At 57.0% G+C, this 69695-nt stretch overlaps 1 protein-coding gene across 7 annotated transcripts; it reads right to left on the bottom strand.

Annotated features, from left to right (window-relative positions):
- Positions 1–19782: 19782 nt before the first annotated feature.
- Positions 19783–66424, bottom strand: LOC136309490 (tyrosine-protein phosphatase non-receptor type substrate 1-like). Of its 7 annotated transcripts, none has more exons than XM_066237659.1 (9): positions 65956–66424; positions 61372–61459; positions 41933–42289; positions 36739–37059; positions 35863–36192; positions 33040–33150; positions 30261–30285; positions 23188–23239; positions 19783–20987 (listed from the first exon to the last, which is right to left on the bottom strand). In XM_066237659.1, the coding sequence occupies exons 2-9, from the start codon at positions 61448–61450 to the stop codon at positions 20733–20735; spliced, it is 1530 nt and encodes a 509-aa protein (XP_066093756.1). In that variant the 5' UTR covers positions 61451–61459; positions 65956–66424; the 3' UTR covers positions 19783–20732. The 7 variants fall into 7 exon arrangements, with proteins under 7 accessions (XP_066093756.1, XP_066093751.1, XP_066093758.1 ...); XM_066237654.1 differs by lacking the exon at positions 65956–66424 and adding an exon at positions 62536–63588; XM_066237661.1 differs by lacking the exon at positions 65956–66424 and adding an exon at positions 62536–63583 and having other exon boundaries at positions 23200–23239.
- Between the last annotated feature and the right edge of the window lie 3271 nt (positions 66425–69695).

The following is a 69695-nucleotide window of genomic DNA, read 5'->3' as shown; positions in this document are numbered from 1 at the left end:
ACTTCATCAGAGGGGAAGAGGGCTGATTGGTTTCACATAAACACAACCTCTGAGGGATTAAAACAGAAAAAAAAATTCAGTGGTAGAGTGTCAGCCGGTGTGTGGAAGTCCCAGGTTCAATTCCCGGCCAGGGCAAACAGGAGAAGCGCCCATCTGCTTCTCCACCCCTCCCCCTCTCCTTCCTTTCTGTCTCTCTTCCCCTCCTGCAGCCAAGGCTCTATTGAAGCAAAGTTGGCCCGAGCGCTGAGGACGGCTCCATGGCCTCTACCTCAGGTGCTAGAATGGCTCCAGTTGCAACAAAGCAACACCCCAGATGGGCAGAGCATCGCCCCCTGGTGGGCATGCTGGGTGGATCCTGGTAGGGTGCATGTGGGAGTCTGTCTGACTGCCTCCCTGTTTCCAACTTCGGAAAAATACAAATAAAATAAATAAATAAATAAAATGGAAAAAAAATTTTAATCCCTAAAATATTGGAGGGGTATATTCAACTCCAGTAGTCATAAAAAAAAAAAATAATAATAATAAATACATAAATAAATAAAGATAAAAAAATTCACAGACAAAATAGCAGCATAATTTGAAAAACAACCACTCACATATTGATGAAATTATAAGGAAGAGATGGTCTCATATGTTGCTGATGACATTATCCATCATTATAATATTTCTGGAAGGCCATTTAGCAGAACTTATCAAGAGCCTTAAATATGTTCATATCGTTTGACTCAGCAATTTCACAACTAGAACATTCTATCCTCAGGAGCCAGTCGGACAGGTGCACCATGATTTATCCATGAGAGTGCTCACTGCAGCAGGGCTGATATTATATTAGTCGGAAGTACAGGACTTGATCAACGTGTCCATTTGGAAGGCCGCCCTGCAACCTTCGAAACCAAAGAACGCAGAAGAATGAGGACTTGGGAAATGTTCACAAACGATTGTTTAAGAAAACTCAGTTATAAAATTATATGCGTTGAATCATCGCCCATACCTCCTGTGGGCTTTCCTGATGCCGTTGACTCATTTGGTCCCTACCATGCTCTTGGGCAGCAGGTCTGGTCCTTGTGGGGGTCAGACCTGGAGCAGGGTGAGACTTCCCTGCAGATAGCTGGCCGGCGGGCAGGCGCTGGAGTCAGAATTCTAACCTCTGACGCTAAACCCCAGAGCCCAGGACCTCAACAGCCACACCAGCAATTCCCAAAACGTGGTCCCTGGACCAGCAGCTCTGCATAAGGGCTAATCCCCAGGCCCGGCTCCAGGCCTCAGATCAAAATCGCCGGGGGCGGGGGGGCCAGCCACGTGTGCGAACAAGCCTCTCAGACCCATGCGCCCTGCATTTGGAGGACCACCACTCTATGCCACGCCCCTCTCTCCGGAAGCTCTGTTTTGAAAACGCATATGTGTGTATATATATAAAAAAAATGTCTGATGAATTTTAGTCACTAAAATTTTTTTTTTCTTTTTTTTTCATTTTTCTGAAGCTGGAAACAGGGAGAGACAGTCAGACAGACTCCCGCATGCGCCCGACCAGGATCCACCCGGCACGCCCACCAGGGGCGATGCTCTGCCCACCAGGGGGTGATGCTCTGCCCATCCTGGGCGTCGCCATGTTGTGACCAGAGCCACTCTAGCGCCTGGGGCAGAGGCCAAGGAGCCATCCCCAGCGCCCGGGCCATCTTTGCTCCAATGGAGCCTCGGCTGCTGGAGGGGAGGAGAGAGACAGAGAGGAAGGAGAGGGGGAGGGGTGGAGAAGCAAATGGGCGCTTCTCCTGTGTGCCCTGGCCGGAATCGAACCCGGGTCCTCCGCACGCTAGGCCGACGCTCTACCGCTGATCCAACCGGCCAGGGCTAGTCACTAAAATTTTAACAGCATCATCTCTGGATGGTGCAACTCTGGGTGACTTTCAATTTTCTTCTTTGGGAATATTTTTTTGGGGGGGATCATTTCTAAAAGTTACACAGTGAACATTTGTGACCAGGAAAATAATAATAATAAAAAAAAGACATTCTTTTTTTTTAAAGAAAAAAGTCCCCAGGGAGAAGGAGCTCTGACTTAAAGCTCGGTGAGCGGGTCTGTATTTGTGGGAGGGGGCTCCGTAGAGGGGAATAGTTTTTCCTAAGTCATGCAGAGGTTCAAGCAGGGCTTCTAGAGGTCGTGTGAGTCACCAGGGGGTCTTCTTAAAATGCGCACTCTGACTGGGCAGGTGAGGGTGGCTGGGATTCCAGGTCTCCAACCGGCTCCCAGTTAAAGCAGGTCCAGGGACCACACTTGGAAAAACAAGGGCCATGAACGATATAGGCTGTGGGCTCCCAGAATGCAGGCTCCTCAGGGGACCTTTTCTGGTTCAACGATGTGTTCCCAGGGCAGAGAGCAGAACAGTGGAGTTCTCGGACACATGTGTGGAAATCCTGTAACCCGGCGTCTCGCTGGGGACCCAGGAAACTGGGGTCTGACCGTGGCTCTGCACCGGCTGCCAGCATCCTCCCGGGCAAGCCGCGGCCTCTCGACGCTCACTGGGCAGGCTGACCTCTCTGGGCTCCCCGTGTCTATGACCTGATGTCAGTCCGCCTGAGATTTCAGCCTTTGCACAAAACAAGAGGCACCAGGACCTTGGGCAGGAGCAACAAGAGGACCGGGAGGTGCCGTTCGAGAGGCCCAAGGAAGGAAGTTAGAAATGGAGAAACAATCCCTTCGTTGAGGTTTCCGTAGAAACGTGAACTCATCCACACAGTCTACCTGCTGCATTTGGATTACAGGTTAGGCGCATAAGCCTGAAATAAATTACATACTCTTCATATTATTCAGCACTGTGCTGTGTAATAATAAATTATACAGTTATAGGCCTCAGCCCGAGTTATAACAAATTATACCACGGTGTATAATTACCCTGCACTGCACCATATAATAATAAATTAGACAGCTACAATCCCAAGTTGTGATTCCAGAAAGAGATACGAGGGTGAACGGGGGTTGTTGATCCACTTCTCTGATCAGATCCTTGTTGTCAGGCAAGCTGGGGGCCAGAGGAGGAAGGGACTGGTCCTTCCTTCCTTCCTTCCTTCCTTCCTTCCTTCCTTCCTTCCTTCTTTCCTCCCCCCCTCCCTCCCTCCCTCTCTCCCCCTCCCTCTTTTCCTCCCTCCTTCCTTCCCTTCCTTCCTCCTCCCTCCTTTCCTTTCTTTCTTTCCTCCTTCTTCCCGCCTATGTGGATGCCTCCTTGATTCCAAGTACAGACTTGACCTTGAAACCCGGACTAATCAGAGCCAACGCCCAACCTCAAGGGTTCCCAGGCTGCGGGGAGAACCACCGTAAACCAAGGATGCAACACGGTGTGATAACAGCCGCGTGATCGTACAATGATCAAATGCATCGGCACAGGGGTTGCCTCTTCACAGCCCTGTGGGGCGGGAGTCACCGTCTCCATCTGACAGGTGAAATGAGCAAGGCTGACATGGCTGGCTCAGGGTCACACAGCGGGGAAATGGCAGAAGGGTACATGAGCCCAGGACTCTGTGGTGCTTTCTGGTTTTGGTCTTCCAAGGACGCTATTCAATGGAGTCAGCTTAGAGAAGTAAAAAATTTAAGAAAAAAAAATTAAGGGCCCTGGCCGGTTGGCTCAGTGGTAGAGCATCGGCCTGGCATGAGGGAGTCCCGGGTTTGATTCTCGGCCAGGGCACACAGGAGAAGCGCCCATCTGCTTCTCCACCCCTCCCCCTCTCCTTCCTCTCTGTCTCTCTCTTCCCCTCCCGCAGCCGAGGCTCCATTGGAGCAAAGTTGGCCAGGGTGCTGAGGATGGCTCCATGGCCTCTGCCTCAGGCACTAGAGTGGCTCTGGTCGCGACAGAGCGACGCCCCAGATGGGCAGAGCATTGCCCTCTGGTGGGCATGCTGGGTGGATCCCAGTCGGGCGCATGAGGGAGTCTGTCTGACTGCCTCCCCGTTTCCAACTTCAGAAAAATACAAAAAACAAAAAAATTAAGGGTAAAAATCAGGTATAATAAAAATTACACTTGACACGTGGTCCATAGGAGAGTCCAGGTGGAGCCCGCATACACGGCTTCCCGGTGAGTCCATGGTTAGCAGGACTTTCTGCAGCGACCGCCGGACCAGGCTTTCCCCTCCGGAGACTGTGAGCCGGCGTGGCGTTAGTGGGTGTGAGCACTGCGGTTATAAGTGCTTTACAGGTGGTAAACTTATTCCACCCTCCCAGCAACCTTCTGAAAGAGATACTATTTTTTTTACACCCTTTTGACAGAGGAGAAAACTGAGGCATCGGATTGTTCAAGTTTGCGCAACAAGTTTAAGTGACCGAGCTGGAATCTGAACTTAGATGTGTCCGGTCGGCCGAACCCCTCATTCCTGGCCACTGGAATTCTACTTTTTTTTTTTTTTTTTTTTGTGGGAGAGACAGAGAGAGTCAGAGAGAGAGAGAGAGACAGATAGGGACAGACAGACAGGAAGGGAGAGAAATGAGAAACATCAATTCTTTGTTGCAGTTCCTTAGTTGTTCATTGATTGCTTTCTCACACGTGCCTTGACCACAGGCCTTCAGCAGAACGAGTGACCCCTTGCTCGAGCCAGCGACCTTGGGCTCAAACTGGTGAATCTTGCTCAAACCAGATGAGCCCGCGCTCAAGCTGGCAACCTCGGGGTCTCAAACCTGGGTCCTTCACATCCCAGTCCGACACTCGATACACTGCGCCACCGCCTGGTCAGGCTGGAATCCTACATTTAAAGAAACACACGCACATTTATCTTTAAGGTCGAAACTTATCAAGGGATCGTAGGGCGAGAGTCCCCGAGGGACTGTATGTTGGAATGCATCTGATACTACATTCCAATACATCTGTGTTGTGCTAAATTTTTTTGTATGAAAATGATGCTGTAAGTGAAAACCCTGAATGTTCATTAAAGTCCGATGCACAGATGGGTTGGAAAAAAGAGGAGATTCTCATAGATCTTCCCCTGCGTCCGCTCAGGGCGTGCCTGTGCCCGTTGAACCACTGGTGCCTTATTCAATTATTCATCTTTCTCTTCTTTTTTTCCTTTTGTCATAAGAGCGTGTTAAACACGTAGAAGCTATGATTCCATCGTCAACTGAGTGCGAAGGAAGCCCCAAGGGCAATGGAAGTGAAGGCAGGCACCTCTCTGCCTGTGGTGGTCAGGGGAGGCTTCTGGGAAGAGGTGGTATGAAAGGTGCAAAGGGTGAATGAGAGCTTAAAGGGCACTGCAGCAGAGGAGAGGGGTGAAGGCCGAGCCCTACAGGCCAGAAGAGATTGTCTTCGGGGAACTATCAAGTCTTTCTGGGTGGTTGTGTGAGCCGGGGACGAGGTGAGGTGGGGCGGCAGGTGGACCCCTTCACCGCCTCCAGGAAAGAACGGGGACTTTATCCTGAAGGTGGCGATGGTCAGAGGCTGGAACTCAGGGCTCCTTGGGGACCTCTCAGCTTCACAAGGTAGCCCAGGAGGGGGAAACGGAGGTCCTGCGAGGACCACCCTCAACCTGTCCTACTCCCCCCCGCCCCAGGTTGACCGAGGGCTTGTTCTTCTTGTCACGCCTGGCAGATGGAGAAGGCTCCATTGGTGGCCTCGCCGGGAGGACACCTATTGGGGGGAGGTGGCCAGATAAAATACAGAACGCCCACGCCCAGGTGAATTGAAAATTCAGATAGATAACAAATGTGTTTTTAGTACAAGCCTGTCCCAAATACTGCATGAGATAGACTTACACTAAAAAAAGCGTTCGCTGTTTAGGTGAGGTTCACGCAGAGATGGACAGCAGGTCAGCAGCGAGATGGACAGCAGGTCAGAGCCTGTGTGAGTGGCCTCTCTGTCTAGCGCCGTGCCCTGACCTCCAGAGTTTAAAAAAGACGGGGGCATCTTGTGCCTTGGGGACCTCAGGCACAATGCTTCCTGCCTGTGGCCGACGTCAGCCCAGAACCACCCAGAACCCGAATTCTGGGACTTACAGCTCCGGCTTGGCTGGGTTGAGACAGTTCAAAACCCCGTGGCTGGAGGCAAAACACGATCGCAGAGAATGGGAGACCTGGGTTTTGTACCCCGGTTCCGCCCTTGACTGGCTCCGTCCCCCTGGGTCCATTCACACTTCCCAATGCCTCGGTTTCTTCTTCTGTACAATTTTTTACAGAACTCATCCCCTCCCCCTCCCAGAGCTGCTGAGAACAGAAAATGAGACAATGCGTCCAACCTGACAGCTGCCAACTTCATCAGCAGTTAATGAATAATAATGACTACTTGTTTCAAAGAGTTTGCTATCCATCTATTTCACTGTGGGAAGAAGAAAAAGAAGAAGAAGAAAGAAAAAAAAAAAGAGGCAATCGTCTTAAAAGATAAAATATTAAGGAACGGGTGTGTTGCAAAATGCTCTCCCAATTAAGTAACTCACCAGGTCAGTCTGGGAAAGATAACATAAACCTTCTTCAAAGCGTCGCCAGAGTGCCGAGATTAAAATCAAGACACCCACCCGCGCGCACCCTCGTTATACGTCTCAGCAACCCTTCCCCTCTTCCGCAAATAAAGCACACCAACAAGCTTTCAGCGATGAGGAAATGGTGCAATTATGCTTGGACGCGACTGCAGAGGCTGCGGCTGCTGATTATTAAGAAGAAAATAACTTTCTTTGGAAAGGGCCACTCATGAAGAAGGGACGGCAAGTCTGGCAGCCCAGTCGCCCCTGGAATGTCAGCGGGGAGGCTGCCCGGCGGGGTATTGGCCACCAGGGGGAGCTGACCAGGCCAGGTGTGGCCTCCTCCACGCGTTGGGGGAGGCAGAGGGCTGGGAGGAGAGCAGCTCTCTTCTCCATTCCTGGTCCTTGATCATTTGTAAACTTGGGGCCTGTTGGTACTGACATCTCAGCGCCGTGCTTTGTCTGCAGGCTGAACAGAAATAAAAAAAAAACCCAAAACAGTAGCAACTTCGCCCTGGTTGGAAGAATAGCGGTAAACTGACCATCTTCACGGTGCTGAAGGCCTCTTTCTGACTCCCACCAGAACAGGCGGCCTGTGGGCAGTTTTTTGTGGTGTGTGTGTGTGTGTGTGTGTGTTTTGTAGCCACTTAGCTTGCTTCTGAGATTTTTCTTTTTAACAACTTGTAATTCCAGATTGCAACAAGAAATACGGATTGCATTCAAGACTCGTGGCTGTGCGCGCCAGGGGCTGGCGAGGTTGGGCGAAAGGGTTCCCAGGGGCAAAGCAGCAGCAGGAAAGTTCAGAGTGGAAACCGCCCCCCCCCCCCGGACCCTGGGGGTGAAATGGAAGGCAACGTGGCCACCTGGATGTGAGATAGATATAAATGTATATATAGATATAGATATATATGTTTGTGTGTTACACCCATCCCCCACTCTTAGGAATTTCTGCGCGGCGATGTTTATTGCAAAACGGTATGCAAAGGAAGGGAAACGTTAGAAACAGTCCAATCCTTCCTCAGCGGAGAACGAGGCCCTCCCCCTTCTCCTTCCTCCGCCGGGGCCCCTGCTATCGGTTTCTACCCATCAGCGCAGTGGTTTGTGGAAATTTGCATGAGAGCAGGCCTCTGTCTCCCTCTGGTCCAGGGGCTTCGTCGTTGTCTTTGTTTTGTTTTGTTTTTCAGGAGAAAAGCCAAGCACTCACCATGGCCCTACCTCGCCAGGGCCCCCCACTGGCCTCTCCACCATCATTTCAAACATGCTCCTGGTCTCCTGACAGTCTAACCACAGCGAGCTCAGCCCAGCTCTCCCCTCGGCCTGGGACATCCTAGCCCGGTCCTCTCCCCCTGGCCTCCCCGCTTCTCCTGCGGGTGGCCGCGTGACAGCCCGCGCCCCGTCTCCACGGGGAATTAGAACAGGGCCTCTCCATTGCTCCCTGTGTCTCGCCGCCCAGGCCCTCTCCATCACTTAGCGCCCATCTTATTTTCTTCGTAGCGCTCGGGCTGGTGAAATGGTCTCGGTTATTTATTTGCGTGCTTGTTCACTGTCTCTCAGACCAGAGTTGAGAACCCAGGGCGAGCACGGTAATGCGTCCTGTGTCCTTGCCCCGGATAGAGAAGCTGCCTCCGCGCGCGCGTGCGTGTCTGGCAGATGAATGGATGCGGGAACGAACCGCTACAGGAACCCTACGACGTACCAAGCGGTTTAAAAGAAGGAGGAAGGCGCTACGTGCGCGACTGGGAAAGGTACCCTAAACATCAAGGACAGAGTTGGATTACGAGTCCATTCACGTAAAAACAAAGCTACACAATGAGAAAATATTTTCACTAAATGGTGATGAGTGATGACCTCACTGGAGGTTGCGGGGGAGGGGCGGGGGTGGAGGGGTGGGGGCAGGGGGGGGGCTGAGGTGAGACGCAGGGGGCCCTGGACGTCAGGGGAGGGGCCCGGGGCCAATTCTGTTATTACGGTGCGCTAGGTCCTCAGAGGAGGGACGCACAAGGCCTGAGGGGTGTTATAAGAAATTTATTTACGCACCTGCGCACAGGCGGGCTGAGACCCCAGCGCCTTCAGCAGCGAAGATGAGAAGCCTCCTCCCGTTATCGGACTGAGTTTGGCGGTATTTCCCGCTGCAGGGGGGACACATCTGTTACTGGTCGCGGTTAAACAATGGGGAGGGGGTGCCGAGTAAGTAACAGATCACTCAGATAAGTGAGGAGGGGGTGACTGACTAGCAGGCTGTCCTCAGAGGTAAGGCACCAACCAGGATGGCTCAGGTCAGGAGCTACGGGAACTGTCTGGGTGCCGCGTCACCTCAAGTTCCCCCTGCCTAGTAGCGGCTTTTGGTAGGGGGCCCTGGACCGTACCTACCCATCATGCATTCTTGAGCAAGTCACCCCCCTTCTCTGTGCTCACCTGGCAACCCCGGGGGGGTGGTCTGGAGCTGGCGGAGAGGACTACACTGTCTAACGTCCCCAAACTGCCCAGCCGGCTCGGGCTGTCCACACGAGGTGCCTATCAGCAAAGGTCATGAGCCTTTGAAAACAGGCCTAACCTTCGCTGCCCAAAGTCCCGGTCCGATTCTTGGAGCCAGGACCACAGGGAGTCTCCACAGAACCTGGGTGCTTGGTCCAAGGCAAGGGTCTTTCCCAGGCCTTCCAGCTGTCACCCAGCCTGTGACTCCCGCTGGGCCGGAATGCCACTCCCTGGGTGGCCTTGCCAGGGGACCAGCACAGGGGGCATTCCTGACATAGCTGAGCTTCCCAGCTCCGGGCGCCAACAGCAGCGGGCACGATTTCAAAGCACCTCTGTCTGCTTCTCCTGAAAGACAAGATCTTCTTTTCTTTGTTAGTTCCCCCCCCCCCCAAACTCTGAGAGAAAGTTTATTTAGAATGTCATAGAGGTAGGAGAAATGGGCTCAGGAAGTAAGTTACAGAGGCAGAAGGAGGGCCCTTGGAGCTGAGGAGAGAGAGGCGAGGAGGAGGCCGTGCCGGGACGGTGGAGGGCGGGGAAAGGTGTGGACCGCTCCCCAGAGAGTGCCTGGAATGACAAGATTGTGAAACTTGTCCTGCATCAGCAGAACCGGCGGCTTGGCAGGGAAACTGAGTTAGGAGCAAGTGGCTCAGGAACGCAGCGCCTGCCCAGGCAGCAGAGCCATTTCCGCGGGAGGGCGAGGTCCTGGGCAAACCTCCAGTGCGGGCGGTGCTTTTGGGCTCCGGGTACCCACGCCCGCGAAGCCCTCGTCGTGGACTGCGAGTTCACGTTCATGGCCGTGATTAGTTGGCAATCCCTGCCTCACCTGATTCCCTTGCCCTACCCCCCACCCCCATCCCCGCCAATAAGGACCTGGGGCTCTTCTGTTCCCCCTCGTGTGTCCACAGTATGACCTACAGTAGACGCTGGGGGAATCGTTCTTGGATGAATTTCCCCCTTCCGCCCCCGCCGTGTCATACTGGAAAGGCCCTGAGATCTAATACCGCCTCTGGGACTAACGCGCTGGTCACTTTGTCCTCCGCTTTCAGAGCCCTAAGGCTGCAGAGACAGCCTGTCTGGGGTTGAAGCCAGGCTCTGCCTCCTACTGTCCTTATCACCTTGGGAAAGTTCCTTCAGGCCTCTGTGCCTCAGTTTCCTCCTCCCTCACAATGCCTAGGTCACAGGTAGGCACGAAGGATACATGAATGAATGGCTTGAAGCTATGCGGAAGTTGCTTACACTAAGGATAGGGACAGGTCTGTACTATTAAAATTATGATTTAATCAAAGTTATCAAGGTATAACTTCCAAACAATAAAAGACACTCCTTATAAGAATACTGTTCAGCCCTGGTGGTGGCTCAGTGGATAGAACATCAGCTTGGAGTATGGACATCTGGGTTTGATGCCCAGTCATGACACATAGGAGAAGCGACCATCTGCTTCTCTTCCCCTCTCTCCCCTCCCCTTCTCTCCCCCTTCTCCTCCCGCAGCCAGTAGCTCCATTGGCTTCAGGCACTCAGGATAGCTCAGTTGGTCCAAATGTGTCAGCCTCAGGTGCTAAAAATAGCTGGGTACTCAAGCATCGACCCCAGACAGGGTGTGGATCCCAGCTAGGGCACATGAGGGAGTCTGCTTCACTATCTTCCCTCTTTTCACTGTAAAGCCAGAAGGCAGGGCCAGGGCCACTATCATAGCAGCCTGGCCCATGCAGGTTCGCATTGGATTCGGACAGTCGGTAAAGAAACCATGGAGCCAAAAACTGGTGGGCCATAGCCTTTAATCCTACCTTGCACCCGGCGGGCAAGTAAAAATACACACTGGGCTCCAAAACCCAGTCACACTCAGTGCTCACAAAGCCACTGACTTATCCGAGTTTCCTAGAATCAAAGGTTTCTAGCTCACCAGACTTATTCACCTCTGTTCCCTGTCTCCTTCCTAATCCCAAATACAAACTCTACACAAACTGGCATCTCACTCAGCACTCCACCATCTTGGCTGCTTCTCCTGGCCTCCTCCACGTGGCCTTTCTCTGCTCTCCTCTGCTCTCTTCTAATGATTATCTCAGGAACCAAGAGCCAAACTCTCATTCCGTCCCCATTTTATAGTGTAGAAATCCAAACCCTTAATCCAATATACAAAACAGGGAAGTCTCTAATACAAAGTCACCCTCTGAGGCATGATAGGATTGTACTGCCCTACATCAAAAAGGGTAGGAAAGGCTTAATCCCAAAACCAAGCCCCAGGCTAAAGGATTCTGCCTGCCTTTAGCCCACCCCAACACACATTAATATCACCTGGGCGATGGCCTCCTCGTGTTATCTTTAACAAAGTGAGCATAATACATTTTATCTGCCCAACATCACCTAAAAACAAAACAAAACAAAAATCAGAATACTGTTCAATGAGTTTGGATAAATAAGCCACCTCAATGAAGACCAAGGGCGCTTCAAACTCCCAAAAGTTCCCTCTGCCCTGCAGTCAATCCCCGCCTCCGCCCTCCCCCTAACCCCCACCCCCTACGTCTCTGCTTCCTGTCCTGATGGATGCGTTTTGCTGGGTCTGTAACTTCATGCAAATAGAGTCACCCAGCGTGCACGTGCACGACGTCTGGCGGTGTGTGTGCTCAGCATAACGTGTTTCCTTGGTTCATCCGCGCTCGCTGCTGCGTGGTACTGGTAGTTTGTGCCTTTTTATTGCTGTCGCGCATGCTATCGGCAATTATTTTCTCAGTTTCAGTTTCCTCATCTGTAAAATTAGGTTAATAATTTCCACCTGGTAGAACGCAGCGGCGAGCAGACAGGGGGGTGAGCCACGCTGCAGCCTCTGTGATTCTCCCGTGGAGGACCCGCCACCCACACACAGGGTGGCTCCGCCCACCGTCTTCCCCCCATCTCCCCCTTCCCCCCACTCCCCAGATGGGCCCCTGCCAACGTTCCAGGGGGCCTGGCCCCCAAAGGGTCAGGACCTCGTGGAGCTGATGGAGGAGAAACTTTCTGAATAACTGCATGGCCCTAGACGATGGCAGTTTTTTTTGTTTTTTTTTTTAATTCTTTGCCTTGTGTCCTTTTTCCTACTTCCCCGTTTTAAAGATAATTAAAATGCAAGCTGGCACTCCTTGCAAGGAGACAGCTGAAGATTTAATTGCCCCAAGAAATATTTTTCAGCGAAAGGTCCCGCAGTAATGGCACCTCCCGGCCCGGCCACCCCAGCGCCTTTGCAACCCTCTCACGGCATTAGCGGTAATGCGTTCATCTGCATGGGCTCGGGGGTCTATTTCCTGGCACCCAGGGAGACGCGGGGCCTGAGTGGGAGCTGACAGCCTCCGTAGGGCCACAGCCTTCTCGCCATTAAACTCTCACCCGGCCTCATTCCGGAGACAGCTCTGTGGCCCAGAGCCACGCGACCGGCTGCTGCGGCAGCTGGCCCTGCCTTGCCCAGAGCAGCCTGCGGGGACGCAGCACCTTCCACCACGAGGGCTTGGCCGGTTGTCCTTGAAGCAGGGCCGGGGAGGACGCGTCCTACCGAGCCGCCACCGCCAAGCCCCCAGCCCTTCGGACTCTTGAAGTGGCTACGTCCCCAGCAGCGCCAGGGCTGTGTAATTTCAGGGGAGGGGAAGGCGCTGTGCAATCCCCAGAGGAGACATCAAAGGCTCAGACGAGGGTCACTAGCTCCTTGCCCGCTGGGGAGCGCGCATCGATTTTTTTTTTTTTAATAAGTGACTGCTCTGAACCTAGAGATCACGATGACCGTCTAGGGTTTGGAGTCCTATTCCAAACAATTTCCAGTTCTCTTAAAATGTCACGCAATCTCCAACAACTTCTAGCTTTCTTTCTTTCTTTCTTTTTTTTTTTTACATTACTCTCCTGTTTTTCTTTCCACCCTCCTCCTGCCTTCCTCCTATCCCTTCATTCCTCCTCCTATGCAGCCAACAGATATTTACTGGATGCCTTCTAGGGGCTGGGCAGAGGAGTACATTGCTGAGCAATGGCAACACCTTCCTCGCCCCAAGGCAGCTCCCCGGGCAGTGGAGGGGAGGGATGTTAATCAAATAATCACAGGGTCCCCGTGTGATTGCAAACGGTGACAGACCTTACAGAAGGGAAGTTCCAGGCAGGAGTGTTACCATGGTGTTTGAACAAAGGAATTCGGCCCAATCTTTGGATTGGAGGTCTAGCAGGAAAGACCCAGCAAGTGTTCCCGGCAGAGGGAGCAGCATATGCAAAGGCCCTGGGGTTCGTTCCAGGAACTGACAGGCCCCTGATGTCGCTGGGAGTGGTGGGGAGAGCAGTACTGTAGAGGGCTGCGGAGTTCAGTAGGGGCCAGCCCACACCGGGCAAGCTTTCTTGGGCTTGGCCCTGCCTCTTTCATAACCTCTCTGACTCCTTCGTACACATCCTTCAAGCCTCAGCTCAAGGATTTCCCTCTCAGGAAGCTTTTCTGCCCTGTGGTCGGCTGAGGGAGGCCCGTGGGCCTTCTCCTGAAACTGAGAAATAAGACGAAAGATGCTATTAGGTTCTTTTTTATCGCCGTCCTGGGGCATTGTTTAAAAAGGCCGACGGAGGGGTTAGTTAATTCTGAGTGCTCTGTGTCTGTGTCTGACTTGGCTATTTGATGAGGGCCTAGGTTTTCGTAAAGGCGCACGCTAATTTGTACATTTTTGTCCAGGAGAGGTGCCACTGACTTCTGTCTTTAGAAATAATAACTCCAAAGGTATGATTCTTTTTTTTTTTTTTTTTTTTGTCGTCTTGGAGAACATCAACCTAAAAAAATCTTCTCTCTTCCTTTTTGGGAAATCTGTAAACACCCATTTACTGGACTCTTGGAATCAGCTGACCCCTCCTGCCGGCTCACTCATTAATGTGTTCGTTCTGTAGCTGTAGGTCTCGTGTTTGATAGCTTCCTGGAAATCTCACGCTGCCCCCACCACCACCACCACCCACCCCTGTTCTAGCAGCATTCCTAATTGTATTGGAATTACCAGATGCTCCGACTCCCTCATGGCCCATGAGCTCACAGGGGTGTGGCCCATCTTTCTTTCCTCAACAATGTTGCTGCAGAAATTTTGCACTGAGCCAAGTTCACCGTGGGAGCTTGAGAGGTAATTATTGGCTGAGTGAGTGATCTTGAGCTTATCTCTTTACTGTTGAGAGACCCAATTTTCTTATCTGTGACATGAACCCCGCAGTACCCATCCTATATCCAAAGGCTGTAACGTTGTAACTTTTCGGTGAAATCAAGAATTCAAGCCCCCAGGCTCCTGTCTGGCACCAGGCGGCCTTCAGTCCCCCTTCCCCAGGGGCTGGATCCTAAAGGTAGGAAATGAAGTTCTTGTGTCGTGTGGGGGAGACCATGGCCGTGGTCTGGTTGGGGAGGCACTGCATTATTGCAGGGTGACTCACTGTGGGGCCAGGACAGTCACAGGGACGTCCACCTGGTGTGGACAGAGAGCCCAGTCTGGGCTGGGGAAGAGCAGGAAGTGTCCTCAGGAAGGTCAGGTGGGGTGAAGGAAGAGGACCCTGAAAACCAGGCTGGAGTGCTGGAGTCCTCAAAGTTGGTGAGAGGGAGCCCAGGCTACTGAGGGAGGGAGGGAGGGAGGGAGGGACTTAATAAAACTATTTCAGCCAGAAGAGGAGTCCCACCATCACTGAGCTCCTCCACAAACTTGGCCTGTGTGTGTGTGTGTGTGTGTGTGTGTGTGTGTGTGTGAATATGTATGAATACATGGGGTGTGTGTGTGAGAATATGTATGAATACATGGGTGTGAATGTGTGAGTGTGAACGCACATGGATGTGATTGGGCGAGATTATGTATGTAAATGTGTCATGATTGTGCATGACCGTATGCAAGTGTGGGGGTGTGAAGGGGTGAGTGTGAGAGTGTGAGTGTGTGTATATGAATGCACGTGAGGTGTGTGATGTGTGAGTGTGTATGGAGGTGTGTACGTAGACTGCTCTCTGCCCCACTCTGTTGCACAGGGTCTTAGATCTAGGTCGACTCTATCTGACCTTCATGAGAAGCCCCTTGCGGTGAAGACATCTATTGTCCCATTCCTCAGGTGACCCAACCAAGGCTTGGAGGGGAAGCTGCTTGCCCAGGGTCACAGGGTGAGGACTGTGTGTGCTGCTGCCTCTGTCCCCCTGGGGAAAGGGGAGGGCGTAGGATGAGTGAGGACAGTAATTAAGGGAGTCTCAGTCATGAGATGACAGCTAGACGGCTCGCCCCGGGAGCCAGCCTCGGTCTTCACGCCCAGCTTGGCACTTTTTCTCTCACTGTTCCATGTGCTATTTTGGTCACTGGGATGCTATCTTTCAAATGAACTCAGCCACACTCCCCCGAACCCCTCCTGGGAACCGGGCCCTGAGCTGGGCTTGGGGACCAAAAATAAAGCGTTGACACCATCTTTAAGAAACTGCCAGGCTGGAGCAGGCATCAAAGTTGGGGGGTCGAGTCCCCAGGGGCACGGGGCACCAGTCTCTTTGAAACTCGGAGGTAAAACTTGCACACAGGGAAGTGCGGACGTGCGAAGCCGCCACGGAAGGCCTCTTCCATGTGCGAGCCCGTGTGTAACCACCGCTTGGAGGGGGGAGCCGCTCCCCCTCACCCATCGCGCCTTCCAGCACCTTCCAGCACCTTCCAGGGCCCTCCAGCGCCTCCAGCGCCGCTCCCTCCAACGACAGCCTCCCCCCCCCCTCGCCCCGACTTCTGTCACCAAGCCTTGCCTGCTTTTCAACATCTGGGGAACATGCTTTTCGAAAGCATTTACAATTTCATAATCTTGCATTTGGAAAACAAACTCGGACCTTGATCAAGCACCGTGCTGTGGTTAAGGGACGGGTGCAGTGGGGACCCCAGAGGTGGCAGACCAAACCTGGGGAACCCCCAAGGGCACATCTGCTGGCGGGTGATCAGGCAGGTGCCTGGGACAGCCCTGGTGCTCTTCGGGGTGAGCCCACGTGGTGTTTGCGGCCCCTTGTAGAGCTCAGGGCACCCCAACAGTGTCTGAGGGCGCCGCTGTCTCTCCAGCAAGCCCCAGCCCCCCCTTCAGCTGCCCACCCAGTGCCCACCCACACCCACGGCTGCACCACTTCCTGGATGGCGGCCTTTGGACAAGATATGTAATATCTCTGTGCTTCAATGTCTCAATTAAACAGGGGATCATCGCGGTGTCGGGTGTCTACCTTGTCGGTTTGTTAAGAGGATGGAGTGAATTGACGTTACATAGTTAATATTTGTACAGAATTGGAAGAAGACTGTTGATACATAGTAAGGGCTTATATAAAAGTGAAATAAGATAAACACATGTCTGGTGGGATATGCTAGAAGACTCAGTGGCTTTGGCAGTTGGGCATTCGAGTCTTGAGGAGGGGGCGGAGCTTCCCCTGATTATCACGATGAGTGGGCTGGGTCTCTGGGGCCTCACGGAGTCGGAGGTTCCCCTCTTTCTCCTTTGCACGGGGAGCCCGCAGGAGGTGTCCAATAAATGCCAATGCTGGCCTGAGTTCCTGGCAGGCAGGAAGGAAGAGGGTCCCTTGGCTCCTATCAACGCTCGTTTGGGCTGCCAACCTGCACGGAGTTGGGGAGGAGGGGGTTGGAGCCCTGGAGAAGCCCCGCCCAGGTGCTGCAGGGAATCTGTGTCTCCCCCCTCCCTCCCCACCCCCGTCTCCTTGGACACGCAGTTCTTCATTCCTCCCCCCACACCTTCCCAGAAAAACAGAAGGCATCTTTCCGCCCACTCAGCCTGGAGCCATGCCTCCAATACCTCATCCCGCGAGTAGCACACAGATGTCACAGAGCGCTGAGTTCTTCAGCGCAGCCAAGGTCCTGGCCTGGGAGGCAGGGGACCTCCCAGCCCTGCAGGAGGCTCTGTGCCTTCAGAGGGTCACCGCTCACATGGACCAGGCCAAAGGCTCAGTCTCGGGGGCTCTAACCCATCTGAGTGCGAGTCTCTCCGCTCAAGTACAGATTCCTGTGTGAATGGTCAGGTCACGTGCATGTCCTGAGCCTCATCTGCAAAAGGGGCGTGAGCAGCCCGGGTCGGGTAGCACCGTCAGTTAGAGATTCATCCCTCTATACCAGGGTTGCAGGTTCGATCCCTAGTCAGGGTACATACCAGAACCAACCAATGAATGCCTGAATACATGGAACAAGTAGTCAGTGTTCCCCTTGCTCTAAAGTCAATAAAATCTTTTTTTTTTTTATGGCCATGAGCACTGCTGACAGTGATGACAGTTAAAGGAGGCGGCAGAGTGTGGTGGGGAAGAGCCAGACTCCTGGGGTTCAAACCCTGGCTCTGCTCCGGGACACTGGGGAAGTGACTTTACCCCTCTATGCCTTCGCAGAGCTCATTCACCTGTACAATATGGATAACCGGAGTTCCGGTCTCACACGGTGGCTGGGAGGGATTAGACGAGTGAGTACCTGGAAATGCTCGGCATGTCGCCACCCTGCACGGTCCGCAGCAAGACGCGGGGTGTTGAGGTGAGCTCACTGGTGACAAGCTGGGCACTGGAGTCAGGAAGCTGGAGTTCTGAGTCCCAGCAACATCCCTCATTAGCTGTGTGACCCTCTGGAAGCTACGTCGCCTCTCTCTGTCTTGTTTATAACACGAGGTCAATAAAATGACCTCCCCCGAGTTGTGAGGTCGATGAGTTTAATCAATGAAAAGTACCAACACACCCGTGAGCATGAAATATTATAGCATGGCCATTCCTATTATTAACAGACTCACAGAGGGCAGGTAAGGAAGCTGGTATTTATTGAGCACCTACTAGGTCCTAGCACTTGACATGGGTCATCTGGCAAGGATCTTCTAGGACGAGCAGTAGGTTTCTGCACTTGGGAAAGTGAGGTTCTGCTTGTCCAAGGTCCTGCGTGCGGGGAGGGGTGACCAGACCCAGATGTGCAATGTTTGGTGGGGGGAGGGGAGCAAAGACCCAATGCTTAGTGAAGGACTGCGTGTCCCTAGCAGAGGGCTTGGTGCCCTCTGACCCCCTTTAATCCCACAGTAACCCTGGCTGGGGGTGTTACTGTCTCCGCTGGCTGATGACGGACCTGAATCAGAGAGGAGAGCGGATTGAATTCCTGCAGCGTCGGGGTTCAAACTCAGTTGTCTGTGGGAATCCCGCCCACGCAGGTGCCTTGGGCACAACGTCACACTCACTCCCTCCGAGCTGGGAAAACAGAGTCTCTGTGTCTATTTAAAACCCAAGAGAGGGACACCCCATGCCATCTTCTTCTGGGCTCCCGGACGCGGGGGCGGGGGTGGGGGGATATACTCACGAGAGACAAGGACACTCAGCACCCCAAGGGATTGTTGTTACCCAGAAATCTTTATTACAAAAATATTTTGCAAGCCAAAAAGTTTAAGTTGCAACTATATACAAAAATGGGGCCTGTTTCCTTCCCAGCAGTCTTAAAATAAACTCTCCAAACCACGCTCCTTCCGCACCGTTGTCTTGACCTCTTCCTTTTCCTGGGTTCGTTCGATACACAAGGTACGAGACTCCGGGCTGCCAGTCAGCTGAAAACTACATGGCTTCCTCGGCCTCAGTCCCTGGCTCCCCTTCCAAAATCCAAAATAAAATTAAATTAAAATGGCACCAAGAAAACATTCTTTCAAGATTCCGTGTGAGTGTGTACGGGTGTGTGCGTTCTCTCTGGGCAGAAGAGAGGGTGACCCAGGGTGACCAAGGTTTACAAGCCAACCTTTTGGAAATTTGGAAATGGCCCAAGCCAGGTGGCTGGGGGGCACTGGGCTCCCAGATGCCACAGAGAAATTCTAGCTCATCGGGCCAAAGCTGCCCACATGGCCCTCTGGCTCAGCTCATCCCTGGATGCCGTCATGTGAAACATCAAATCACCGTTCCCCAGAGGGCAGGGTCTGTGCCCAGCTCCCTGAGTTCCCCCTGTAGGTTGTGCTGCCCAGGCAGGACGGGCCGGCTTCTCTCTTGCCCTGAAGGCTGCAGCCAACAATTCCTTGGGCACCAAATGTCTGGACCCAGGGCGGGCGGGGGTGGGGGTGTGTGGGCAGTGACGACTAGTGTCTCAGCTCCAAGAGCTGGGGGGGTGACACGTGGAGACGGAATAGGCAGCGTGCCACCTGTGCTGGCCCCGGGCCCAGCCAGGCTGTGGCTCTGAATCAGGAGGGCAGGTGGGGGGTCGGAGGACCACGGGTCACGGTCCCTGCCCGACCGCCTGAGACAGAGGGACAGAGAGGTGGGTCAGCCCTGGCTTCAGGGGCTGCGCAGGCCGCTTGTCTGTCCGGGATGCATTCCAGTTTCATCCTGATAGGGTCTGAGAGCAGCAATAGGGATGCGTCCTGCCGGGCTCGGCTCAGAGAGCTGGAAGGAACGGGGGTGGTGGGAGGGGGGAAGGCGGGAGGGGGGAAGGCGGGAGGGGGGAAGGCCGCGGAAGGGGTGGAGGGAAGAGCCAGGCACAGCTTCCTACCCTGCACGGCCCTAAAGTGCTTATGAGGAATGGCGGGGAGGAATGGCGTCTCTCCTGTCCCCGTCCCGGGTGAGCAGACGGAGGCGTGAGGTCCCGACAAGCCCGCAGGGTGCAGGGGGCAGCACTGGCGGGTTCGGGCTCACCACGCCGGGGGCAGGAAGGCAGCGGCGCCCGCCACGTGGCGAGGCGGGGAACGTGGCCAGTTCAGTCCCGGAGAGAAAGCTTACGCATCTCCGTGGAGCAGCCCAACCGGAAGAAGCTCCTTCCCCATCCTCGGGGCTCCCGGACGCGGGAGGAACCCACTTTCCACTGCAGGATCTCCCCCTCCGGGAAGACCGACTGCTGAGCCTTAGACGGCATGAGACCCAACCCCGGATGCACTTCGACACGTGCATGACAAGGAGCCAAGATATGCTGCCGTTGTTTTAAAGAAAGAAAGAAAGAAAGAAAGAAAAAAATAACAACAACAATAAAAAAAAAATAAACACAAAACGAAACACCACAGAGCAAATTTTCTAACACCTCGGTTTCAAGATTGCACGTTTCACATTGATCAATAATTTACAGGCGTCCACAGCTGCATGTTGCTGAGTTAGTTTAGTGCTAGCCGGGAGAAGCAAGCTCGGGTCTAGAGAGGAGAGACGGGGCCGCGCGGGCGTGGCGGTCGGGAAGCCGGGTCCTCCGGGGCCTCGGAGCCTCGGAGGGAGGGCCAGAGGAGCAGGGTCTTGTTGCTCAGTCCTTGGTGGCCTTGGTGGTGGAGGAGTCCCCGGAGGGTCCTCTCCCCTCCCTGGGGCTTGTGATTTGTCAGTCCAGGGCTGCGGGTCACCAGGACTGCTGGCAGCAACCTCAGTGAGTCTCAGGATGTGGTCCCAGGGTTTTTGGGTCGTTGTTTTTTTTTTCTACCTTCTCCTTGAATGTGGCAGTTTAAGCTAAACAGAACTTCTCCCAAAGCCCCAGCGGGATGGTGGAGGTGGCGGAGGTGGTGATGATGGTACAGGAAGCAGGTGGACTGCTCCTCCCTCCTCTCCTTGGAAGATCAGACCGCACAGTGTCCAGGAGGCTGTCGAGCATCTCCAAGGCCATGACCAAGCCCCGTGGCTGACGGAGAGAGGCGTGAGAGTCCTCGGACCCCTGGCAGCTCACGTTCCCCGATGGTCTGGTGGCATCAGCCTCCGTGTTTGGCAATGCAGGGGGAGCGGTGGTGGGGGTGGGCATCGCCACCCTGGAGTACTGGACAGCCACGTGGGTTGGGGAGACAAGAGCCAGCCTCATCCTTGGGTCCCAAGCAAGACCTGTGCCACCCCGGCCCTCCGGGCACTGGGCTGGCTGGCCCACGTGGGGCAGGAAGGCTCACGGGCGCAGACCCAGAAGAGAAGACCTAGGCTCTGTTCACTTCCGCGGGACCTGGACGCTGGCATACTCCGAGTGGGACGGCTCGGGCTTGGGGGCCGGCTGTTTGGGGGCCCGGTTCAGGTGGACCATGTCCAGGTCGGCGTAGGTCAGGGTGTCCTCGGGCGCCGGCGGCCGGACGGACTGAATGCTGGCGTACTCCGTGTGGTTGTTGGACTCCGCGGCCCGGGCGGCTGACTTCTTCCTCTTGGGCAGGTTCAGGTCTGCGTACGTGATGTCGTTGTTGTCCTGGATCTAAACGAGATGGAGAGAAGGTCATTCTGGAGCCCCTAGAGGCCTTCCCTGCTTGACTCATTAGTACCAAGTCTGGATGTTTCTGTCGCCTCTCGACCGCCAGTGACTCAGCCGTAATTCACACCCAGCTCTTCTCTGGCCAACGTCACCGTCTCTGATCCACCCCCCCACACACCCCCCCACACACAGCCTGCGGATCTTCCTGAACGCCACGGTGGTCACCTCCCAGCCCTGACTCAATGTCACCCTCCTCCCACGGTTCTGTCCCGCCTTGCCAGTACTCCTCCCTCTGCCTAGCGCCTGTCCCCCTCCTTCTTGTCATGGATTCAGTCCACCTTGTCCATTCAAGGACAAGCACTGCTTGCCTGACCAGATGGGGGTGCAGTGGACTGGGAAGCAGAGGACCCAGATTCAAGACCCCCGAGGTCACCAGCTTGAGTGAGGGCTCATCTGGTTTGAGCAAGATTCACCCAAGCTTGAGCCCAAGGTCGCTGGCTCGAGCAAAGGGTCGCTTGGTCTGCTGTAGCCCCCGGGTCAAGGCACATATGAGAAAACAATCAATGAACAACTAAAGAGCTGCAACGAAGGATTGATGTTTCTCGATCTCTCTCCCTTCCTGTCTGTCTGTCTCTATCTGTCCCTCTCTGTCTCTGCCACACACTGAGACACCCCCCCCCCTTCGTCTGGGTCCGGGGCTCCTTCCCCGCGCTTCCTCAGCCCACGTGTCTCCACCACGGCATCCACCGAGCAGGGCAGTAAGTGCGGCTCCCCCGGTGGGCGGGGACCGTTATTCGTGGACCTGTTTATTCAACGAGGCATGGGTTATGGTGCAGAAACTGAGGCCGACCCCTGCGTCACCTTATTTAGGTCCCCTCACAACCTTGCTTGGTAGGAATGATGAGCCCCCTTTTACAGGTAAAAAAAAACCTCCGAGACCCAGGGAGGTTAAAGAAGTTGGTGAAAGTCACGCAGCTGGAGAAGAAACGAAGTCTGTGGGATTCTAAAGCTGTGGTCTGACCACACACACACACACACACAGACACACAGCCCCTCCGCCCCACGCCCTGCCCGCTCATACTTCTCTCTAGGAAACCCACACCAACAGCATTAAATGCCCTCCCTGGCAAGGGTTGGCACCTGGCACCAGAATCCCAGACACGCGCCCCAAGAGCTGGGTGGTGACTGCCTTGCTCACTGCCCAGGGCCGGGCGCATAGTAGGTGCTCAACAAGCCTTTGCTGACTGAATTTTGTACAGGTTTCTGAGATGGGTTCTTTCTACTGCCATTCTTTCCCCGGAGGGTTCCAGAAAGAAGTCCAGAGGTAAAAATGACAGGAGAGAAGGTCCCCGTCTCCCACTCCCATGGTTGGAAATTGTCTTGTTTTTCTAATTACCACCTGCGCTGGTGCCCAGCTCCCCCCCCCCCCCCCCTGGCGGGCCGTGCCGGGTCAGGAGAGCAGGCCTCACGACACTCTGGCCTACACGCCACCCGTGTTTTACCAGGCCCGCGATTCTTCCCCAACAGATCACATCTAAAGTGATGACAGCAGCCAGGAAAATGTCAAGGACAGCTGGCGTTCTCTTGTTCCAGGGCCAGGGCAGGACTTGTCTGGTTACGGGACTCCGGGGAAGCCCTCCTCCTCCTCCGAGGTCTGACAGCATCAGCCCGGGGAAGGCTCAGCTTCTCGGGAGCAGACCAGCCAGCCAGCCAGCCGGGCGGCCTGGGAAGCCTGCCCCGGTCATGACAAGGAGATGTGGCCAGCTGGAGAGAGGGTGTCCTTGCAGGAGGTAATTGATGACACAGGGTCTCTCCAACACAGAGAGAAGATTGGGCAGGCTACATGGGAGCTGGGCGGAGGGCTCCAACAGAGGAGGGGCTGGCCTGCCTGGGCAAATGGCATGTGGGCAGGACGGCACCGTCCACAGGAAGGAAGGCTGCAGCCTGCAGACTCCATTTATAAAGGACACACACCATGGAGGGCGCCCCCTGGAGGTGTGCAATGGGGTGGCACTGAGTCAGGCACCCCTGGCTGCAGCAGAGGGAGAGAATGTGCAGAGAACCAGGGAGAAACGCCGAACAGAGAGCTCCCCCGCCCACCCCTCCCCGGGCAGAGAAGTCTTAATTTAGCACAGAATCTGCAGCTCCGGCTGGCTGGCGGAAGAGAATCACACCATCGCGCTTCCCGGGAAGGGCATCTCACCAAGGACTGTACCTGGGTTACTTCTCTGGCGTTCTTCTCGGGCTCGTGCAACCTAAAAAGGAAAGAGACACACGGATAAAAATATCCTCCCTGTCTCAGACGCTCATGCACATTGATAAGAATAACATCGAGATTCCACTTCCTCTACGGGCGGAGGACACGGAGGAGTGGCCCACGGCAGAAATACAACGGCTTACCGAACGTTTGGACGAAGGAGTCGGTCTCACGAGAAAGGGGTTTTAAGCAATGCATTATTTTTTTCTTTTTTAAGGTAGCTACTCTACCAACAAGGACCTTTAAAAATTATAATACTCGGTGCTGGGGCTGATATGGCGAAACGGACATTTTCATACGTTGCCGGTGGGAGGGGCAAACCAGGACACTTTTGGGAAGTGGCATAGCCGGAGCCAGAGCTTGCAAGGTCAAGTGTGTCATCTTTTTGACTCATAATTGCATTTTTTTTTTCCTGGGTGAGGGGAGGAGGATTCAAAATATAGAAGAAGCTTTATGCGCACAGGCCCGTGGCTCAGGGCAGAGTGGGGGGCGGGGCGTCGACCCTGTACGGCTCCGCCCACCGGGGACTGATTAAGGAAATTAGGATAGACTCCTCGATGCAGATTTAAAAGGCTGATGAAGAGGTTTCTTTTTTCATTACACATGATTACATGAAACGATGACTGTAAGAGAGAAAAAAAATTCCCAGTGAAATGATGTCAATTACAAAAAAAAAACAACAAAAAAAAAAACCCGTGTGGGTAACACTGGAAGGAGATGCAGTCAGATTGGCTCACAGCAGGGGTCTTCAGCTGCTAGTTTTTCTTCTTTTTTTTCCGTTTCCCATATTCTCCAACTGCTCGGTATTATACACATCTAGGTGTTACCATTAAAAAAAAATAAAAAACAAATAAATAAAAAGAAGGGGGAAGGATGAAGTGTCCTGGTTTAGCACAGACGCCACCCGGGCACCGGAGGCTGTGATGGGAGGCGCGGCTTGCCTCGCTGCAGGGTCACAGTCAAGGTGGAGAGCAAGCCAGCGTCTCTGGCCCTGCACAAGTTGTACGAATTCTCCAGCCGTGAATTGCGGGGACGGGAGCCTGGATAATGTCAGGAGTGAGCAACGGGGCTTGGCAGCGGGGTTATTAATGGACTTGGCACAAGCGCTTGGCTCAGAAAGCTGTTCTGGGGCAGGATGGGCCCAACGCGGCCACAGAAACGACCCCTCTAGGCACGGGGACAGCATCCGGTAAGGGAGGTCACGCAGCTGCTATGCACATCGCACCACAGGCTTCCAACCCCTCTGGGGCTTCCCAGGCCCACTGGGCCAAGTCCAGCGCACTGCCCCTCCACCCTGCTGGTAAGCCCTGTGTGGTCTGGCCACTGCTGACACCCTGCCCCCCCCCCCTCCCGAGACTCACTCACTCCCCTGTCCTCATCTCCCCGCTCACTCGCCACCAAATACTTCAAGAAGGCTACCTGAGGTGGCATGCTTGATGTGTCCACAACAACAGCCTTGAACGGCCGTCTTGACCACTCCTGGTTAACTGGTGTATCGTTCAATCCCAGCTTTGTCCCTGGGGAGGGTCCTCTGGCAGGGATGAGCGGCTGGGCTGAAACTCCTTGACAATCTCAAACCTCCTGGTAGATTTTCCCACCTGGTTTATGTGTCTATCTGCCTGCCTGCCATGCTTCCTTGCCCCACGGGTGCTCTAAAAGTGCTCAAAAGTGACTTGGCCGATCAGACTACCCCAGGGCCTTTGCATACCCAGTCTTCCCTGCTTCATCAAGTTCACTCCTTCTCTCCCCTCAGATCCTGTTTCACATAATCCTTTCTCCAGGACACCCTCACCGAACCCCACCGCTCCCTCAAACTCCTTTCTCAGAACACTGGGTTCCTTTCTTCCAGGACAACATTACAGACTGGAAGGAATTATCCAATTTTTGTGTGTCTGTCTTCCCTCTGGTCTCCATCTCTGTGAGTGGTACTGCTGTTACTCATCCCTGTGCTTGGGCTAGAGGCGTGGGAGCCATCCCTGAGTCTCCTCTCTCCTCCATTACAACCCAGGTCTAATCCGCCACAAGGCTTGTTGACTCTGACCCCAAAACACATATCAGGCCCACCCACTCCATCACCTCCACACCCCAGCTCCCGAGACTCCCGGGGTGCCTCCTCCCTGCGTTCTTGCCTCTACTCCTGCCCCTCTGCGCACCATTCCCCACGTGTAAAACACACAAATGATGGCATTAACATTTTTCTGCTCAAAACTCTCAAGCCTTCCCCCGACACAGTGAAGTCCATCTCTGTCACCTGCCGGGTGAGGCCCACAGGACCTGCCCCTGGTCTCCCATCTCTCTCCCCCGGGGCTCACTCCACTCCAGCTGCCCTGGCCGCCTCCACCACATTCACACAAATGTCTGCAACTGCTCCTGCCTCAGGGTCTTGGCCCTGGCTGTTCGCCCTCTGCCCAGTCCACTGGTCCACTACTGCTCCAGCTCTCCCCATGACTGGTGCCTTCTCATCCTTCAGCTATCTTTGAAATGCCACCTCCTCAGAGAAGCCTTCCCTGATCACCCACCCCACCGCCTGCACTGCCCGGTACCCAGCTTTATTTTATTGGGTCAGCACCTGCATCAGGCTGTGTACTAACCTCCAGCCTTGTGTAGCCACCTGCCGCCCAGTGGACCATGGTCTCCACGTGGGCAGGGTCTAGGCCAGGGGTCCCCAAACTTTTTACACAGGGGGCCAGTTCACTGTCTCTCAGACCGTTGGAGGGCCAGGCTATAAAAAAATCTTTTTTTTAAAAAAAATATTTTTTTAATTTTTTTATTCATTTTAGAGAGGAGAGGGGGAGAGAGAGAGAGAGAGAAGGGGGGAGGAGCTGGAAGCATCAACTACCATATGTGCCTTGACCAGGCAAGCCCAGGGTTTCGAACCGGCGACCTCAGCATTCCAGGTCGACGCTTTATCCACTGCGCCACCACAGGTCAGGCCTATAAAAAAATCTATGAACAATTCTCTATGCACACTGCACATATCTTATTTTAAAGTAAAAAAAAAAGGAACAAATACAATATTTAAAATAAAAAACAAGTAAATTTAAATCAACAAACTGTCCTGTATTTCAATGGGAACTATGCTCCTCTCACTGACCACCAATGAAAGAGGTGCCCCTTCCGGAATTGCAGTGGGGGCTGGATAAATGGCCTCAGGGGGCCGCATGCGGCCCACGGGCCGTAGTTTGGGGACCCCTGGTCTAGGCCCATCTCTTTTCCCGCGGGAGCCCTGACACCAGTAATAGGCCGATGCAATGTCAGCGCACCTTACGTACTTGAGGAATGAATGAATAAATGAATGAATGAACGAACATCTCTCCCATTGAATCAAAAGTGAGACCGGGGCTAGTGTCTCTCCAGCTTCCTGTTGCAATCCCCCAGCTTGAGGCCTGGCGCTGAGCTGGGGCTTCCATCAAATGGATAGATGAAAGACTCAGGGAAACCCTAAATATTTCCAGGATCAACGCTGCGAACGTCTGACGAGTGAACAAATGGCCGACTGAACGCGCCCGGGTGCCCAATTAAGGGAGCAGACACACTCCGCCGTCTGAGCCCGGGGAAGATGACAGACAACGTGCTTGCCTGTACGTTCCACGCGCGGGGAGTTAGACATAGCCCCGTCCCTCCACGGGCCCCGCAGCCTTCAGGGCCCTCTGAGCTCAAAGCAGCGGCGTCCCCCTTGGCGCCCCGCCCCCCGCGGTGCTCCGTGCTCCCCACGCGGCGGTCCTCCGTCCTCCGGAAAGCGAGCGTCTGATCCCAGCCCGCCTCGCGCTCGGAAGCAAGGCTGCTACGCGGAAAACCACCATTAGTGCTCACTCGCTTGCCCTCGCTTTGGTTTAGAGAGATGAAAGGGGAGCCAGCGATCTCCCGGCTCCCTGGGTAGGCTCACGCTGGAAATTTTTTTTTAAAAAAAAGAACAGGCAGAAAACGGTTCGCTTCTCTGGGGAAGCAGAAACAGGCAGCACGAGGCATGGGTGCCGAGATCGTTAGCTCCAGCGACAGAGAAATCGGGGCTGGAATCCCAGCGCCCGCACTCACTGGCTGTGGGACCTTGGGAAGGTCACACGACTCCTCTGAGCCTCGGTGTCCTCAGCCACACAGCGATAACCTCCTAGGACAGGGGCTCTAAAGCCTGACCTGTGGGTGGCGCAGTGGATGAAGCATCGACTGGGAATGCCGAGGTCGTCCGGTTTAAAACCCAGGGCTTGCCCGGTCAAGGCTCATACAACCAGCACCTACTTATGAGTTGATGCTTCCTGCTCCTCCCCCACTTTCTCTCCTCTATCTAAAATCAATAAATAAAAGTATTTTTTTTAAAAAAAATAATAGAACTGAGGTTCTCCAAGTCTGGCTCAGGAGCGAGTGGTGATGTCTCCGCAGCACCTGCACTTGTTAGAGATACGGATTTATCGTCAGGAGCTCTGGGGGCGGGGCGCAGAAATCCGTGTTCTACAGCAAACCCTCCAGAGGCTCCTGATACACACGGAAGTTCTGAGAACCGCTGCTCAATTACTTTGGGGTAATAGTAAATCGTAGGGTTTCTGTGATCATCCAAGTCGCCTTGGGGCCAATATCGGCAAAGGCATACAACAGGTTCCTGGAACCTGGTGAGAGCTCAGTAAACTTTAGCTGCTGGAGCTGTCGTCTGGTGTTCTTATTATAATTATAATAATAGTAATTATTACTATTGCTGACACTGCCCCTTTCTTCCAGAACTTACTGTCTAGTTGGGGAGATGAGTCAACAACGATGACAACCATAATCACGAAACAAACAAAAAAAGAGAGATGCTCTCATATTTGGGGCCGTGAAGCCACGGGGAGGGAGAGCGTCAGGGACTCAGAGAGGGAGGACACGGAGGTGGCCACAGTGGTTTTGGGGACGGTATCTGTTCACTCACTCACTCACTCATCCACTCATGCATTCATTTCTTCATTTAACAAACCTCTCCCGAGACCCTATTCCATGCCAGGCCCAGAGCCCTGTCCAGCTGCTCTTAGCAGCGAACATGAGGAAACAGTCCCGCCCTCGAGAGGGAGGGGTGACGACCTGGGGACAACCACAGACCCAGCTCACCCACGCGATGGGATGTCCATGAAGGACTCCCCGGCGACTTCACAGGAGGGGCTATCGATCCCAGAGGGGATAACACCCTCGCTGAGACCAGGGGACACGCAGGTGGAAGAAGGGCTGGCCCACTTTCGCTTCTGGGGCACACAACTCCAGGGGCGCTGTCCACAGAGCCCCTGGGGGCTGTGAGCACCCTGGGTGGTGAGTGAGCAGGGCTTGAGGAGCCTGTCTCAGGCAGAGAGAGACTCACGCACAGGGCCAGGAGGGAGGGTGAGTGGGGGCGCAGCGTGGCTGGGTCACAGCACGCGAACCCCGCAGAGTAGCCGGAAGTGAGACTGCCCGTGCCAGCAGGGCCAGCCGCGAGAGGCTTGGAGGCCTCAGGAGGCCAATGGACCATCCTGAGGACCACGAGAGCCGCTGAAGGTTTTTGAGCAAAGGGTGAAAGCCAAGCTTTGCCTTTGCGAAAGAGAATACTTGTTGTACACACACACACACACACACACACAGAACACCCCACGGTCCCCAACCTTGGGACTGTCCTTGACTATACATTCAGTCCATCAGCAAGTCCTCTTAGCTATATCTCCGAAATACATCCAGAGTCTGACCCATTTCTCAGCCCATCCCCCACCCTGGCTGAGGCCACTGTCCTCTGCTGGGACCACCGCTGACACTGCCTCCTGGACTCTCTGCCTCCACCCTCACCACCTACCACACGACACACATAGGGTCACACTTTTAAAAACAAAAGTCCGATCATCTCCCCCCTGTGGCTCCTCATCCCACTGGGACTAAAACTCCACTGGCCTCCACTTCAAACCTTCATTTCCTGCTCTGCAATTCTGAAATCCACCAAGCCATAGATATTAAAAAAAAAAAAAAAAATCAAAGATGGCCAAACCCATTTTGATGGCACAACCTGACCTAAACCGGTCTGAACCGAAGGATACTTTGTATTTACTGCTCCTAGGACAGATGTGTCTATATCTGCGAGCAGGTACACTCACGCGGTAGATCATGGCGGTGCTACGCACCGGCCTCTGCAGCGGCTCCCGGCACATGTCACCTCGGTGCTAAGCTCGCAACCACCTCTGCTTCATACTCTCCGGGGCAGAACCCCCGCTCACCTCTTCAGGGGTGCCCCCCCCCCCCCGCTGTCTGCCCGAGATAGCCCGGCCATAAATCTCCCTCCCCTGCCTCTGTGTGATCTGTCACCCTTCACCGACATGACATTCTATATCATTTCGCCTCCACGTTTAAACTGACTGCTTCTCTCATGCTGCTGTCTGCACCCCATTTCCGTCCGGTCCGGATTGATTTCGTTCGCTGCTGTACCCCCAGCCCTCAGAACAGAGCTGGCACACAGTATAGGGACTCAGCAAACAAACAAACAAAACAAAAAAAATCACTGAAGACACGAATCAACACACCGCGGCACCATCTGTGACATAATGTCATCCCCTCGGCTTCTGAGCAGGGCGCATGCGCCAGGAGGTCACAGGTGGCTTTTCTCTCCTGCTCGCCCGGCCTTCCCAGGGCCAGCCGTGCCAAGGGACTCAATAAATATTTAGTGAGTGGAGGAAAGAGCAAAGTACACAACTTGAATCTGGGGGGCGGGGGCGGGTGGGGAGGAGGAGCGTGCACAGGAGACTTCTGCCACAGCCGGAACTGGCTTTCATAGGAGCCTCACCGTCTGTGGGCGGCGCGCAAGAAGCTAGCGCCTCCGTGCAAGCACGCACGTCCTCTCATCTGAGACGATAATTTAAAAAAGGCCCGGCCCCACGAGCCTCCCAAGGAAAAGCATAGAAAGGTTGACTGGCGCGGGGTGAGGGTCACTGAATACGGATGGTGCTTTCTAATGCGCGCCGGGGGGGGGGGGGGGGGGGGGGGGGGGGAAGCACTGGACCACAAAGTAACAATTGCAAAAGCGTCCCACCCAGCGATGCCCTTACCTTGTGGAAGACGTGGAGCCCTTGGCTGGAAGAGGAAAGAAACAAAAGCCAGTTATTTAACCTAGAAACAGACTTTGCTTATGTGACTTTTTTTGGGGGGGGAGGGCAGCGGACCAAGGTTTCCTCTGGTGACACAGAGAGAAGGTATTGAAATCGTACATCCTCCCCACCACGGGAAACCCCACAGTCGCCCCAGCGGGGTGGTCCAGTATTTCCCGTGGAGGGAGAGCTGGAGCTGGGTCTTCCTGCTTTCTTACCTCTAGGAATTGCCCTAGGTCAGATCCTTAGCAGCCTCAGACCTGGGAGGAGCCACCTGCCCCACCTCTGCTTTGGGGTCCTCCCCTGAGACCCTTGAAGCCTGGGTTCCTGTCCTGCAGGGCCTGTCACTGCTGGAGAACAGATCCTAACAGGGCTGGGAGTCGGGGGGCGGGGCCGGGAGCCGGTGTGAATCCCACCTCTGCCACCAGCGAGATGGGTCGCTTCTCCCCACTCTGAGCTTGGATTCCAGCCCTCTAACTTACAGGACTGGGTTGGACATTTCTGTCGCTGCTTTTCCCAAAAGAAAAAAAAAAAAGGATCTTGGGAGGAAAGAAAGGGTACATCTGGTGGTTCAGAGGTTTTTAAACCTGTGATACGGGGCATCCCACAGAGAAGCCACCACGGGCCCGGGTTCAGCCACCGGGTGATTCGAATTTTACGGCAAAATGGTAATTAAAAAGCAACATGCACGCACTCAAACGGGCTGTGCACCTCACGTGAACAGGCTGGCAGCTGCCACAACGCCCACTAGCTTAACGCTGGGTGCCTGGGCGGGTACTGGGTTGGGAGGTGAGCGAGAACTGTCGGGAAGGTTGTAGCTTAGCCATGCGCCGTCTCAGGGAGTCCCCTGACGGATCTCCCCACCCCCAACCCCATTTTACAGCAGAGAGACTGGGTGACCCCCCTTACGGTCACATAGATGATAACGGGTAGAATTGCAGTGAAGATATTTCCCTGGATGGAGGTAAAGGAGGGGCGGCCCCTTCGAGGGACTGATGCATGTCACTGAGGGGAGAGTGATGTGTGGAGTGGTCCCCACCACCTCCCCGTGCCTCAGTCCCCTCACCTGTAAAATGGGAGTTAATAATGCTGGGACAGAGGCCGGTGGTGAGAACAGTGCCCGGCCCTGTTCAGAAGGGCTGAGTGAGGGCCAGCTGTCCCTGTCCCTGGGGCCTGTGTTGGAGAGCAGGCCTCTGCACACATACGGACCCACCACTCCGGGACTGGGTGACCCGCTTTCCAAACCCCCATTCCCCTCCCGGGCGCTGGTGCCTAAGCCCGCTGTGACGAGCTCGCTCGTCTGCCTGTGTGCCAGGAGCTCGAGGGGAGGGGCTGGGATTTCACCAACAGCCGCTGTGAACACTCCATCCAACCGGCCGCCTTGTGACCCTTGGTGACCAAGGGGTCCTTCCTGCAGGGGGCTCTCGGAGAACGTTAGGGAAACCACTGGGTGGATCGCTGGCTGAAGCTCTTCCAGATTCCAGAGACGGGGGAGGGGGGGCTGAGCTGAACCTCCCGGATGAGGAGCATGAGCCTCGGCCAGTCCATAGTTAATGAGCCCTCCGGCCGGCCCAGGAGGGAGGGAAGGACACCCTGGGGGCGGGGCGAGGGGGCGGAAGGGATGTGTGACTGATACAGGACATGCCTGCCCATACAGCCGAGCCCGCGGATCGAGCCCAGAGAGGCTCACGCTTCGCAGGCCGTGCCACACGGCCGCTCACGGCCAGGCTTTCGAAGAGAACTCAGTAGACACCATGGCAAAAAAGGGAAATATCAGAGTTCTAATTTTATCCACAGGGTGTGTACGTGTGAGGCTGAAACATGAAATGTATTTCTCACACTTGTCGTCAAGTAAGTTTCAGAAATACCGGCTTAAAACTGTTCCCTCCGAGACAGCCGGAAAGAGAGCGTGTCGTTTCGTGAGGCCCGAGGACGGGTCGGAGCTGTCACCTCAGGAGGCCTTCCCTGGGTTCAGAACTACCCTTCCACGCGGGCGCCGCTGTACCCATGTCACAGGGGAGGAGACTGAGGCTTGTGGGGGCCCAGCTGGTTGTTGGTAAGCCTGTAGCCAGCCTGGTGGGTCTGACCCCAAAGTCAGAGGCCCAGCTTGCCCCCGCGGCAGCCACGCCGCTGCGCGCACACACACGGGGCGCTGTCCTGCATTTGAACTTGGACCCTCCTGCCACCGTGAGGGGAGTTTTCCAGGGAGGCGGCTCATGTTTCTGGCCTCGCACACAATGCTGACGACAGCAGCTAACGTTTACTGCGTGCCAGGTACTTTCCTGAGCTTCGACGTGTAGTCACCCACCTAATCCTCCCCACAAACAGCCTGGCAGGGAGGTGGTGGCATTGTCCCTACCCCATCCCGCCTCCTGCTTAGGGGACTGGGCATCGTCACCTGGACAGGGAAGAGGGAAGCAGAAAGCTTGCCAGGGGTTCTTGGGAACACTACCCCCCCCCAAACCCTCTGGCCACCGGGGTGGCTCCCCGTTTCCCACCTCGAAGGCGGTCCCGGGACGACGTGAGGCCTGGCGCTGAGATGGCCATCTTGCAACCGTAAGCCAAAGGCCACAGGAGGGACCCCCGTCCCCTCCCCCAGATTCCAGCCAGGGCACTGCTACCTCTGGACTTTGTCTTATGGCTGGATGTAACCGGGCATCCTTATGGCTTAAGCTGGGAAGGACAGCCAGGGGCGGGGGGAGGGGGTGGACTTTTGGGGAGGAGGCAGGGGATCACCCACCTTTCTTCTGTCGCATTCGCAGGAGATAGAGGGCGGCCATCAGCAGGGCCACCAGCAAGGCACACACCACGCCCACCACAATAAAGATACGTTTAGTATCTTTCGAAATACCTAGGGACAAGACAGAACAGAGAGAGGCTTCATGCACACAAATGAAAACACACACACACACAAAGAAAATCAAAACCCACCGCCTCTTTTCACCAGTGGACGGGCACCGTTCACTGAGACTGCCTGCCTGGGTCTTCTCAGATGTCTCAGGCCACGTGGGCGTGTTCGTGGTCCTGCATACACGTCCCCGCACGGGTCAGCCCTAGTGCCGGAGGGACACTGTTTGGAGCTGACAGCTACAGTGGGAACCGGGCCGCCGGGCCCAGGCAGAAATGTCACTCCCGAGGAACAGAAATACGTTCTTCCTCATCTGTGTGAACCAGAGTGGCCACCGCGGTGGCCCAGGCCCCCCCCCCCGAAACTCTGGATGGCCACGGGGACAGTGAGGAATGTGGTAGACATGCAGGTGACCAGGACTCTGTCCACATCCCAGGGACTGTCCACGGATTGGAGCCCAGGACCTGGGCACGGAGGCTCTGAACCCAGGACACTTGAAACAAAGACAAGGACTTGGCCAGCCCCAGGGCACACGTGAGGGAACCCTTCACTAACGCGCTGCGGGGTGGTCGGGGGCGGGGCTCTGAGCTGCATGGAGGTGGTCGGGGCAGGGCTCTGAGCTGCAGCGGGGTGGTCGGGGCGGGGCTCTGAGCTGCATGGGGGTGGTCGGGGGCGGGGCTCTGAGCTGCAGCGGGGTGGTCGGGGGCGGGGCTCTGAGCTGCATGGAGGTGGTCGGGGCCGGGGCTCTGAGCTGCAGCGGGGTGGTCGGGGCGGGGCTCTGAGCTGCATGGGGGTGGTTTGGGGCGGGGCTCTGAGCTGCATGGGGGTGGTAGGGGGCGGGGCTCTGAGCTGCATGGGGGTGGTAGGGGGCGGGGCTCTGAGCTGCATGGGGGTGGTAGGGGGCGGGGCTCTGAGCTGCATGGGGGTGGTAGGGGGCGGGGCTCTGAGCTGCATGGGGGTGGTAGGGGGCGGGGCTCTGAGCTGCATGGGGGTGGTAGGGGGCGGGGCTCTGAGCTGCATGGGGGTGGTAGGGGGCGGGGCTCTGAGCTGCATGGGGGTGGTAGGGGGCGGGGCTCTGAGCTGCATGGGGGTGGTAGGGGGCGGGGCTCTGAGCTGCATGGGGGTGGTCAGGGCGGGGCTCTGAGCTGCATGGGGGTGGTTGGGGGCGGGGCTCTGAGCTGCATGGGGGTGGTCAGGGCGGGGCTCTGAGCTGCATGGGGGTGGTCAGGGCGGGGCTCTGAGCTGCATGGGGGTGGTAGGGGGCGGGGCTCTGAGCTGCATGGGGGTGGTCAGGGCGGGGCTCTGAGCTGCATGGGGGTGGTAGGGGGCGGGGCTCTGAGCTGCATGGGGGTGGTAGGGGGCGGGGCTCTGAGCTGCATGGGGGTGGTCGGGGGCAGGGCTCTGAGCTGCATGGGGGTGGTTGGGGCGGGGCTCTGAGCTGCAGGAGCGTGGGTTCCCGTCAACGCCTCTAGCGGTGTGACCCTGGACAAGTCGTGGAAACCTCCCCACACCGGCTTCCCCTCAGGGCGCGTAGGCCGAGGATAACCTCCTCCACACACTGGGTCGCTCTGAGGACGATCTCACGAACTAACGGATCAACCGACGGACTCGCTCTTTCATCCTTTCCTGGAAGTACTTCCTGCCTGCCTGCTGCGTGCTAGGCCGCGTGCCGGGCCCGAAGCTACGAGGCCCTGGTTCCTAGCAGCTGAGACTCAAAGCTGGGGGTCGAAAAGCTCATCTCCCTTCACACCGCTGTGAGGAAGCCGAGAGGCCCAGAGAGGGGCGCTGGCTTGTCCCAGGTCACCCAGCAAGTCTCCGATAAGAGCCAGGATGTATCATATCTGCCTGTCCTGTCCCGCAAGGGCGGTGTTCGCCCCTTGAAAACAGGACATCGGTGACATCCAAAGGACGCCCTGCCAGGGTCCCGGGGCTTCCTTAGAGCCCCCTGAGCCCATGCAGTCTGCATGCAGGAAAGAAACAGCCTTTATTCTGATCCATTCAAAGGGTCTGCTATGGACGAGGCCGCGCTCACAACAGGTGATGGGACATTCCACGGCGGCACCGGGAGGCCCAGCTGGTGCCTCTTTTGATGGAAGATGACGGACGACCCGTTGGAAGGGGGCCGAGGAAAGGACACCCTGACCCCTCTCTCTTACTCCCCCGGGAGAGGGGCGGCGGCTTCGCCATCCTCTTAGGTGAGCGCGCTCTTTGACCTAGACGCGCTCTTCGGGAAATAGCTGCACGCGTCACAGAATACGCGTGAGGACATACATCGCAGCAGCGATGAGACGAAATAGGCCACGAGCATCCGGAAGACGGTACCACCTTCCTGGTGGGCCAGGCACACCGCACAGCCAGGGAGACAAGGCGGAAGGCGGAGGAGGTCAGAGAGAGCCAGCAGGAGCAGGGGCTGACCGAGACAGTGGACACGGGGACTGTGAGGTGGGAGGCAAGAGCCAGGACACTGAGCAGAGGGTCTCCCTCCCCTCCTCTTTCTTTATGTATATGGAGCTCAAAAGCTGTATACAGGATACGTATGAACTCTTCCCCGGGGTCACTGTGGGAGTGTGGGGTTTCTGGGTGGGGAGCTCACCTCAAAATTCTAATTTTTATCCAGAGATTTCTAGAGTATTCTATCACATGCATAAATTACTACCCTGAACATGAAAAAATTATAAAATTTAGAAAGCGGTTCAGTTGCAGGGGAGGCCTCACCAGAGGGTGCCGCGGTGCCCTGTCCCTTCTGCTGAGCAGTGGCCTCCACGGTCAGGTTTTTGGTGACCGCCAGCTGCCCGTCGTGCTGCACCAGACAGGTGAGTGTCACCTCCTCCCTGCGGGCAGACGAGTCCACCAGGAGCCAGCTCTTCCGGGTGAAGGTCCCATCCTTGTTCTCTATGCGGGTCGAGCCCATTTCCGTGCGGGATGTGTTTCTGTTCTCCAACCAGGTCAGCTGCAGGTGCCCGGGATAGAAGTTCTTCACCTGGCAGGTGATGTTCACCCGGTTCTCCGGCGCAGGGTGCTGGGCAACCTCCAAGGTGGGCGGAACTGCAACAGCACCGGGCAGAGCTCTGACCTCGGGGACAGGCCGGTGACAGAGTGGGACTCTATCACTCACTCCCCACCCCAGGACGGGGTCACAGAGGACAGGGGTACACGGGGCACTCTGTGCATACGAATGAATTCACTAAGCTCAGGGGCCTGCACACAGTAGGTGCTCAAGGACAGGCTGCTGCTCTCAGGGGGACAGGAGTGACAGCACCAGCCCCCGCATGCAGTTGGAGCATAATAACTGTCGCAAATGAAATCAAGCACATAGGAGCCTGGCTTATAGTGGCTGCTCGGTAATCGTGGTTGCTATGGTAAAGTGATGAGATTACTGAGCACACTGCCTGGCACGTGGCAGGTGTCCACCTGGCAGCTGCCGTTCAGCAGTGGCGAGTGATGGGAACATCCGGGGGTCTGGACATGGGAGGACTCCCAGGAATTAGATTTTAGGTGACCTCAGGCCTGGAGCAAAGAGCATGGTGTGGGGGGCAGGCTTCCAGGTTGGGGGCCAGGTGTGGACTCAGGCTGGGCGTGAGGGGCATCTACCTCGGAGGGTCTCAGACAGGTTGGCAGTCCCACGGAGAGAAGTGTCTCCCTTTAGGGTGCCGTGGGCCACCTCACAGATGACCTGGGAGCGGATATCCCCCCGGGTCAGCTCCACCCTGGCTGTGCTGGAGACGCTGTAGGAGGTGCTGTCTCCCTCGGGGTCCACGCTGGTCTGGGAGGCTCGGAGCTCATTCCCGTTCTTGAACCATTTCAGGACGATGTGTCTGGGGGAGAAGCCGTGGGACTTGCAGGTGAAGCTCACGGTCTGCCCCGGCGTGGCCCTCTCCATGGGGCCCGCTACCACGGGGAGAGAGGGTTTGGCTTCAAAAGAGAATAAAACACAATGAACATGACAGTGATTATCACCGCTAACGATCAGCAGGTGACACTGCTAAGAACCTTCCCATGTAGTTAGTGGGCTTTATCCCTCTGATAAATCTGGGAGGGCGTGTCACCGTGTCCTCCCCCCTAGGTTTACTCCGGGGGAGGGACAGGCCAACATGTCATTCCAGGCCTGAGATCAAAGTCCACTTCTGTCCTCTCCAGGGGCTTCCCCACATCTGGGCTCAGGAACGAATTACCGATGGGTCTCACTCTTCATAGTAACTGTTCCTAGCTGCCTCCCCCGGAAACCTGTCCACCTCAGAGCAAGTGTTTACAGAGGCACATGCAGGGCGCAGTGGGGATGCGGGAACCAGGCCTGTAGCTGTGGAGTGTTGTGGCCAGGACACGTCCCGGGTCCCCAGCTGTGGAATGGGACATTGACATTTCCCCTCCCGGCTGCCGTGAGTGTTAAATCAGGTCATGGAAGCACATTTGCGTTCAGCAAACAGAAGAGACTTCACAATAGTAAACAAATGCAGCTCCATCTTGAACCTGCACTTAGTTTACATCCAGAGCTCTCCCTGCAGGTATTTATGGATTTACTGGAGAATGGTCATTCATTCCACCAGATTCCAGTAGGGTCTCTAATCTGTGCCCGCTCCTGAATTTGAAAGGTGGGGGTAGGGGAGATGGGATGTTTTTCTGAATCTGAGGTCTTCTCTTGGGTCAGTTTTGGGTTGAACACAAAGGTCACTGAGTGCTGAGAAAGATAAATGTGGTTAATGTCTCTTATTCGCAAGAAAGAGAGAGACAGAAAAGGAGAGAGATGAGAAGCATCAACTCGTAGTTGTATCACTTTAGTTGCTCATTGATGACTTTCTCACAGGTGCCTTGACCAGGGGGCTCCAGTTGAGCCAGTAACCCTTTGCTCAAGCCAGTGACCTTAGAATTCAAACCAGCAACCTTGGTCTCAAGCCAGTGATCATAGGATCATGTCTATGATCCCGCGCTCAAGCCAGAGACCTCAGGGTTTTGAACCTGGGACCTCAGCATCTCAGGTCAATGCTCTATCCACTGTGCCACCACCGGTCAGGCTTTGGTGGTTCATTTCTTAATCGTATTGAATTAGACAAGACACAGACACAGGCCTGTGAAGCAGGCGGGACACCCCCTGTGTCCAGAGAGCAGCCACACACCAGCGAATCAAAAGCGAGAGCAGTTTCTCCCGCAGGGCATCTCGAAATCATCAATTATTACCCAACAGCTCCTCTCACAGTGGGCAGAAAGCAAACGTTCATAAATTCTCGCACGCGTCAATACCTCACTTGCTTCCTACAACGCATCAAACATTTTGAGGATATCGACAAGGGGGCGTCACCTGAATGAGTCAGGTCACAAAGCCACCAGCCACTGGCCACCTCTGAAGATGCTGGGTTCGGTTGCAATGTATGAGGGACATCTTGGCATCCCCGCTGCTGGGCTGGTCCCTCTGAGCCCCTCTGCTCCTCCTCCTCCTCCCCTCACCCCGTGACACAGGCCCTGTGTGGTCTCCCTTAAGGCGAGACACAAGGCTCAGGGAGGAAGCCGGCTGGCCAGGGGCCACACAGCGAGTAGAGGGCCGGGCTCAGCTCGCCGCTCCCAGGACTGGTTAACGTGAGCATCTCTGTTCTCTAGCCTTGAGCCTCGGTGTCCGTTTCCTGCGCACAGTGGGTCGAAACACCACCCCGGTAAGAGCAGTGAGCACGTATGTAAAACTCAGGGCCTGGCACATAGTAGGGGCTTAATAAATAACGCCTATTGTTGTCCTAAGACCCGTCTTACTAGTTCTGAAACCACCTGCTCGCTAGGGAGTAAGAAGGCCCAACAGAAGCACACACGAGACCACAGGCATTTCCCTACAGGTCCCGCCCTTTCCAGGAGCTGGGAGCATTTGCAAAGGGGACAGGTTTCGGCAGTGACGTTCCGCTGTGCTGGGGCAGGAAGGGCTCTCCGGCTGCTCGGTGAGTACTATGTGGGGATTCAAGAGCCTGTGTAGACACACACATGTGTAGACACACGCATGTTTAGACACACGTATGTGTACACACACACATGTTTAGACACACGCATGTTTACACACACACATGTTTAGACACACACATGTTTAGAGATGGGAAAAGGGTCCCCAGCAATGGTGCTCAGATCTGAACAGGGTGTCCCAGCTGCCCCTCCTCGGGGCCGGAGAGCACGGGGCGGCACCTTCAGCTCAGGGCTGCTCCCTGGAGGGGGTCCTCCCTGGGCTTCCACGGGTGGAATCCAGCACACGCTATTCTAAAACACCCGCATCCCTAAAAGTCATCCTGGCCGCCCCAGCAGCAGGGGGCGCCACCTTCACCAAGGGGATAAACAGAGACCCGGTTTCCTCGGTGACCTCGGAGACCAGCTAGCTCAGGGCTGCCCACCCTCCCTGCGCCAGCATCCTCTGGGCCGTTGAGAAGTTCACCTGAGCAATGAAGTCAGAATTCCTAGGAGGGGCCTGGGACCTTTTTGAAGTTTCCCAGGCGCTTCTAACCAGCAGCCAAGTGGAAGGGCGCCCAACCCCCCATCCCACCCCGCCGCTATGGAGGCCTGGAGGGGAAGTGACCGCCTGTCCCAGGTCCTGTGGCTCCGGCAGACCACAGCCCACACTCATCGCGCCTTTACTCGTGCCAGGCACTGCGCTACGCACTTCACAGGGGTTCGCCCATTCAGTCCTTACGCCTGCTCTGTGCGGTCAGCGCTGTCCCCGACAGGTGAGGACACCGAGGAGTGAGGAGTGAGGCATCGGGGGTCCCAGAGCCGGGAAGTGGCAGGGCTGGCACGTGAGCCCAGGCAGGGGCCTCAGCTGATGCTGTCACCGCTGGGCACGGACGCCCGGGAACACCCTGCACCAACTCATCTAGACACCTTCAACTGTCCTCACAGACCCCCAAACGGGAGCCGTGATTGTCACCACTGCACAGAAGGGAGACTGAGGACATGGCCTCAGGCACGCTGCTACTCCCCGCCCCCTCTCTCCCGCCTCACTGCCTCCTCATCCAGGGGACCCTCTGGGCAGGCGGCTCGGGGAAGAGGAACGAGAACTCTACCGGGGGGCCACCGACCTGCGTGACGATGGAGCCACTCACTACCTGCGGTGGCACACCTGGGACCTTGTGTAATATCCTCAAAATCACGATAGAGCCCTGGCCGGTTGGCTCAGCGGTAGAGCGTCGGCCTAGCGTGCGGAGGACCCGGGTTCGATTCCCGGCCAGGGCACACAGGAGAAGCGCCCATTTGCTTCTCCACCCCTCCGCCGCGCTTTCCTCTCTGTCTCTCTCTTCCCCTCCCACAGCCAAGGCTCCATTGGAGCAAAGATGGCCCGGGTGCTGGGGATGGCTCTGTGGCCTCTGCCTCAGGTGCTAGAGTGGCTCTGGTCGCAACATGGTGACGCCCAGGATGGGCAGAGCATCGCCCCCCTGGTGGGCAGAGCGTCGCCCCATGGTGGACGTGCTGGGTGGATCCCGGTCAGGCGCATGCGGGAGTCTGTCTGACTGTCTCTCCCTGTTTCCAGCTTCAGAAAAATGAAAAAAAAAAAATCACGATAGAGCCACCTTCCCTGCCCAGGTCCAGGGGTTGTGGGGAGACTCCGTGGCCACCACACCGAGGAGGGAAATGGAGCAACATCCACACAACGTGCAATGCACGTGCCCTCTGAGCTGGCACCTGGTCTGGGGAGGTGCGGGAGAAGGTGGGGAGAGGCCCCCCGTCACCTTGGGCCTCAGGGTCTGACGGCGAAGGGCTTCTGACCTTTGGGAAACAGGGGAAAGTAATCTGCCCCCTGTTCAACGGTTCGGTGCAATTACTTTTATTCAGCACCTACTATGCGCCAGGTCTTCCATGGAAAGAGGGTCCCACGACAGGGCAGGTCGGGGTCCCTCACTCACTGCCATGTGACTGTGGGCAAGGGCCCTGTCACCTCCTGGCCTCAGGCTGCCCTCTGCGTGTGGGTGGGCTGGGCAGGATGGTCTAAAGGTGCTGACATTCCAGGACTCTAATCCTGAGGCTCCGGCAGAAAACCCGAAATGAGCACTTTTGCTAAGTCACCCCCATGGGGAACCTCTTCCAGGGGTGAGGGACAGTCTGAGGAGACTCTGCTAGGAGACTTGGTGACAGTGGCAGGGGCCCTGAAATAAAGGGGGTTTTGGACAGACCCACAGGGACCGTCCAACCTCTGAGCAGGCCCTCTGACCAGGGCTGTCATTTAAACAGTGAGTCTGTGACCTTAGAACCCTCCAGGTGACGTTTCTGAGGCTGAGATAAAGAAACACGCTCTCCCCTCCCGTTCCCACCCTGGGTGGGGCTGTCCCCACTGGAGGGAAGAGGACGGAGCTTCAAGGGAGGGGAGTGGGGGCTGGTCTGTCCCCTGCGCTGCCCCAGCACCCAGAGCAGAGTTGGCTCACGGCAGGTGCTCGGTGACAGTAGGAGGGGTGTTGGCCACATGAGGGGACCACTCTCAGGAGGCAGGGGTGAGGTGTGGCCTTGTGACAGGCACGTCACTCAGACCTTCAGCTCCTCATCTCTGGAACCATGGGGCTGGATGGGACTGGAAAAGGGCCAGGGCTGGGGAATCAAGCTGCTGAAGGTTTTAGATGTTTCCGACCTTTTACCAGCCCTGGGATCTGAGCCAATAGCATGACCTCTCCAGGCCCCGACCTCCCTGATCTCCAGGTGGTGACATCACACCCCAAGTCAGGTCGTGACCATGAGCTTGCACCCCCGCCCCTGACCCTAGCTGTTGCTCAGAGAGCGGAGGGCATTCTTCCTGACGGGTGTCACACACCAGGGATGAAGGGTCCCCCTCGGTACTCACCGCTCACGGTGAGCTGAGTGCCTGTGCCTGACGCGATCTCCACGTCAGCAGAGCTCTGTTTCCGGAACTTCACGCAGTAGTAGACGCCAGTGTCGGCGGTGGTGATGTTACTGATGCGGATGGAGAAGTCCGTGTTGTTTCTCTTCGTGGTGTCTCCAACTGTTGTTACTCGGGGGAAGTGGCCTCCTGCTTTGAAACTATAGACTAACTCCCGGCCTGGGTCTTTCCCCCTGAACCACTGTACAGGCCCAATGGGAAATATGGAGCTCAGGGTGCATCTCAGAGTGGCCGTCTCTCCAGCTGCGACAGACACGGACTCATCAGGCTGAGTCACCGTCAGCTCCTGACCAGCCCCTCCTGCAGGGAAACACAGAGCTGTCACTGACCCATCCACATAGGACCACGGAGATGTGTCCAGTGTTTATCAGCTGCAGCGTCAACTGACCCCGTGCACACACTGAGCGGGCCTCGAGCTCAGGACACTGCGTGTGTCATACATAGAACCCTCACAACAAGCTTGTAATGTGAGTCCCCATTACAACTGAGTAAACTGAGGCACAGGGAGGTTAATGATGTGGCACAAAGTGGGTCTGAGCTCCTGATCCCTCTCTGGAAGTGTCCTGTCTGAGCTGGGCTCTGAATTCAAATCTGAACTTACCAGGAAGAAAGGGGAACAGTGTTCCTAACAGAAGGAACAGCATGGGCAAAGGCTCAGAGGCGGTGGAAGTGTGGTATGGGGTGGGGCTCTCTAGGGGTTTAGACTGTGTTTCGGGCCTGACCCAGGAAGCAGGCCCCCGGCAGGGGAGCCGGTCCCGGCAGCCGGGGTTCATGCCAGCTGTGAGGTAGGGAAGTCGGAGGACTTGGGTTCAGCTCAGGGCTCACTACTGAGTGACCTTGGCCATCACTTGGGCCACCGATAAGATGCAACGGAGATTCTTGTGAGTGGTTCTAACAAATACAGCGTGGATGGCAGTGCTGTCCTCAGTGGGCAGGTCCATTGCTGTCCTCTGAGCCTCAGTGCCTCATCCGTCAAACAGTCATATGGCCCCATTTCCGTGGACCTCTGGCAGGACCACCCATAGGCCTGGGCCAGGACGGTGTCAAGGAAGCGCCTGGGCTCTGAAGCCACCTGACCCGGTCGGAGCCCAGCTCACCTTCTGTTTACACGTAGCCTAGTGTAGTCACTGGTTTTCAATCTCCACTTTTTTTATCTACAAGATAGCCCTCTGCAGCTGAGCCCCCTGGTTCTGGCTAAGCAGGAGGGAGACCTTGGGCATTGGCTCACCAGCCGGTGGCCTGGCACCACCCACGGGCAGGGGCAGGGCGCCCGAGGGAAGGGAGGCCCGTGGACTCCATCTGCCCTCCCTGCCAGCAAGCCCAGGGCCCCAGGACAGGCCTCTCACCCCCCTGCATGCTGTCCCCGCCCTGACTCCTGGCCCAGGGATTGGCCTGTTCTCATGGCAGGTGAGCCATGACTCAGCTTGACAGCCTGCGGGCAGCCAGACCCTCGGGCTGCAGAGAGGAAACCAGAGTGCCCAGAGGACGGGGGCTCGGGGTGTAGCTGGTGGCCAGGTGTGTGACAGGCACACAGGGCAGGCCGAATAATCCAGCAGAGACCCAGAGACATCAGGGGGCAGCCCCAGCCACTGCCGACCGCACCGCTGGGGACGTTCCCAGTGGGTCTGAGTTCCAGCATGGCGACTGGAGGCACAGGAAGTGCCGCCCGGAGACGCACACAGGGTGGGGCCAGCGGTCCTGCGGAGAGCGGGGGTCCCCCTGAGCCGGCTCGGCTCCTGCCCTCCCCGGGCCTCCTCTCTGCCTTCCATAAAGAGGGGTCCCACCGCCCTTCCCCCCCCCCCCCACAACGGTCAAGAGGACCGTGACACAGTTGGACACAGGTGCCAGCTACAGATGCTGGTTACATTGTCGTTTCTGTGCCCACGGTGATCACAGATACATTATTTAAATACATGATTTTCTCTGGATTGTCATGCCCTCCCCCCCAAGCTAGATGTAAGACCCACAAGAGACTTTCTCCAAACTGCTGTCTACAACAGCGTCCAGCACACCCCAGGCCCTCAGTAAATATACGTTGAACGCACGCACGCACGGACGCACGCACGAAGGAATGAATGAGGGAAAGAAGCCTTTACCCACACCCGGGAAAATCCCCCCCTGAGCCTCTTTCTTCCTCGGTTCGGGGAGCTGCTCCAGGCCAAGCCCGGAGCCTGGGACCCTGCCTGGCCCGCGGGGCGCAAGATGCCCGGGATGCACTGCGGTTATTATTATCCTTTATCAATAACACCACAAGGGCTGTGAGTCAGCAAGCGGCGAGGGGAGCGGCGTGCAGCGGCCAGGCCGCGGCGGAACCGGGCGCACGGCGGCGTGTCTGAGCAGGGCTATTCCTGTGGTGCCGCGGGAGGCCCGCAATCCTGCAATCACACCCGGGCGTGTGTGGGGGGGGACAACTATAAAATCTGGAGCTTCTGTAGAGCTGCCCTCCCCCCACCCAAACCTTTTCAAGTTCCCTCCACCAACGGCAGCCCGATCTAGGCAGCTTTAATTAATTAGCTGGTGTTTATAAAGCGTTTGAAGAATACGAAAAGTGCGACGTAAGTGCCAAATACTATTTTAATCGTGTGTGTGTGTGTGTGTGTGTGTGTGTGTGTGTGTGTGTGTGTGTTTCTCCCAGCAGAGAGTGGTGGTGTTTTTTTTTTGCCTGCCTGCCTGCTTTTCTTCTTCTCTGCAGGTTCTGTTCTGGGAACCGGGCTTGTTAAAACTCGACTCCTGCAGTTGTGGGCCCGGGCTCCTTGCGCTGGCATCGCGGACAAAGCCATTTCCTGCTCTCTCCTGAGCCCCTGGCAGAGACAGCGACTGTGCAGGGGCTGGGATGGTCCGCCCCAACCCCCGGCTGGGTGGGCACCCTCACACGCTGCTGGTGGGCGGGGCCACTGGGACACCCTTTAGGGGAAGCAGTTTGGCAGGGTGTACCAAAGCTGTGAAGGCTGTCTGCCTGGGGTGGGGGCGCCCCCACCCCGCCCAACAGATCTTGACAAAGTTGGGAGAAAGCCCAAACGGTCAAGGACAGGGACTGGTTAAGTGAATCGTGGCCTAACTCCCCCCCCCCCCCCCCCGGATGGAAGGGCAGGAAGCCATGAAAAGCAATCCTAAGGAAAACGGTGATAATCCAGACATTTTTGCATGGCATAATTTTAAATGACATCATGATTATGCAAATAAAACCTGTTCGTTGCAAAGCAAGCGTTGAGAGGAAACAAAATATATATTATATAAGCACAAAATAATGATCTCATAGAATGCCGTCCAAGACAACCGAGATCAACATTTTGGGAGTCGTTAAAATGAGTGAATAGAAAACCATGTAAAAACCGTGCTCCGATATCTAAGGAGGGTGCAAACATTTTGCTTCCTCCATTTGGTTCTTCTATGTTAAAAACACACACACACACACACATACACACAAAACAAAAAAAAACCCAAAACTGGAAATATCCTCATATCCAAGGAAGGAGACTGGTTGGTCCCACAGATGCTGACCCCAGGCCACGGCCAAGGCCACGACCAAGTCCACAGCCACGAGAATGAGCGCGGAGACTTACAATCACCGACGCAGGGATCCATTAGGCATTCACAGTCAGTTACTGAGTGGCATTTTCAAGTCTGATCCCAAACTTCTTGTTTCGAAAAAGAAGGATAGATGATATTAGAGATTAGCAGTGATTTACCGTGAGCGGTAGACTTACAAGGGGTTTCGTGTTTATGTTTTCTGTTTGCACGACTTGCGCAATAAAAGGAAAGGAAAATCTATCCTTCCGGTAGGCTCGCGGCAGCGTCACCGTATAAAATAAAACGATACATAAACAAACAGCTGCGAGGTGCGATACCAAGCTATAAACCACAGCTCTCCCTGGGTCACGGAGCTAGAGAGCTGGTGGGTGATTCTGACTTCTCCTTCCTATTTGGGGGATTTCTGCAGCTTTTTCTAAACTGGATGGATAGTAAGGAATATTCACAGTATCCCATTCTGTAATAATAAAAACCTATACAGGCATTAATATGGACATTACATACACGTTTATTGTTTGAATGAACCTCCCTTCCAAGACGTCTGTCTGTCTGGCTGCCTGTGTCGTTCACTCTATGTTCCTCAGCTTCCTCTTAATCGGGCTTGGCACAGAGCACGATATTTGCAGATCGAATAGCTGATTGAATATCTAGAGAAAAGAGGTCTAGGATGACAAGTGCCCTCAGGTTGAAGTGTGAATCCATCTGGAACCAGGTGGGCACATTTTCTAGTAAGCAATATACTGAAGTCTCTTTTTCTTTCTTTAACTGTGAACATTTACTGGTTTGGGTAAAAAAAAATAATGATAATAATGAAATAAACGCTGTAAGTTGTCTAATGGAAGAAGGCGGCACAGCAGGGGGTGCCTGCCCCGTGGATGTGAATCTGTTGTACCAGGAACTCAGTGTGCGTGGGACGCGGGAGCCCACGGCACAGGGGTGGTCGGGGATGAATGATGGGAACCCACTGTGCGCCAGGCCCGGAGCTGAGGGCCGTGGGACGGTTCTGGCCCTGGCCCTGTGAGGCTTGCTCACAGGCACAGACAATGGACTTTCAAGAGTTGAATCAAAGAGTCACATCTGGAATGAAGCACAGCCTCTGGGACAGGTGACGCCTGCCAGCATCTCTGACTGAGCCCATGCCTGGTCCCGGGTGCTCCTGCCCCACCCCCTCAGCCTCCTCGGTCCTCCACCAACAGGCCGGGGGGGGGGGGTGGGAGAGGAGGCACAGGGTGGGGGTGGAGGACTGACCACCAGGCTTGTGTGGATACATATATATCCATCCCCCACCCCGTGTTCAAGCGTTGCTTTTGAAATGAAGAAAAGATGAAAACAATTTTCATTAGAAGTGAAAAACATAAGCACGGATGCTTTTCTAGTGGGAGAAACAAATCAACTTAAAATCGAAACTTGCTAGAAGGAAATCAGGGCGACTGTGACCCCGGGGGAGGGGGGCTGACGCCTGCAGAAGCCGGCCCCGTCGGGGCGCAGAGAACAACGCTGACATATACACACACTGCCCCAGAGCCAGCCTTGCCCAGGAGGGCGCCCACTGCCACTCCTGCAGGAGCCCGAGTGTCCCCCAGAAGCGGGGACTTCGGGGACCAGATGGAGGCCACCTGCCAGGTTTCCACAAAGTTAAGGAGCCCAGGGCTTGGGAGGCTATGGCTGGAGCCGGGCTGTGCCAGCATCGCAGGATGGCTCGAATGACACCCACTGTCCCCCGCCCCGGCCCGCACACAGGGGTAGCTTGGCACCCCGCTCCCTGACCATGGTCCTGATCATTACTGGCCATGGAGGGGGTGAGGGGGGCGCGCGGCTGGTCTGTCAGCCCGAAGCACAGCAGCACCTCCCCGGTGCCGCCTTGGGCGTCCTCTGGGTCCTGCGTGTGAGTGTGTGCTGCAGGGTGGTGGCAGTATGCACAGGGGTGGAGGAGAGCAAGGCGGGTCTGTGCACACACGTGCCCGAAGGTGCCGAGGGCTAGCGTTCACACACGGACGCCTGGGCGGACCTGGGGTCGTGCATACCGGTGAGCGTGTGTAGGGACGACACGCGTGTGCTGCAGGGTGGTGGCAGTATGCACAGGGGTGGAGGAGAGCAGGCGGGACTGTGCACACACGTGCCCGAAGGTGCCGAGGGCCAGCGTTCACACACGGACGCCCGGGTGGACCCGGGGTCGTGCACAGCGGTGAGCGTGCGCAGGGACGACGCGTGTGTGCAGGAACGTGGTGGCGGTATGCACAGCGGTGAGCGTGCGCAGGGACGACGCGTGTGTGCAGGAACGTGGTGGCGGTATGCACAGCGGTGAGCGTGTGCAGGGACGACGCGTGTGTGCAGGAACGTGCGACTGCGCAGCTCAGAGTGTGTCTCAATGGGGCCAGTGACCAGGGGCACGAGGGGTGTGAACCGTGCGCACACGTATCCAAACCGTAGACGGCCCAGGTGTGAGCGAGCCGAGCGTGTCGGCGGCAGGAGAGGGTGTGTCTGTGCCTGAGGGTGCGAGCAGATGTCTGGGAGGGGTGTGCGCACGGCAGTTCATGTGAGTGTGTGTGTGGGAAGGGGGCAGGAGAGGCAAGCACGTGGAGTGGGATGTGTAACGGGTGTGTGTGTGTGTGTGTGTGTGTGTGGAGGGTGTGCGCAGGGAGGGCCCGTGTGCTGCAGGAGAGGTGCACACGTGAGTGTGGGTGTGAGGGGGTGTGTGCTGACACAGCGTTGGGGGGCAGGGATGCAGCCTGCGTGGGGCCCACCGTCTGTGTGCGCCCTGTGTGTCCACGTGTCCCCTGTGAACATGCCAGGCACGCCCCAGTCTCCACGCACAGGGTGCAGAGAAGGAGGAGGGTGGGAGAGGTGCTTCCCACGAGCCTCTCGGCAGCTTCTGGTGGGCAAGGCCCTGCGTGGCACCTGACACGGGTCCCGCCCTTGAGAGGAGGCCCAGACCTTCCCGGGCACCAGCGTACTAGGTGTGGCCGCAGGGCACGGCATTGAAGAGGCCAGCCTGGAGCGGCCCTGCTGGGGCTCACGACGCCGGGCGAGGGAACAGATGGTGCCTGGGTTGATTCCCGGGGTGGGGGTGGGGGTGCCACACGGGCGGACGGCGGTGTGGCTCTGCGGTTCCCGCGGGAACTCAGGCTACGAAGCAGGTGTGCCCGGGCTCCCACAGCCACAGTGAGGCATTGATTTTTTCCTGGCGTCAGACAGATTCATTCACGTCCTCTCAAAGCTCACGCCGCAGGACGCAGCTGGGTAAGACGGGTCCCTGCCCTTGTAGGGCGGAGTCCCGGGCAACGGCAAGAACCACGGGCAGGGTGAGGAGTGAGCAAGAAGAGGCTTGGGGATGGGGTCTTGGAAGAGGGGTGGTATCTGGAGAGACTTCCTGGAGGCGGCGGCCCCTGAGCTAGGTCTTAAAGGCTGACAGAGGCTAGGGAGAATGAAGGCATTCCAGAAAGGGGGCACCACACGGGCAAAGGCAAAGAGGGGAGATGAGGACCCTGGACAATCCAGGGGCCAGGCAGAGTCCTTGGGACAATAAGCTTGTTGGCGGGGAACAAGCTGGCATAGGGCCAGCCTGGGACGGGGCTAAGCTGACACCCCACAGGGTGGCTTCAGCTGCCATCTGAACAACAGGCCGTCGCTGGGAGCGGGCTGCAGCTTGTGACCTGCACCGGAGCCAGCAAAGATGGGGGACACACACAGCCTTGTCAATGAGCTGGGGCGGGCCCAGCAGGCTCAGGGTGCCCCTGCCTCCACCCCCACTCCAGGCAGCTCAGGGAACTGGGCGCCATGCCATGCCCTTGCAGAGAAGAGGGTAGAGCCTGGCAGGCCCTCCACGCAACAGGTCAACGCTTACGGGGCCAACGCAACCTAACGCCCGGCCCGAGTAAGTCTCGTTTCTAGCGGGGTGACTCAGCAATGTCACTTTTCTCTAAGCCCCCACCCCTTTCTCACCTGTGGAGACGGGAACACCACCATTTGTCTCCCCAAGGTTAGGCGGTGGTCAGTGGTCAGAGGGTGCAGGGGCAGGACAGAGAACTGGCCACTTCCTCAGCACCCCCCCCCCCATCCTGCACGCCCCATCTAACAGCAGGTCCTGCCAGCTCAGCTTCCAAGATTCAGTCAGACCCTGGCCCCTTCTTACCACCTCTCCCGCCCCACCATCCCGCACCTGCATCCTTATTTCAGCTTCTGAACTGGGCTCCCGCCTCTACATCGCCTCCCTCCGACACACACCCTCCCTGGGTGCCCCTGAAACCTACGCCAGGTCACACCCTTCCTGTGCTCAACACCCTCCTGCAGGTCCCCCTGCACCCACAGTGAGACCCAGAATCCTTCTGGCGGCACCCAGGACCCGACAGCCTTGGTTCTCAGCCATGCCACAATCTCCACTCACCACAGGGCCTTTGCACTTGCCATTGCCTCTGCCTGGCACTCTCCTCCCCTATATGCCTACATGCCGGCGCCCTCACGTCCCTCAGGCCTACCCGAGAGGCCTTCCCTGGCCACTCTGTACAAGATACTGCCTCCTCAGTGCTCTCTGCTCTGCTTTGTTTTTCTCCTATCACCCAGCATATCTATCTGTTCATGTCTTCCGTGTCCAACTCCCTGTCCTAGACTTGCCATAAGCCCTTGGAGAGGAAGGATTTAGCTTCATTGCCCACAGGACCCTCCAGGGTTGACACATACCAGTGCCCGGCATCGGCCGAATGTATGTGTTGATTTGGATTCCAACTCGGCCATTTAAAAGACCTTAGGAAATGTCTTCACCCCCTCTGGACCTCTGCTTTCTCAGCTGTGGAACGGGGATGGGGATGCCGATCGTGGGAGCAACAGCAGACACGCCAGGGTTGTTTGAGGGCGAAATGAGGGTCCAGACCTCCGTGCCGGGCCCGGCACAGAGGAAAGCGCTCGGTGCTGGGCAGCCGTGCCCACGTCCTGGGTATTTCAGGATGAGGAGGATGACACAAGTTCACAGCCTCAAGCGTGAGAAACTCAGGCTATTCACTGGGAGGCAAAGCCAGCTCCGCCCCAGCGTCCGCCCGAGGCCACTCGGAGCAGGACCCGAGCCTGTTGGCAAGGAGACCGGGAGGCAGGGAGGGCCAGGGGCCCTGGCCAGTGCTTGCTGGGTTTTGACTAGGCCTGGAGGTGACAAAGAAAGGCCTGCGGTGTGGCCCTGTTTGCAAAGCAGGAGGGAACAACGACCGAATGCTTGTGCTGTCAAAACGCCCTCTGTGTCCGCCAGGCCAGGGGAGACCAGCTGAGCCTGGAACAGCATGTGGGAACAGTAACGCCCACCATTCACTCACACAGTCACTCAACAACCCAAGGCCCTTCCTCCCACCTCCCCATTCTGCAGAGGGAGAAACTGAGGCCTGGAGAAGCTGAGACACCTTCCCCCCCCCCCCCCGTGTCCTGCCAACCTCCAGGCCCGACTGCTCCTCTGAGAGAGGCCGTAGAGCCGCCCGGCCATGCTCTGGTGGTGGGTACACACTGTGGACGAGGCCAGAGAGTGGGGAAGCCCTCGTTTAACTGTCACGACTGCCTGGTCACCATCCCCTTCCTCCAGGTGAGGATGCTGACACCTCGAGAGGCCGGGGAGGGGCAGAGGCAGGAGGACTCAGACACGGACGTCTCCCTCAGCCATCGCCATCGAAGCTCGTGTGTTCCGCTCGCTCCTCCCTCAGCCATCGCCATCGAAGCTCCTGTGTTACACTCGCTTCTCCCTCAGCCATCGCCATCGAAGCTCGGGTGTTACGCTCGCTTCTCCCTCAGCCATCGCCATCGAAGCTCATGTGTTCCGCTCGCTCCTCCCTCAGCCATCGCCATCGAAGCTCATGTGTTCCGCTCGCTCCTCCCTCAGCCATCGCCATCGAAGCTCCTGTGTTCCGCTCGCTTCTCCCTCAGCCATCGCCATCGAAGCTCCTGTGTTACGCTCGCTTCTCCCTCAGCCATCGCCATCGAAGCTCGTGTGTTCCGCTCGCTCCTCCCTCAGGCATCGCCATCGAAGCTCGGGTGTTCCGCTCGCTTCTCCCTCAGCCATCGCCATCGAAGCTCCTGTGTTCCGCTCGCTCCTCCCTCAGCCATCGCCATCGAAGCTCGTGTGTTCCGCTCGCTTCTCCCTCAGCCATCGCCATCGAAGCTCCTGTGTTCCGCTCGCTCCTCCCTCAGCCATCGCCATCGAAGCTCCTGTGTTACGCTCGCTTCTCCTGGCGACGGGGTCCCCCTCCAGCTTGGGCTTCCAGATTCTCCGGCTGCCAAGGACACGCACACATTTTCCCAGCCGAGATAAAGGCCCCCTTAAAAGCGACGCACATCTATTAACTGGCATTCGCCAAGGTTTTTCAGCACACTGCTGCCTACAGCAGACAAGTCTCGGACGAGGTGTCCCCCCCCCCCCCCCCGAGCTGACACTATTCGCTGATGCCTTTTATAGACCTTTTTGCAGCTCGAGAAAGCACTTTCCAAGGCTTTTAATTCCCTTAACCCTCGACAGTCCCTATGCGAGAGGAGAGAGGGGGGTGATGTTTCCATTTCACAGAGGGGGAAACTGAGGCTCAGAGCAAGCAAGACGCTTGCCCCAGAGCGCACCGCCGGGAAGCAGCACAGCAAGCACGTGACCCAAAGCGCGCGTCCATTTCACCGCCTGGCCCCGTTAGAGAGGGGTGTGGGGGTGTCATCAGGACGAAGGACAGATGGGTATCCGGGCTGCAGCGTGAGGGCCGGAAGGGACCCGCAGGACAGCAGCCAGGCTGAGCCTCTGCTCCGCGGAAGGGGAAACTGAGGCCCAGAGGGGCAGCATAGTAAGTTCCAGGTCTCCTGGCTGGTTTGGGATAAGAACAGAGGGCCCCCACCTGCTCTCGCAAGGCCTCAAACCATGAAATAACGACCACACAACAGCAAGAGTAACAGCAATAACGGCTAACAAGCATCGAATGCCGACATTACTAGCAGCGTGACAGGCCTCCCCACTCCTCCCCACACCTCCCCAGGGACCCAGCGAGACGGGGCCAGGACCACGCCCACTTCACAGAGGACAAGACGGAGGCTGAGACGGGTTCGGACACTTTGGCGAAGGTCACGACCTGACTCCACCTGCCTCTTCCCCGCCACGGCCCCCTGGCCCCGAGCGAGCGCGCCCCGAGCGAGCGAGCGAGCGAGCCCTCCAAACCAGGCCCTGGCTCGGAGAGCGCAGCGCTGACTGTGCCCCATGTCACGGCGGGCCTGCTCACTTAGTCACGGTGTCCACACCGGGGCGAGCTGTCTTTAAAATTCCGTGTCGCCAGGATTTTAAGGACGCATCCTGGGATGGCTTGGCCAGCTCTCTCTGCCCAGGCTGACACTGATATTTCTGTACTTCCTGGTATTTTAGGGTTTCTTGTGTCAGCACAAATGGGCCAGGGATTTGCGGTGTGCTCGTGGCCTCGGCCGCAGAAGGACCAGCTAGTCGTTAGGGCACCACTCTGAGCTGCTTCGAACCAGGGCAACTGCCCATGTGACCCTGCGGCAGCGATCTCAGTACCTCACCCACTGCCTCCATTCAACCGACACAGTGTTAACTGACCCACTGTTTCCACTGGGTGCTAAGGTCCCAGGAGGCCTCGCAGTGACTAAGACAGACACAGTCCCTTCTCTCCTGCAGCTGGGATCCTGTGGGGGAGACAGGGCTGAGGTAATCAACAAATACAGAAACGGCCGGGGCTGCTAGGAAAAGAACATCGTAGGCGTCATGAGCGTGGATAAGGGGGGGACCTCTTTGAGGTTGGAGTGGTTAGGAAAAGCACTCTCTGACGAGGCGAGACCGCAACTGGAGCCCGGAGAACGCAAAGGCCGCCGAAGGTGTTCCATAGGAGAGAACAGCTGCTCGTGCAAAGGCCCTGAGGCAGGAAGGAAGTTGGTGCCTACCAAGACCGGAAAGGAGGCTGCTGTGGCGGTAACCCACGGGGAGGAAGGGGAGTCAGGTGCGAGATGAGGCTGGAGAGACAGGTGCCGTCCAGGAAATGCCGGGCCTGGTGCGTAAGGAGTTTGATTTCACTCTTAAGGGCAGCGGGAACCACTGGAAAGTTCGGAGCAGGAACAAAGAGGATTTGATTCACTCCGTTCCTAGGGGTGAGGGGCCTTGAAGGGGCCGGAGTGGAAGCTGGAAAGCAGTGATGAGCTTGCTGCCGTCTGTCGGGGTCTGGGCTCGAATCCTAGCTCTGTATTTACAAGCTGGGTGACCTTGGGCAAGTCACTTCACCTCTCTGAGTCTCAGTTGCTGCATCTGTGCAATGGGTATAACACTAGTTCCCGTCTCCCAGCACCGCGGTGAAGATTAAATGAGATCACCTACAGAGTAAGGATCCTATCACGTGGCTGTCAGGTACTCCATGAACCAGACTCTACTTCAGGGGTCCCCAAACTTTTTACACAGGGGGCCAGTTCACTGTCCTTCAGACCATTGGAGGGCCAGACTATAAAAAAAACTATGAACAAATCCCTATGCACACTGCACAGATCTTATTTTAAAGTAAAAAACAAAATGGGAACAAATACAATATTTAAAATAAAGAACAAGTAAATTTAAATCAACAAACTGACCAGTATTTCAATGGGAACTATGCTCCTCTCACTGACCACCAATGAAAGAGGTGCCCTTCCGGAAGTGCAGCGGGGGCCGGATAAATGGCCTCAGGGGGCCGTATGTGGCCCGCGGGCCATAGTTTGGGGACCCCTGCTCTACTTGGTCTGGCCTTGACCTCTCTTAACTCCCCTACCCCGTCTCCCTCCACTCCAGCCTCATGGCCACCTTTCTAGCCCTGGAACACAGCAAGCCTCAGGACCTTTGCACTTGCTATTCCTTCAGTGTGGCGTGCTCTTCTCCTGATATCCCCATGGCTGCTCCCTCTGACTAATTCAGGCCTCTGCCCCTCAGAGAAGCCCTGCCTCTGTGCCCACTCCACCCTCCACCCCCTTCCTCCTGCTTTAGTTGCCTCCATGGCCTTTGTCTCCACCTGATGCAGTGTTTACTTGGGTCTGTTTTTATTTCCTCATGAGAATGTCAGCTCCATGAGAGCGGGCAGTTTTGTCTGTCTGGTCCACGGTTGTATTCCCAGCACTTAGAGCCATCTGAGAACACAGTAGCCGCTCAGGAAAAAAAAATATTTTTGCTGAATGAATATTTCTAATGAACATAATCATAATAAGGACAGCCAAGTGGGTACGAGTCAACTTGGAGCCGGTTTTAACTCTCCCTGGCTTTGTGGCCTTGGGGAGCCTCGGGGCCCTTAGGGGGTGAAGGACTCCATGCTTTTTGGCTCACTGTGAGTACTAGACAATGGCACCCCTCAATGTATTGATGGGTGAAATGATCCCCCATCTCTAGCCTTTGCTTTATAATATCTCTCCTGAACCCCAAGGGGAGAAACAAGAATGGCAGATTGGCGGTCAAGCCGGGGTTCCCTATTATACCAATAGGTTTCAACCTTTTCACACTTGGGGAAAACAGGAGGAGGATTTTGGGGACCGCTACGGCAAAAAAATCACCCCGAGCGTCAGCAAATAACGACTTAGACCAACCACCGAGTCCATAATCTTCGTACAACGGCGGGGTGGCTGACCCTTTCGCAGAACCGCACGCAATTTCTGGCGGCGATTGGAAAACACTGCCCTGTACCATCCCTCCTCGTTTTGCGTCTATTTGCAATTTTCCCAAATATTTAAAAAAAAAAAAAAAAGGAGGAAGAGAACATGTAAATTCAAGGCTCAGCTCGTGCTACCACGAGCTTCCACTTCTGGAGGAGATGTGCCCTTGAAGAATGGGGTGCACCTGGGAGTCCCTGGCACCGGCACCCCCACCCCCTCTCCCCAGCCATCCCACCGGCTGGAAGTGCATTGCTCACTCCCCACATCCAGCTTCCGTCCTCGCGCGCACGTCCTGAGCCTGATCGGCCACCTGATCTCCTTCAGCTCCTGACGCTAATCTGCAGCCAATCTAACACCCTGCGCCCCCAAATGGCTGTGCCGGGAAATCTCACAGACACAAAGATCCCATTCTGCATCCTTTTCCACTTCCACCTTCGCTGTTTTGCATCTCTGCCGGGCTGGAGGCCCAGCGGGGCACCTGGCAGGGACAGTTCATCTTTGCAGATGGCTCCTGGGCTCTGGGCTCAGGGCTTCCACAGAAAACCGGCCTGGGGAACGCCCAAGCGGACAGGAAAGTCATTTCAGCTGTGCAAATAGATGCTTCCTTCTCCAGGATGGGACGGAAAACGCATGTTCTTGGGAACAGCTGTCTGCCGCCCTGGGAGAGGAGACACTGATGGATGTTCGAAGGAAAGGCATGCCAAGAAAGCAAGAGGCTGGCAAGAGGCTGGCACCCCTACTGGGCCTCAGGTCCCCTACCTGTCAAACAGGTTTGTTTACATGATGTCCAGTTTCATCGCATGGGGCCGGGCTGATCTAAAGCATCAACCCCCAGCTCTGCCACTCACTGTGTGGCCTTGGGCAAGTTGCCGCACCTCTCTGAGCCTCGTTTCCTCATTGGTCAAATGCAGCTGATGGTCGCTGCGCACACTCCCCAAGGTTGCTGTACCGTACCCCTGGGGCTCTACGTACCAAGGCTGGAGCCCAGGAAGTGGCCAGGCCAGGAAAGACGGCTCCCATGATCACTGTAGTCTTTTTCCCACGGAATACGGGATCCGGTCAGATTTCTAGTCTTAACGGTGGACACCTCCAGCACACCCCCCAGTGTTAAAAAGCCTTGGCCTGAACGACAAGGGAGAGCTTGGCGTGGCGCCCCACCCGCTCCTGGCCAGGGTTCTGCTGAGGGAGCCCCCCTGTCCCTTCCTTTCTCGGGCCGGCCCAGCCACGGCGTCCTGACGGCACCACGTTCTGGAGGAGAGGAGGTTGACGGCGCTCTCAGGCCCCCTCCGGCTTTCCAGGTCTGGGAACCCACAATTCCAGACCCGTGGATAAGGGACGGAGACACCTAGAGGCAAGCTGTGTCCTCGGCGTTCAGTCAATTAAATCACAGCTTGGGCTTCTTCTGCTCAACGTGTCCATCCCCCGCCGGCATGAAAGCAACAAGGGAAACCCCCCCCCCCGGGCTGCAGACGCCCCCTCCCTCGTGGGCTCTGTTGTTCTGTGAGTACCCACTCTGTAAAAGGAGCTGTGTGCGGGGTGCTTCACAAGAGCGCGACCCGCTTGTACGGAGGAGGAGATCCAAGCCGAGCCAGGACGATGATTACAGCGCCGGCTAATACGTGCTGAGCACTTACGACGTGCCGGGCATGGCTGCAAGCATCACGCACGTAGTGCATCGGCTCAGCCCTGGAAACGGAGCTGTCGATGTCCTTTCCGTTCCGCAGAGGAGGAGACCCAGAGACTTCGAGTTGGGTTAAGTTATCCGAGCAGAGAGAGCTTGGCTGGATTCGCCCCCAGGGGTGTCTGCTCCCAAGCCTGTGTGTGACTCAGCACCAGGCTGGCCTGTGTTTTTCTACCATCAGGAGGCTGAATGATCCACCGAAGGCTGATGCAGGGGTTGGACATGCACCGGCACGAGGGTCCACACGAGGAGACAGCAGCGTCCACAGCCCCAGGCGGGCGGAGATAAACGGCTGGCCGGGAGAGGATTCAGAGGAGGGTGCGATCGCTTGCAAGGCGGAAGAGCACAAACTGAAGGGTGCACGAGGGGACACGGAGACACAGAGATACCGGGAAGGGCACTTCTCACGGCAGGAACAGCAGCAGCGAAGGCACACCTCGGACAGAGTTTCCGCTAAGGGCGTGGATTTGTACAAACGTGTTCACCGAAGTGGACTCGGCCCTGCCAGTGGGCGTGACGCAAAAGCAAACGCCTCTTGCTCTTAGCTCTGGAACCCGGAGGTAAGCAGGGTGTGAGCAGGGATTCTACAACGGCGGGGACCTCGAGGCGGGGACCTCTCGAGGCCTTTGAGGTGCTCCTGTCGCCACCGGGGAAGCCCTGGCCCACAGAGAGGCGGCCCCGTCGCCCCGCAGCGCCTCCATAGGTCAGCTCTTTGGAACATACACGTGGCTGAGAAATAAGACCTGTTGTGAAAAAAAAAAAAGGGCCCTAATGCAAAAAAAAAAAAAAATTATAAAGAAAATTGGGACCCACTCAACAGTTTTGAGCAGGGAAGTGACATGATTGGAGCCTGTGTTGACAGGCCAGGCATCTGAGCACATTTAAGGAGGGAGTGTGTGTGTGTGGGGGGGAGCAGGGGGAACCTTCCGTCAGTCCAAGACCACAAATAAAAAAATAACCTGTCACACGGAGCCATTGGAAGCAGCGAGCGAGTGTGGGATCCGCACACTTTTAGACTGCCTTCCTCTCGCACACCCCCTCTCCATCTGCCGCAAAGGGCACCAGCGCGCGAGAGGGAGGGGCGCGGAGGAATATTCCAGCTCTGGGGGCCTCCGGCGTGAGCGCGGCAGCCCAGATGGGGCCCCTCGGGCGGGAGTCACGTCGCTCCCGTGAGTCGTCCTGTGCGAGGGCCAAGGGGCTGTCAGCGCCGCCACCGTCTTCAGCCTACTTCTCAAAGGAACGGCTGTGACTCAGTTAAAAACTTCTGCCCCCAGAGGAACCCTTCCAGGACCTTCCATCCGAGCCTGGAAGGGGGGCTCCCTTCCGCTCCCTCCAGCGCGGGCTAAGCAGCCCCAATGACGTCCTCGGGAACCTCTTCTTTCCGTGGGGGGGGGGGCACAGCCAGGAGGCGTCGGGATTCAAAACCCAGGCTCCCTACCTTGGATAAGTTGCTCCTCTGGGTTTTGGACTCTATTTTCCTCATCTGCCTAATGGGGCGTCTTTGTTGGCTTGCTGATGGGTGAGATGAACGCCCACTGGCCGTTCGTAGGGGTCTGGAACACGGCTCCTGTGCAAAGTCTCCTGGCTGCTCTTGGCGTGTGGTTCATTCACATCAGGACTTCAGGCCCAGGCCGGGCGAGGAGTGAGTCTCCCCCCAGGGGGTGGGTACAGGAAGAACGAATGGGCAGAAGTTACCCAACGAACACGAACACGTGACTCTGAGGACCTTCCAATAGCCAGAGCCCAGCGGGGGTGACAGCCCCCCACCCTTCTCTTCTGGTGAAAGAGGAAGCGAGAAGAGCCCCACCACTTAGGAAAGTACAGAGGGGCCGGCAGCATGTGACCTCTCTACCGAAAGGCTGGAACTTCACCGGGGAGCCCCAGGTTTCCCCCCAAAGCCTGAACCCCAAGTCGGCCTCTCCAGGCCGGAGAGGGGAGAGGGGTGAATGGGAGGGAGCTCGTATGAGGTCAGCCCCATAGGCGATGTCCCAAAGACCTAGGTGGGGCCGAGGCAGGGGCCAGCAGCGTCACGTGCTGCTGCTGCTACAGAACCAGGCTGTGCAGGTGGCCCGTCCTCTGCCCCTCGTCCTTTTCTCAGTTTCACCCTCTCCGTCTGCGAAGTTGTTTTTAAGAAACAAGCCTCACCCTGGCTTCAGGCACCCGGGTCGATGACTTCACCGGCACCTTTTTTTAGAATTTCCCTTTGGCGGCGCTGGGGCTGAAAGCCCATCTTGAGAAACTTCTTCCCCGGCCTCCTCCAAACAAGATAATTGTCGTGACCAGCCAGCCCCCTCTTCAAGAGGGTACGGTCATGTGAAGCCACCGCGATCACGTGACACCTTCCAGGCTGTCTCGGTTTTTGCCGGAGACACGAGTCATCATTCAATCCAGACCCGCCTTCCTTAAACCTGACACATTTGAGTGTCTCACTCAAACAAATCCATTTTCTCAGGAAATGGAACAACTGCCTCCCGCCACCTTCCTGCCCTTCTGTCCCGCCGCTGCTCCGCTCTGGCGTGCTCAGACCGACGGAGGGACGGGCCTGAAGCCCCCTCCTGCAGCCAAACCCGGCGAAGCCCAGGCCAGGACCCCCCGAGCGTGAGCGTGACCAGGAACCTAAGAGTGACCGATAGAGCAGAAGAGTGAAGGATGCTGGGAGGCCTGGGCGATGATAGTGACACCCCATCCCACCACCACCACCACCACCACTACCACCACCCTCAGCCTAGGAACTGATTCTCGCCTCCTAAGATTTATTTATTTCAAAGTTAATCTCGGCCCCTGCGCTGCTCCCACTTTTTCAGGCTATTGATGCTGAATGGATTGGAACGGAAGTTTTATGGTCTAATCTTTACCATTTTATAGATTGTTTTTATAGACAAAAAGGGAAGAGATTCTCTCCCCAGAAGGGTGGTGGTGATCCCAACCAAGCCAGAGAGCCCTGGGAGAGGCGGACGGGCGGGCAGTCCATCCGGACGCTTGTTAGCCGGCGTGACCGCGCGTTTGCCGGAAACCGAACCGCACGGGGTCCCGGTTGGAGAAGGGTCTGGGACAGACATGGAGGAACTTGGGCCCAGTTCCCTGCTGTAGGAAAAATGAAGCATTTGTGAGAACGCTCGTGCGTTTCCAGGCCAGGAAGGATGGCAGGGGCAGGGGCTGGGACTTTGCAGGATGTGCATGGCCGGCTCAGGCAGGAAAGAGCAGATCCGAGATGCCAGTCAGCAGAGAGAGGTGAAGTCTGTCTACCTGTTTCCTTCCGCCCAGCAAGGCCCCAACTTGAACCGAAGGACCCCGGGGAATGGGGAGGGCGTGCCCCACAACGTGGACCCCCCCCCCCCCCCCCGTTCAGGGGAAAGTGCGGGGCAGAGAGAAGCAGCTGTTTGCCCCCACTTCTCCTTCCACCCACTCTGCCAGTTCTCCCTTTCTCGTGGCTTTCAGACGGTTACCAGTCTCTAGGCAAATGCAGCAGGGGGAGGTAGATACTGAGCTCATCTCTGCCTCTTTCCTCAAGGGAGGGAGGGTGCAGAGACCCCTCTGGCTGACAACACGGCTTCAAGAAGCCCAAAACCGAGACCCTCATTTCTTCCCCCCCACCCACCCACTCTTTAATGCCATTTCTCTGTCCCCTACACCCTCTCAGGAGGCCCGTGGCTTTTGGGGTTTTGTTTTTTTGGTTTTGTTTTTTTTTTTTTTTTTTTTTTTTTGCAAAACCGCTTTAAGAAGCAGGACTCCTGAACGGTGACCTCACCCCTTGGCGAACACATGCTAGCCTTCAGAGCCAGCCTGCTGGAGACAGCCAGGTGTTTGATGTAGGCCAACAAAAAGACCTGTTCAGAGCCACAGGTAATAGCCCCACAGAGCCCCTGAACTGCAGGGAGCTGCCTGGCAGCCCCGGGAAGGCAGGAGGATGGGGGGGGGCAGCAAGGAGAACGGCCAGCCAGAGGCTTTGGCAACCACAGGGACAATCCACAGCGTTTCCATATCAGGATCTGTTGATCGCAGAAGCTCACCCCAGGGTTACAGCGGCCTCCCTTCTCCTCTCTCCCCATACAGACACGACCAGGGTTTTACTCTGCGCACCACAGGGAACGCTCACTCTTCCCTCATTGCAACAGCCTGTTTCTGTTCCATCCCAGGCAGAACCTGGAAGACCTCTGCCCCCACCCACTCCTCTCAGACCCCGAAATCCGACCCGTGGAAAGCATCAATCAGTGCAGGAAGAGAGCTTCCAGAGAAGTCAGGGTGCCTTGCTCTGAGAGCCACTGACGGCCTGCCTCCCCCTGGGGACTGGGCAAGGGCCAGGGGCGCCACTCATCCGGGGAGGGGCCAGTGCCCAGCACAGGGGCACACAGGAGTGGGGAGGGACTGGGTTCCATCCTTGCCTGTGTGACCTTGGGCAAGTAGCTGGCCCTCTCTTGGCCTCAGTTTTCGAATCTGTAACCCTGGTTACCAGGCGTCTCTACCCCTATGACTGCTGACAGCCCAGTGGCTCCCAGGGGCGGTCTGAGAGGCCTGAGCCCGCAGTTTCGAGAACAGCAGCGGTGGTGGGGGTGCTTACCTGCCCAGGTACAGAACGCAGCGATCAGCAGGCAGAGCAGCGGCCCGAGGCGGCCGGGGGCCGGGCCGGCGGGCTCCATGGGCCGCGGCTGCGGAGCGAGGAGGGAGAGCGGCCGTGAGTGCGCGCTCGGGCGGGCGCGGGCTGGAGCGGGGAAATGACTAAGCCCCCCCTCCACCCCCCTCCCCGCCCTCCCCTCCCGGCCGGGCTCCCCCTCTTTCCCTGAACGGGCGCCTGGAGCTGCTTAGGAGCCGCCGTCACCGCCGCGATTTTCGGAGCAACCCTCCCCCCCCAACCCAGGAGAGATCGAGAGACTGGCAGACCCCAAGCGCGCGAGAAAGGAAGCCCGGGGCGGCCAGAGAGAGGCGGCAGGAGAGGGAAGCAGACCCAGGGTAGCCAGGCAGAGAGCCAGAGACACAAGGAGGCGAGAGAGGGGGGAGAAAGCGAGGGGGTGGGGGGGGGAGAGAGAGAGAGAGAGAGAGAGAGAGAGAGAGAGAGAGAGAGAGAGGGAGAGGAGTGCGCGAGGCGGCGCGCAGACCGAGACAGACAGCGCGGGAGAGAGGAGGACCGCGAGCCCGGGTCCAGGGCAGCCCCGCCGGCCACCCCCGCCGCCACCCACCTAACCCCGCCCGGACTCCTCGCGGCGGCGCCCGCGGCTCGCCTCGCTCCGGGCCGCAGTCCTCACCGCGGCCCCCGCGCGCCCGGCCGCGGCCCCCTGCGTCCCCTCCCCGAGCCCCTCCGCTCTCCTGCCCGCGCGGGGGCTGCGGGGCCCCGCCACGCCGGCCCGCTCTCGGCGAGCGCCCGCCAGCCGCGCGCCCGGGGGAGGGGAGGAGCGGAGAGAGGGCGGGCTGGAGCCTAGAGCCCGGCCGGGAGGCCAGCGTCGCCCCTCGCCCGCGCTGCGCCCCGGCGCCCACCCCCGCTCGCGCCCACCGCAGCCGCCCCGGGAGGCGGCCCCGCCAGCCCCCGCCGCCAGCGCACCCGGCTCGGGCTCCGGCTCGGGCTCCGGCTCGGGCTCCGGCTCCGGCTCGGGCTCCGGCTCCGGCTCGGGCTCGGGACTCGACCAGCCTCCGCCTCCAACAATGTGCCAGTTCAGAAGCCCGCGCGGCTGTCACCAGCCCCGAACCGCCCCCTCGCCTGCCCCCCTCCCACTGCCAGCCGGACTCGGACCTGCGTCGCCAGCGGAGGCTGGAAGGCTCTGCGAGCGCCGCCGGGGCTGCCCAGTGCCGGGCCCCCCGCTCCACTTTGCGCAAACTTGTTTTCCTAAGGTCAGCGCCGCGAGCTGGCTACATCGTCCTCTTAAGGTGGACTGGGGAAGTTGCGGCCGGCCTCCCCGGCCTCCTGACTCCGGCCGCGGTCAGCCCGCGCTTCCCTCTGGCGACAGGCTGGAGGCGGCGAAGGGCTGGGGGAGCGGAGGGGGTACGGGGGTGTCTGCCTTTGCCCCTCCCCAAGTGGCCCTGCCCCTTTGCCCCAAGGCGGAAGGCCCCTGTCGGAGGAGGGGGGGCTGGGGCCAGAGGGGGACCCCCGATTCCTTCGGAGCTGGGCCTAGGTGCAGGAAAAGCAGGAAGTAAGTGAATGTCGGGGGGAAGGGGGGAGAGGAAGGAGAGAGTGACGGTACAGAAATAGCGTGTGTGTAGGAAGGACTTCAGTGCCTCCTGGAAGAGAGGCGCAGGTTGGAGAGAGCGAGAAAGGGGGCTAGGGCCAGGAAACTGGAGAGGAAGGGTCTCCCCACCTCCCCGGGGATGGTGGGCTCTCTGCCAGGGGCCTCTCTTGTCAGGGGTGGCAGACTCAGGGGGTGGAGGGGAGAGGTGACTTGAAGTCCAGGGCTCCAGGGAAGTAAATGCCAGGCAATGAGGAATCTGACAGAGAGGGAGGGGAACAGAGGCCAGAGGGCTGGAGTCAGAGAGGACAGAGCTCAGTATCTCTCTGTCTCCCCCACCCCCTCCATCCTCCTCCTCTCCTTCTCACTCTGTCGCTTCCCCTCTCCTTGGCGATAAGCAGTGTTCCCAGGAGAAGCCGGGTTAGTGATAAGGAGTTGCAGTGTTGGCCACCTGGCAAAGGTGGCTCCCGGACTGTGGGAGGCAAAGAAGTCCAAGATCCTGGGCTAATAGGAGGGTCTGGGGCTCGGAAACAAGCCGCTGTTAAGTCAAGGCTATGAATGAAGCAATCAGAGGGGGTTCTGGCCCCCAGAGAGGAAGCGGACTTGTCTAAGGCCACACAGCAAGGCCAGAGATAGACACTGACATCTGAAGTTCTGAGTCCCAGGCGAAATAAAGACCTTTACAAAATGACATCCCACCCACCCACCCACTCCCATCCCAGCCTCCCTGTCAGATGCCTGGTTCCTGGTCTTGCCCTAGAAGGGAGACAGGCAAGGGCTACAGCTGTAGAGAGCATAGACCAGACCCCTTGGGGTTCAAATCCTGCCAGCCACCTCTTAAGAGCCAGGTAGACGTGGGGAAATACCTTATCCTGTCTGTACTTCAACCTCCTCCTCTGAAAGGAGGCCACCTGGAGTATCAACCTGAACAGGCTGGTGTGAGGATCGGACGAATTAATATTTGTACAGCACTTTAAAGAGTGCCTAGTGTGTCCCAAGTGCTCCATAGCATTTGATAAATAAGTCAAGTGTTTGACAACAGTCCTTGGGAGCCCATAGGGTTCTGGGCCATATTTAAAGTGCAGGGGGAGTTTTTGTGTTGTTTTGTGTTTTTTTTTTCCCCTGTGAGTATGGGAGATACAGCCGGGACCCACACAATGTCCCCGGCCATGACGCATTTATATTCTAGTGGCGAGACAGGTAAGTAGATGAGTAGAAATAATTAATGAACAACAGAAGATGGAGCTCAGAGCGCGAGAAGGGTGCGCTCGCTTAGATAAGGGTAAGGCCTCCCTGGATAATGGGGAGCTGAATCACATGAAGGGGCCGCCAGGGGGCCCATCGTTGGACTCCATCTGGGGTGAGGGTTGGGGCAGGGGCTGGTGCTGCTGAAGTTCACAGATGAGGCAGATGCCTAGGGATGTCCTGTTCCAAGAAGAGAGGAAACAGCATGAATCAAGGCCCTGGGGCCAGTTTGGCTAGTGGGGAATGAGTGAGGGATGGGGGAGTGTGGTCCAGCTGGGTGGCCTCTCAGGACTTGGTAAAACCGTGCATCGATTCTGCAGATAGGAAATCACCGGTAGGTTTGAGCAGGAGAGCATCATGGTCTGATCCTTGTGTTTAAAAGGCTGGTCTGGCCGCCAGGGGAGAGTGAGCTACAGAGAGGCGGACAGGGAGCCAGGGCCCAGTGAAGAGCTTGTTCTGGGTCCTCCTGGTATCTGAAGTGGGGGATAGGGAGGCTCTAACTCTTCAGGCCACATCCGGCGGAGACCATGAGGTGGCCAGCTGAGACTTCTGGGAAAGCCCATCATCACTGGACTCCATCTGGGGTGGCGGCTGGGGCAGGGGCTGCTGCTGGAGTTCACAGATGAGGCCGACGCCTGGCCTGGGCTTCCCAAAGGTCCTGCCATTCACCTTCCCCAGGACACGGACACACACACACACACACAGACCTGCCTAGGATTAGAAAACTGCGGATTACAGGAGGATAATAACCGAACCACCTGCTAGTTATTTATAGCCCGACAGGCAGAGGCTGTCCACGGGGTTTCCCAACACGAGGGCAGTTCCTCTGCCCCAGGAGGAGGCCTAGGCCTTGTTCTCTTGATCCAGTGTCCATAGAGAAATCACCCTTGGCCCACTGTCCAGGCTGGGAGGTCACTGAGACCGTCCAGGCTGGGAGGTCACTGAGACCGATGAGCATCCTGAGGTTGGGGGCCACTGTATTTAAGGTCACACGGTGAGATTATGGCAGATAATTGAGGCGAATCAGCCAGCTCCATCGAAGGCCTTCTGGGTTGGCTTGGACTACAATTGTATTTCCCTTCCTACATATGCAATCCGTGCACACGCTCAACAGTGTTAGTGACGCATCTGCTGTGAGCCAGGCTCCGTGCTAGGTGCTGTGGGTACCGCAGGTGGGCAAGAAAGCAGACGGAAACTCTCGCCCCGGGGCACGGACGCTGCAGGAGGGGTGAACACACAGGCCAGTATATAACATGCTTAGCCGGTCAGATAGGGAAGGGGGCCAGGGAAGGCTCCGAGGAGGTGGCATTTGAATGGCTACCCGAAAGGCTCAAAGGCGGAAAGCCAGAAGTGGGGTCCACCTGTGGCTGCCCCGCCTCTTCCCCGTCACCCCTGTGTGCCTCCTGCCAGCAGCATGGCCCACGGCTGGACCTCCCCTCCCCCTCCACAGCCAAACCACTGCTCAGCGCCAACGTGGCTGCTCCCGCCCGGGTGGAAGCCTCCACCCCCTCCTCCCACCCAGGGCACCCTGTTTCCAGCTTTAACCCCCTCTTCCTCCATCTCTTTCTCCACTGAGCCGCCAGAGGGGTCTTTCTATGGGATGCCAGATCATGTCCCTTCCCTGTGGGGAAGACCAGCGGCGCGGCGGGAGGAGGGGGTCACCAGGGGCTTTTGCAGCCGAGAGTGCCCGGTCTGACTTAGGTGACCCCAGGGAAGATTGTGTTTGTGAGCCTCAGTCTCCTCACCTGTGAAACAGGAATAAAAGGTAGAAGAGCAGCTGCAGTGGGTGCCTATCTGGAGTTCGCCTCCGCGGGTGGGGTGACGGTGACAGCGTCCCTGGGGGGCGCCTGGCCCTGCTGTCTGACAGCCTCCGCAGCTCCAGGGGTTCCAAGAGGCGGGGAGACTCGGCCGGGGGCGGAGAGCGACTGGACCACGGTCTCTCTGCCAGAGGAGGCTGGAACCTGCAGGGACCCAGCTCGGCCTGGCACCGGCCCCGCCGGGGCTCAGCTCCTCACTTCCAGTAACCCTGGGCCGGCGTCAGCAGGCAGGCCCGCCGTGCCGCCTTTGTGTGGGGCTTGTCAGGAGGCTGGAGCTGCCAACGACCTATTTTTCTGGGCAAGAAGAGCCATTTGGAGTGAGAGCGGCCTCAGCTTTGGAGCCAGAACAATCAAAATAAAAACAGCAAGGACTCCTAGGCGGCCCCGGACCAGGGTAGCAACAGCCCCCGAGAGGAGCTGCTGACAGCTGGGCAGGGGGGCGGTGGGGCGGGGGGCAGGGGGCGGGAGGTGGGGGGCAGGGGGTGGGAGGCCCCACGGCACCCCTGCTCGGCTGGCCTGCTGGCCGGTGCCCGCTTCTCGCCAAGGCTTCTTCTGGCCATTTCATGGCCGGTGGAAACCAAAGTTCAGAGCGATCGGGTGACGTGGCCTCGGGACGCACAGATAGATAGTCCAGGTTGGGACTCAATTCTTCAAAGAACAGGTTCCGAGTTGTTCCCGCACCTCCTGTGCCTCACAGGCACATCCATGTGACCTTCACACCACACCTGGGAGGGGTGCTAATTATACATTTTACAGATAAGAGAGCTGCCGTAGAGAGAGAGAGGATTCTGCTCACAGGTTGCCTCCTCCAGGAGGCCTTGCCAAACCACCCGGTTAAAATAGTCACCCTTGCCCTGGCCGGTTGGCTCAGTGGTAGAGCGTTGGCCTGGCGTGCAGGAGTCCTGGGTTCGATTCCCGGCCAGGGCACACAGGAGAGGCGCCCATCTGCTTCTCCACCCCTCCCCCTCTCCTTCCTCTCTGTCTCTCTCTTCCCCTCCGGCAGCCAAGGCTCCATGGGAGCAAAGTTGGCCCCGGGGCGCTGGGGATGGCTCTGTGGCCTCTGCCTCAGGCGCTAGAGTGGCTCTGGTTGCAATAGAGCAACATCCCAGAGGGGCAGAGCATCGCCCCCTGGTGGGCATGCCGGGTGGATCCCGGTCGGGCGCATGCAGGAGTCTGTCTGACTGCCTCCCCGTTTCCAACTTCAGAAAAACTTAAAAAAAAAAAATAGCCCCCCCCCACGCCCTGCTGCAGTGCACTCTGTCCCATTCCCATTCCCTGTGTCGTTTTGTCTTCAGAGCAGGCATCGTGAGCAGCCAGCACTGTGTGTCCTTATTGCACTGTGTCTGTCTCCTCAACTAGCCACAGCCCAGCACAGCCCCCGTGGCCCAGCGCGTGTCTCTGAACACACAGCAGCGGCTCAAACCCCAGCACCGCCAAAGACCAGCAGCGGGCGGGTTACTCTGCCCACATGGGCCTCACCTGCCCAGATTCAGGTCATGATAGAACTATCACTGAAGGTTTCCAGTCAGGGTTAAATGAGGGAATATAGGAAAAGACGTGGGCTGTTGCCATTGTTTTTTCCCAGCCATGCAGCCTCCCCCCCCCCCCCCGGGGCCTTCAACAGTAAAGAGTAGGCTTCCATCAATATGTATCCACTTACAAAGCGGCCTGCCCAAGATCGCACGGAAGACCTCCACAGAGCCTGGATCAGAAGGTGCGTGGGTCTCTGAACCTCTGTTCCAGCACACCTCACTCTAGAATCACCTCTTCACACAGCATGCCTCCCCCACCCCGTCCCCTGGTCCCCAAGTGAGCAGGCATCCGTGTCCCCCCGGAGAGGTTTGTTCAACATGGATCCTAGGGACGCATCCCCAGAAGTGCCGGTTCAGCAGGTCTCGGGTAAAGGTCCGAAAGCCTGCTTTCCTGCCAGGTGCCTCTGCTGCCCGGTGCTCACAGCCAGAGAGCCACTGACCAGCCTGGTGGGAACAGTTCACGAGCCCGGGCCCCGCGTCCCTGCCGGTCCGCCCATCCATCCCTGTGCTTTCTGTCCTTCCCCCTGCCAGGCCAAGCGAAGGGGGAGGTGACAAGCCTCTGGCTCTGAGACAGCAGCACGGCTTCGAGGCCGAGGGGCTGTGACAGATCACAGAGCCAGGACCCGGGGGAGCCCGGCAGTAATTAATGCTTTCCTGGGGAAGTCAGAGACCGACTGTGAGCTCGGCAGGCAGACAGGCCAGCGGCTCTACGGCTCTCCTAGCCCTTCGGGGGTGGGACCGCGCTGTCAGGCCCTACACACTGTTCTCGGGCCCTGGGGACCTGGCTCTGCTAGGAGCTGAGCCCCCCCCCCCCTTACCCCTGGCTGGGGGTCCCCTGCAGGGTCATGGTGCAAGGGCTGTCCTCGAGACAGAGAACTCAGAGACCTGAGTTTAAGTGCTGACTCTGCCCGATAATAATACCAATCATAGCAAAAATGTCAGAGGCGCCCACTGAGCCCCAAGCCGGAAGGAGTTTAGTGAATTCTCTCATGCTTTTCCCTCCCTCTCTCACACGGACATAATTCACATCCCCATTGAACAGATGAGAAAACCGAGGCACGGAGCGGTGACAGGGACTCGTGTGCAAGAGCACACGCCACACAAGTGGCAGGATCCAGGCGCGCTCGTTCCCCAGGCCCTGGTCCCGGCCTTCCGTACATCTGGACTCCTACACTTCTGTGCGTTTGGGTGGCCCCACGGTGCCCTCGCTGGGTCCCCCCTCCCCACCCGGGGGCGGGCTCGCTGAGCTCCAGGCCTGCTGAGGCGCTGCAGGCAGGGATGGATCCGGTGAGTGGGGAGGGGGCGGCAGAGCTCAGCGGCTGGCTGAGGGACGGGTGAGCTACTCCAGGCTGTGCCCCCACCAGCTGTGCGGTCCAGGGTGCGTCTCAGCCTCCACTCCTCATCTGAAAACAGGCTGAGGGCAGGATTACTAGATAAAAAAGGGTGGCAGGGGACAGACAGATGGACAGAATCAGCAGACGGCGGCTGAGAACCCTGGTTGGCGCCTGCCCCGTCCTGTTTCTCCATCTCAGTCCCCACTCACGCAGTTGCTCAGGGAAACTCCTTGGCATCCCCCTCGAGCCTGCTTTTCCTCTTCCTCTCCCCTCACGGGACTGCCAGTCAATCGCGGTGGTTTTGCCTTCAAAATAAACTCAGAATCGGACCTCTGCTTACCCGCCTGCACCACCCTCTGGTCCTGCCCACCTCCATCTCTCACCTGGATCAGTGTCCTACCTCCTCCCTGGCTTCTTACTTTCTTACTAGACCCCCTCCCACCCTCCCACCCCCACTTGTCCTTCTGTCCTTCCCTAAACCTCCCAATAACCTTGCTTCTCATCTCTTGGAATATGACCCAAGCTCTTGAGGGGGCCCACAAAGCCCCCTGTGATCCCAGCCCCTACCCCCTCTCTGATCCTGCCTCCCCCCTCTTTCTCTGGCTTAGTCTGCTCGTTGAACATGCCCCGTGCGCACCCACCTCAGAGCCTTTGCACTTGATGCTCCCTCAGAGAGGTGCTCAGCATCCTCTGTTCTCATCTGGCTGCCCGACTTGTTCTGTCCCCTTCCTTTGGATCCTTACTCAGATGTCCCTTCCTTGGAGGAGCCTGTCCCCACCACTCTACCACTCTATCTAGAAGT

The sequence above is a fragment of the Saccopteryx bilineata genome, chromosome 6 (genome assembly GCF_036850765.1).
Source record: "Saccopteryx bilineata isolate mSacBil1 chromosome 6, mSacBil1_pri_phased_curated, whole genome shotgun sequence".
NCBI lineage: Eukaryota > Metazoa > Chordata > Mammalia > Chiroptera > Emballonuridae > Saccopteryx > Saccopteryx bilineata.
The sequence above is the reverse complement of the archived record's forward strand: the minus strand, read 5'-3'. Positions and strand labels throughout refer to the sequence as shown.

Coding starts and splice junctions, on each gene's coding strand:
- LOC136309490 (XM_066237659.1), bottom strand. CDS start 61,450: ATGGAGCCCGCCGGCCCGGCCCCCGGCCGCCTCGGGCCGCTGCTCTGC. Junction 42,290..61,371: donor TGCGTTCTGTACCTGGGCAG/GTAAGCACCCCC, acceptor GTTTCCCTGCAG/GAGGGGCTGGTCAGGAGCTG. Junction 23,240..30,260: donor GGCTCCACGTCTTCCACAAG/GTAAGGGCATCG, acceptor TTTCCTTTTTAG/GTTGCACGAGCCCGAGAAGA.